At 40.2% G+C, this 68,966-nt stretch overlaps 2 protein-coding genes and 1 non-coding gene across 3 annotated transcripts; 2 read left to right on the top strand and 1 right to left on the bottom strand.

Moving 5' to 3' along the window:
* Window positions 1-20,461: 20,461 nt before the first annotated feature.
* On the bottom strand, window positions 20,462-20,533 carry TRNAE-CUC. The gene has a single exon. It is a non-coding gene; the product is annotated as a tRNA-Glu (tRNA).
* Window positions 20,534-34,963: 14,430 nt separating this feature from the next.
* SMCO1 (single-pass membrane protein with coiled-coil domains 1) lies at window positions 34,964-42,179 on the top strand. The gene is made up of 3 exons (XM_027537305.1): window positions 34,964-35,158; window positions 38,913-39,062; window positions 41,251-42,179. The coding sequence occupies exons 1-3, from the start codon at window positions 35,109-35,111 to the stop codon at window positions 41,693-41,695; spliced, it is 645 nt and encodes a 214-aa protein (XP_027393106.1). The 5' UTR covers window positions 34,964-35,108; the 3' UTR covers window positions 41,696-42,179.
* Window positions 42,180-43,498: 1,319 nt separating this feature from the next.
* On the top strand, window positions 43,499-67,607 carry RNF168 (ring finger protein 168). The gene is made up of 7 exons (XM_027537294.1): window positions 43,499-43,857; window positions 44,189-44,525; window positions 49,374-49,450; window positions 56,392-56,571; window positions 59,101-59,222; window positions 61,209-61,290; window positions 64,529-67,607. The coding sequence occupies exons 2-7, from the start codon at window positions 44,225-44,227 to the stop codon at window positions 65,486-65,488; spliced, it is 1,722 nt and encodes a 573-aa protein (XP_027393095.1). The 5' UTR covers window positions 43,499-43,857; window positions 44,189-44,224; the 3' UTR covers window positions 65,489-67,607.
* The last annotated feature ends 1,359 nt before the right edge of the window (window positions 67,608-68,966 follow it).

Raw genomic sequence — 68,966 nt, 5'->3', positions numbered from 1 at the left:
AATTCCAGGCTGTCATGAGGATATTTACCAAGTTGAAAGAAGAAACCATTCTTGCTTGTTCTGTGTAAAGCCCAGAATACTGACAATCACTTTTTGCCATTTCTAAGAAAAGTGTTCCAGGGTCAAATCAGTTTAGGATATTAGGCAGCCATCCAGGCTGTGATGCTGTTGGGACCAAGAATAAGCTGAAGTTATGAATAAGCAGAAACTCTGACTAAGCAGAAGATACGAGGTAGGCAGAAGAGGTTGAGAATAGAAGCCAAGACATTGTGTCAAGAGTGAGTTTTCATCATGCACTGGATTGCTGGTTTTTCTGCATGTTCTTTCAACTTCTGCTTTAACTGCCTACTCTTAGATTCAAAGATTTAAAGAGAGAATCTGATTAGTTACCATTATGCTGGTTTGTAGAGAATTCTTTGATAAGCTCAATTTTAGAATGCTTGTGCAGATGACAGAAACCAAATTCAAATTGACTTAAGGAAAGAAAAAAGGAATTTATTGGCTCATATAACAGAGAAGTCCAAGAATAATCAGGCTTTTACTGCTGAGGTAGCTAAGCTGATAGGATGTGAGTCTGTAGGTGCCTCACCTGTGAAAAGACTTGCCTAGGGATGGGGAGAGAGACTCCTCGCAGTAATGTTGAGCCTAGAACCAGCTATGCCTGAAACAAGTATACTCCTTAAGCCTTTTTTTTTTTTAACTCGTTAACTATTAATAAAAGAGTTGTGACCAATTATGTGGGCAGTCAATAAATATTGTTTAATTTCACTTGAAATTTAAAGCCAGGAGACTGCCATCTTGGCCCTAAAATATCCATTCACAGGACCTTGGTCTGAGTACTGACAGAAAGAAACAAGTTTCTAATCCCAGAACTGGGCAAAATTCTTGGCCATTTTGGGCCTTGAGTTCCTTACTTGAAAGTATAGAGGTTGAATTAGACATCCCCTAAGGTCCCTTCCGTGCTACTGTTTATGAAAGGAAAACAACATCATAGTAATACTGTGTTTGTCCAGTGATTCTAATATGTATTAAAATGTCAGGAATGATCAATAATCATGGGCCATCTCTGGAGGTTTTAGAGAAATCTTTTGGGAAATTACCCAAGTACAACATTATTTTAGCTATTGAACTTTAATAATGTTATGGGAACAAGGTAAGAAGTATTTAAGCCAGGATTGAAACATTAATTTTAAACTTTGTTTGGTTGCTGATAACAGGTACCCACTCAGACTGCCTCAGTGAAAGGGGAAATTTACTGTGGGGGTAGAAGTGCAAAATTCTCTCAACCCAGAATGAAAATGTAGCTTGACTCTACATTTCTAACCAGGGAAGCCGTCAAGCACCAAAACAGCTACACTTTCTGTCTCTCAGACCCTGTGGTCACTCATCTCTGCTTCTTTCACCTGACAAAAGATGGCCTTCTAGGGCTACATCAGCAACCTTTTTCGATTCCAGAACCTGAGTGAGTAGTGTCTAAGTTCCAAGGCCCTGAAGATAATCTGAGTGGTCTCACTTAGTCATGGGCCTAGCTCTGATACAGTCACCTCTGATCAGGAGGATGTTGTCATTTAGTATCAGTATTGCCAAAGGAGCCCCCACAGGTAAGGGAGCTAGTTCTCAGGGGAGAAGAGTATGGGTTGAACTTACAGTTCCCAAAGATCTACAACCAACTATTGATATTTTGGTAAATTTACAATGTGAAAATTATATGCAAAGTGACCTCTTCTTAGGTCAGTCATTTTGCTACAGTTTGACTTAACATTCTCAAGCAACAAGGTATACCTAAATTAGTTAATGAGAGCTTAAAGAAACACACTGGTAAAGTAAGCCAAAGAAAGTGCCATAGCCTTGGCTCATAGAGAATCGGGATACTTTTTTTTTTTCTTATACTGTGTAGCATGTAGGATCTTAGTTCTCCAACCACAGATTGAACCTGTGTTGCCTAGTGGAAGCATGGAGTCTTAACCACCACTGGACTGCCAGGAAAGTCCCAGGATACCATTTTTAAATATTGCTTACCTTAGCCAACTGGGCCCTCAGATAACTGAGTAAGAACTTAAGTGGCCTCACCTTCTAAGTGGCCTGCCAAAGTCCTCAATCTATAGAAGGCTGAAAATGTACCCCACAATACCAGGTTGTAATCCCTGGAACCTGTAAATGTTACTTTATTTGGCAAAAGGTTATTTGCAGATAAACATTACAACTAGTAAAGGATTATGTTAAAGGAACATAATCAAGATAATTATATACTTACCTTTTTGCTTTATTAGACTGTGAGATGCTTGGCGGCAAGGGTCTGCCTATTGAATTTCAGAACTTGTGGTTTGGCCTGTCCTGGACCCCCCAACTCACAAACAATAATCATTAAATATTAAATGAGTCAAGGGAGATCCAGAAGGTGAAAATGTTAAGAGATGTGGATAGAAAAAAATAAAAATAAAGGTCAGCTTGAAGGGAGCTGGCAGCAGGGTTGCCTGGCAACCAAACTGAACCCTTTGCTTATGCTTTAGGTTATTTTTAATACCAGCTATGAGGGCTATGCATAGCTCTCCCAACCAGTGCTGTTTGCAGATACCCAGACATGCTCATTTCACATTTGATGTTCTCTCCAAATTACAGTCAGTTTGTAGTCTGGGATAGACAGTCCTGAAGCTGATGCAGTGCCACCCAGTTGCTTCTCCCTGCCAAGAGCTGAAATACCTTCAGGATTAATCAATCACCCTCTGGCATAATTATGTATAATTCTGATGCCTTACCTATGAATAACTCTTCCATCATCTCAGTTTTCCTGTTTATAAGCAGAGAATTCATGAAAAACAGTATGATACTGCACATGTGTTCTATGAGTGTATTTGGTTTTCTGAACTATTTGAAAGTGAAATACTATGATACTTGACCTCAAAATACATCAGTATGCATCTCCTAAAAAGGTCACTTTTCAACATAATCATATTACTGATATTATATACAAGAAACTTAGCAATAATTCACATTCTTGTTCTTAGCCAGCCAGTTGTGACTAATATTCTTAACTAAAGTCTGATGATGACAGACGGTAGCAACCAGAACTGCAGAAGACAGGTCCCTTAGCCTTGAGCAGGTCTCACAGAGATGAGAGACGGAACAGTAAGGATCTTGTGGCTCAGTCTGGGGTCTGAACAGAGGTAGGTCTCCTTCATAGCCAACCTTCTTCCTGTGGCACATTCCCAGTGGGGAATATTGCCTCTTGCACTGGACTAAAGTTGATTTTAGAGACTAAGTTGTCAGACAAGAGGGAAATTGTGGGAGAATAAGGACATGAGTCAACTGAAGTGAACAAAATATGCTGTCACCACCACTACCCGGGCCATACTCCAGCCAAAGAAGCAGGATTTAACCTAGCCCAGAAGAGGATGTGAGAGAATTCAGAACCTCTCATATACCTGGAGAGCCCTGCCGTACCCTAGTGCTCTTAGTGGAGGAAAGGACTAAGCTGAGGTTTGATAGAGCTCCATCAGGTCTTCTTCTCTAAAGCCATAAAAATGCTTGAGGAGAGTGACCCAAAGTTCACTTGAACATGATTTCCCTATAATCATTCTAGGCAATGAATGAAGACGCATCAGCATGCAGTGATCAAGTAAAAACAATAAATGTTGATACAAGAGGTCACAAATAGGTAGTAACGTGAAAGTTGAATGCAGTATTTTTGTTATGAGCAAGATTGTTAATCATGTTACAAACCAATGTGTGGCTAGATGAATGCAATATTAATATTTTATTAAAAATCATTAAGATATAAAAGACTCAACTGGGGACTTACCTGATGGTCCAGTGGTTAAGATGCCATGCTTCCACTGCAGGGGGGCGTGGGTTTGATCCCTGGTCAGGGAACTAAGATGCTGCATGCTGTGGGGTGTGGCACAAAAAAGAAGGACTCAACTAAAAAACTGTTGAATCAGTAAAGTTCAAGGGTTTAAAATCGCTACACCAAAATGAGTTGCTTTTCTATACACCAACAGTAAAACATCTGAAAAAAAGAAATGTCTCCTATTCACAGTGGGATCAAAGCAATAAAACACATGGGAACAAGAAAGTGAAAGATCTGTAAAATGAAAACTACAAGACTTTGCTGAAAGAAGTCAAAGAAGACACAAGTGGAGGGACATCCTGTGTTCACGGACTGGAAGAGAGTAGTATTGTTCAAATGTACATGCTCCACAATGTCATCTATAGATTCAGTGTAATCCCTATCAAAATTCCAACAGCATTTTTCAAATAGAAAAAAACCTAAAAATGTAGGGCACCATAAAAGGCCCCAAATAGCTAAAGCAACCCTGAGAAAGAAAGCCATCACACGTCCTGCTTTGGGGCTATACAATAAAGCTATAGTAATTAAACCAGTATGGTACTGGCATAAAAATGGACACAGACCAAAGAAGAAAAGAGCCCAGAATTAAAATCCTGCATATATGATCAGCTATTATTTGATAAGTGGGGAAAGGATAGTTTCTTCAGCAAATGGGGTTGGAAAACTGGATAATCACATGCGGAAAAAATGAAATTGGATCCCTATCTTACATTACTCACAAAGAATTAACTTGAAAGTCTTAAACATGAGACCTGAAACCATATAACTTACCTCAACAGGAGGAAAGAAGCTCCTTGATACTGCCCTCCACGATGATTTTTTGGACCAAAAGCACAAACAACAAAAAACAAGTAGAACTCCATCCAATTTAAAAGCTTCCACACAACTAAAGAAACAACAAAATAAAAAGGTAACGAGAATGAGAGAAATTTTTTTTCTAATCGTGTTGGATACAGAGTTAATATCCAAAATTTATAAAGAACTTGCACAACTCAATAGCAAAAAAAAAAAAAAGTGTGCAGAGGAATGAAATAGACATTTTTTCCAAAGAAGATATCTAACCGACTAACAGGCACGAAAACATGCTCAGCATCACTCCTCAAGAGATACCTCACCTGTAAGAATGACTACTATCAAGGAGAGAAAACAAGTGTTGATGAGGGTTTGGGACAAAAGAGACCCCTCCTGCACTGTTGATGGGATTGTAAATTGGTATGCAGAGTCCTCAAAAAATTAAAAATGAAACATATAATCCAGTAATCCCACTTCTGGCTGTATGTCCCGAGGAATGAAAACTGGTTACTGAAAAGACATGTCTGACTCTGTGTGACCCCAGGGACTGTAGCCCACAGGCTCCTCTTCCATGGGATTCTCCAGGCAAGAATACTGAAGTGGGTTGCCATTTCCTTCTCCACAAAGAGACATATAAACTCCATATTTATTGCAGCATTATTCACAATAACTGAGATAGAGAAACAACCTAAGTGTGTATAAGGATAAGTTAAGATGTGGTACATGTATGCAATGGAATACTATTCAGCCTTGAGAAAAAGAAGTTCTGCCTTTTAGAACACTGTGGATGGATCTTGGGAACAATTTGCTAAGTGAGATATGTCAGAGTAAGACAAATACTGTATAATATCTATTATATGTGAAACCAAAAAAACCCGAAAGAATAAGAGTAAAGTGGTCATTACCAGAAGCCAGGGGTGGGAGAATGGGAGAGATGTTTAAGGGTACATATTTGCAACTAGTGTATAAATAAGTCCTGGAGACCTAGTGCACAGAACAGTGATTACAGACAACAGGTTGTATTATAAACAGTAAACTTGCAGAGACCAGACCTTGGTTGTTCACAGCAGTGAAAGAGTTGACAACTATGATGAGGTGGAAATGTTAGCTATTGCTGCTGCTGCTGCTGCTAAGTCGCTTCAGTCATGTCCGACTCTGTGCAACCCCATGGACTGCAGCCTGGCAATTATTACAATATAAATGTCAAATAAATGTGTTGCACACCTTAAACTTATACAATGTTGTATGTCAAATATAGCTCAATTTAAAAAAGAAAAAGTTGGGACTTCGCTGGTGGTCCAGTGACTAAGTAACTGCCTTCCAGTGCAGGGGCGCAGGTTCCATCCCTGGTGCCAAGGGGCAGCTAAGCTCGTGCTGCAGCTGGAGAGGCCCACACGCCATGAGGAGGAGCCCCCTGCCGAAGTCAAGATCCAGCGCAGCCCAAAATAATGAAGAAATTTTTTTAAATTAAAAGAGAAAAAAATTTTACTGGGACTTCACTGTAAGTCCAGTGGTTAAGACTCCATGCTCCCAATGCAGGGGCATGGATTTGATCCCTGGTCAGGAAAATTTAGATCTTGTTTGTCACATGACACAGCCAAAAGAAAAAAGGAAAAAATTATTAAGATGTAGTAGAATGTCATTATGTCAGATACAGGGGTTATATAACCATAGACTGATGAGGAGAGCCTTTTTTCTGTAGCTTGTGTGTCTACTCATGAAAGAATGAAAATTGAATAAATTGGTATTTGAACTGAACATATATTTCTGAAGGACTAAAGCAAACATCTGTGACACAGGATCCTGGCTTCATCTTGCCATTTGATGACACTTCTGTGGGATTCTGTCCCTCCCTCTGAAAACAGGAAGTAATAGATGACACCCATACCTACCCAGGATCATTCTTGTATCTTGTGGTCCTTTCTCAGCCAAGCTCTGAGGCTGGCCGAAGTGTTCACAAGCACCCCAACTATACATCTCAGATTCAGGAGCTAGACAGAGCTGCAAACAGTATAAGCATATGCAGACATATGCTGACATTATGAATTATAAAGACACAGGTGATGGCAATTTCCTCCCTTCTCGATTATTTCTTGATTATTGATACATACACTTGTTTGGAAAGAGGAATTAAAGCTATGAAAAAATTTTGTTTCTAATATGAAAATACAGGATGATATGCAAGGAGAATTTGGAAGGTCACAAGGTTGAAGTCCTATAATGTGAAGGGTTTGGGGAAGCAGCAGGCCATGTTCTCACTGGTCAGGTGGTACCCATGTAGCAGGAGGAAAACCAGAGAGGGAAACTGAGGTCTGACTGTATTCCCAGTGATCTGCAGTTCTCCAGTATACTTTCTGTTTACTTTAGCTGCTTTGGCTTATGTAATTGACATCAGTAAAACTAAACTTCTTTTTTTTTTTACTTTAATGTGCTTTTGTATGTTTTGTGACTAGAAAAAGTTTTATTCTAATCATGTAAGAGAAGAGACAGCTGGTCTTTCAAACGCTGGAAGTAATTGTTTTATGGCACTTGTAGAAACAAGAATATAGCCTTAGCAAAAATTTTAAATCCATAATTTTGAGGGGAGTTTTTTAAAAAAACATTCAGTTCAGTTCAGTCACTCAGTCGTGTCTGACTCTTTGCTACCCCATGAATTGCAGCACGCCAGGCTTCCCTGTCCATCACCAACTCCCGGAGTTTACTCAAACTCATGTCCATCGAATCAGTGATGCCATCCAGCCATCTTATCCTCTGTCGTCCCCTTCTCCTGCCCCCAATCCCTCCCAGCATCAGAGTCTTTTCCAATGAGTCAACTCTTCACATGAGGTGGCCAAAGTATTGGAGTTTCAGCTTTAGCATCAGTCCTTCCAATGAACACCGACTGATCTCCTTCAGAATGGACTGGTTGGATCTCCTTGCAGTCCAAGGGACTCTCAAGAGTCTTCTCCAACACCACAGTTCAAAAACATCAATTCTTCGGTGCTCAGCTTTCTTTATAGTCCAACTCTCACATCCATACATGACTACTGGAAAAAACCATAGCTTTGACTAGATGGACCTTTGTTGGAAAAGTAATGTCTTTGCTTTTTAATATGCTGTCGAGGTTGGTCAGAGCTTTTCTTCCAAGGAGTAAGCATCTTTTAATTTGATGGCTGTATTCACCATCTGCAGTGATTTTGGAGCCAAAAAAAATAAAGTCTGACACTGTTTCCACTGTTTCCCCATCTATTTTCCCATGAAGTGATGGGACCAGATGCCATGATCTTCGTTTTCTGAATGTTGAGCTTTAAGCCAACTTTTTCACTCTCCACTTTCACTTTCATCAAGAGGCTATTTAGTTCTTTGCTTTCTGCCATAAGGGTGGTGTCATCTGCATATATGAAGTTATTGATATTTCTCCTGGCGATCTTGATTCCAGCTTGTGTTTCATCCAGCCCAGCATTTCGCATGATGCTAATGCTATAAAAAGTAGGAAATACAGAAAAAGATCTTGCGGCTTTCAGTTAGACAAAGGTTTCTTAGGACACAAAAAGCATAAACCGTAAAAGAAAAAAATGAAGTCCAAGTTGGACCTCACCAAAATGGAAAACTGCTCTTCCCCGCTCCAGTCTGAAAATAAAAAGGCAAGCCATAAACTGGGAGAAAATATTTGTAGAACACATATCTGTTAAAGGACTTACATACATATTCATTAAGTTCTTACAACTTAATGAAAAGACAATCCAGTTTAAAAATGAACAAAGGATTTGAACAGACACTTCACCAAAGTGAATTTACAAATAGCTAATAAGTACATAAGAAGGTAAGATATGGGCTTCCCTCGTAGTTCAGTTGGTAAAGAATCCACCTGCAATGCAGGAGACCCCGGTTCGATTTCTGGGTCAGGAAGATCTGCTGGAAAAGAGAAAGGCTACCCACTCCAGTATTCTTGGGCTTCCCTTGTGGTTCAGCTGATAAAGAATCCGCCTTCAATGCCAGAGACCTGTTTGATCCCTGGGTTGGGAAGATCTCCTGGAAAAGAGAAAGGCCACCCACTCCAGTATTCCTGCCTAGAGAATTCCATGGACTGTATAGTCCATGGGGTCGCAAAGAGTTGGACACGACTGAGTGACTTTCACTTCACATGAGAAGGTAGCTGACATCAGTAGTCACTAGGTAAATACAATATTACAAGGTTATATCTATACATATCCATCAGAATAGTTAAAATAAAAAAGACTGACAATATTGGAAAAGATGCAGAGCAACTGGAACTCTCATATTGTTAAGAATTAAAAAATGGATCAGCCACTTTGGAAGAAAAGTTTGGCAGTTTTTATGAAGTCAAACATACTTACCTATGACCCACCAAGTCCACGCTTAGCTATTTGCCCAAGAGAAATAAAAACTTAGGTCCATACAAAGGTCCGTACTCAAAAGTTTATAGCTGCTGCTGCTGCTGCTAAGTCACTTCAGTTGTGTCTGACTCTGTGCGACCCCATAAACGGCAGCCCACCAGGCTCCCCCGTCCCTGGGATTCTCCAGGCAAGAACACTGGAGTGGGTTGCCATTTCCTTCTCCAATGCATGAAAGTGAAAAGTGAAAGTGAAGTCAAGTTTATAGCTACTTACTCATAATAGCCAAATTGAAAACAAACCAAATGTCCATCCACTGGTAACTATTTGAACACATTGTAGTATGTCCATATAGTGGAATATTACTGAGAAGAGGAACAAACTGTTGATACATGCAAGAAAATTTCAAAAACATGATGATACATAAAGGAAGTCAGACCAAAATACTGTATCATTCTACTTAAGTGACACTCTAGAAAAAGCAAAGCAGAAAGCAGATCAGAGGTCACCAGAGGTCAGAAGTGGGTATAGAATTGATTGCAAATAAGTACGAGGGAACTTTGGGGAGTAATAGGGGTGACATTCTGTGAGGTTTACCATGATTGTGGTGGTGGTCACATGACTATAAACATTTGTCAAAACTCAACAAACTGCGCTTCTCAAAAAATTATTTTATTAACAAAATATTTTTATTATTTATTCATTTATTTTGGGCTGCTCTGGGTCTTCACTGCCGTGTGCAGGCTCCCTCTGGTTGAGGAGAGCATGGGCTGCTCTCTAGTTGCAGTGAGCAGGCTTCTCACTGTGGTGGCTTCTCTTGTTGAGCAGCACCGGCTCTCGAGCCTGCAGCTGGCTGTGGCACACGGGCTTGGTGGCCCACAGCAATATGGAGTCTTCCAGACCAGGGGCTGAACCCGTGTCCCCAAATTAGCAGGCAGATTCTTCGCCATGAGACCACCAGAGGTGTTCCTGTACTTTAAAAATTTTTTGAATTTTATTGTACATAAATTATATCTCAAAACTGAATTTTTAAAGATTGCGTGCTATAAAAAGTACATTTTCAAGACAAGTTTCTTACTGTGTTCTTTCCAAACTTATTACTTACCAACCAGTGTCCTTATACATAGAACATTTGAAGCCTTCATGCCTCTGAGGTTTGTCTTTCTTTGAGTTATCACTAATTTTCGACTTAAAATTAGAATTTTTCCCCATAGATTTTACATACTTTTTACATGCTTTCTTTTTCTAGTTTGAAAGTTGTTTTAGAAATAATAGTACAAACAAGGGTTTAAACTGGGCACATTATCAACAGAAACACTTTGGTTGTTCAGCAGGCACAGGTCCCCCAGAATTAAAACTGTCACTCAATATGTGTCAATAAATGCCCTCCCCAATCTTCCATCGTCGTTGCTCCACTCATCAACAGCAGTAGCAGAAGTAACGGGAAAAACATGTCTTCTAAATCATGTTGTTAACAAGGGTTCAACGAATGGAGACCTGGTGGAGGCAAAAAAAGAAAGACAAGAAAAGCTTTTATTTGGGGTTTGTTAGGACTGCAGCCTGGGAAGCACAAATCTAAGAAAGCACTTGAAATATGTTCTTCTGGACTAAAAAATGGAGGAAGCTTATACAGGCAAAAACTGCAAGGTCAAGGTCACAGTTACATAAATTGTCAAGAATTAGGATTGGATCTGGCAAGAAGGGTGCTTGTTAAACAAGGATTACTTGGGGTTCAAGATGATTACATAGTTGCTAAGTAGAGCTGGGGGGCTTTGAAACTACAAGGTTGCATCTAGGAGCTGCTAGTGGATATTGTTTTCAAAATGGCTGATGGTGTCAGTTATATACAGTTCAGAAGGTTCAAGTTCTCAGTGATACAGGGACATGTCTAAAACCACATCCACAATGGCCACCCAGCTCCATTTTGGATGCCTGAACCATAGTTACTCCCATTTTAATTCTTCAATTCAGTTCAGTTCAATCGCTCAGTCGTGTCCGACTCTGCAACCCCATGAATCGCAGCACGCCAGGCCTCCCTGTCCATCACCAACTCCCAGAGTTCACCCAGACTCACTTCCATCAAGTCAGTGATGCCATCCAGCCATCTCATCCTCTGTTGTCCCCTTCTCCTCCTGCCCCCAATCCCTCCCAGCATCAGAGTCTTTTCCAATGAGTCAACTCTTTGCATCAGGTGGCCAAAGTACTGGAGTTTCAGCTTCAGCATCATTCCTTCCAAAGAAATCCCAGGGCTGATCTCCTTCAGAATGGACTGGTTGGATCTCCTTGCAGTCCAAGGGACTCTCAAGAGTCTTCTCCAACACCACAGTTCAAAAGCATCAATTCTTTGGCGCTCAGCCTTCTTCACAGTCCAACTCTCACATCCATACAAGACCACAGGAAAAACCATAGCCTTGACTAGACGAACCTTTGTTGGCAAAGTAATGTCTCTGCTTTTGAATATGCTATTTAGATTGGTCATAACTTTCCTTCCAAGGAGTAAGCGCCTTTTAATTTCATGGCTGCAGTCACCATCTGCAGTGATTTTGGAGCCCAGAAAAATAAAATCTGACACTGTTTCCACTGTTTCCCCATCTATTTCCCATGAAGTGGTGGGACCAGATGTCATGATCTTCGTTTTCTGAATGTTGAGCTTTAAGCCAACTTTTTCACTCTCCACTTTCACTTTCATCAAGAGGCTTTTTAGTTCCTCATCACTTTCTGCCATAAGGGTGGTGTCATCTGCATATCTGAGGTTATTGATATTTCTCCTGGCAATCTTGATTCCAGCTTGTGTTTCTTCCAGTCCAGCGTTTCTCATGATGTACTCTGCATAGAAGTTAAATAAACAGGGTGACAATATACAGCCTTGACGTACTCCTTTTCCTATTTGGAACCAGTCTGTTGTTCCATGTCCAGTTCTAACTGTTGCTTCCTGACCTGCATGCAAATTTCTCAAAAGGCAGATCAGGTGGTCTGGTATTCCCATCCCTTTCAGAATTTTCCACAGTTTATTGTGATCCACACAGTCAAAGGCTTTGGCATAATCAATAAAGCAGAAATAGATGTTTTTCTGGAACTCTCTTGCTTTTTCCATGATCTAGCGGATGTTGGCAATTTGATCTCTGGTTCCTCTGCCTTTTCTAAAACCAGCTTGAACATCAGGAAGTTCACGGTTCACGTATTGCTGAAGCCTGGCTTGGAGAATTTTGAGCATTACTTTACTAGCGTGTGAGATGAGTGCAATTGTGCTGTAGTTTGAGCATTCTTTGGCATTGCCTTTCTTTGGAATTGGAATGATAACTGACCTTTTCCAGTCCTGTGGCCACTGCTGAGTTTTCCAAATTTGCTGGCATATTGAGTGCAGCACTTTCACAGCATCATCTTTCAGGATTTGAAAGAGCTCAACTGGAATTCCATCACCTCCACTAGCTTTGTTCATAGTGATGCTTTCTAAGGCCCACTTGACTTCACATTCCAGGATGTCTGGCTCTAGGTCAGTGATCACACCATTGTGATTATCTGGGTCGTGAAGATCTTTTTTGTACAGTTCTTCTGTGTATTCTTGCCATCTCTTCTTAATATCTTCTGCTTCTGTTAGGTCCATACCATTTCTGTCCTTTATCGAGCCCATCTTTGCATGAAACGTTCCCTTGGTATCTCTAATTTTCTTGAAGAGATCTCTAGTCTTTCCCATTCTGTTGTTTTCCTGTATTTCTTTGCATTGATTGCTGAAGGCTTTCTTATCTTAAATGATCTTAAATATGTCATCAGTGTCTGCTTTGGAAAAAAACTCATAAAATCTAAAAATGTTCAAAATACATGGCAGGTGTTAATATTCAGGTTATTGTGTTTCTTTCCATCTAAAATTCATGAACTAAGACTGCATGCATTAAGTGATAGATGTAGTTCAATTACAGAAATGTTTTGTAATTGAGTCATTACTCTGCCCAAGGTAGTATCAATTTGCCAAATGAAAAAAAATCTCCTTTAAAGCAGTTAGTGCCAAATCCATGATATTAGAGGTGATTTAGTTTCAGCAAAATAACATCAGCCATCATAATAAATTATTACTGGCAATTTTATTAGTTGTGATTTGGTTTGTGTTCAATATGTAGGTTTGTTTTGATTTTGTAGTTACGTAAGAGTTGTAAGAATCTCATACCTAATATTGGATTTGGACAAACAATTTTGGTATAATAATTAAATAAATAATAGTCAATCATAAAAGTCTAATAAGTTTTTTCTTTTGAAAATGGACAGTACTCAAACTTGAATGCATTGGCTTGTACACAGAGCCCTGAAAATCCTCTTGAGTCATCTTTGGCATCTCTAGGTAAGACTAAATCAGTCAGGTTTCTGGGGAAGGTGGGGAAGTAGCAAAGTTAGAACCCATAGTGTGTTCTGAAGAGCATGTTCTGAAGGAGCACTTTTCAGTATAAATTCTAAGGTAGCCAAGTAGAATAACTAGTCACATTTTCAGTAAGAGGTTTTGGAGTCAAGAAGGAAGCCCAGGTTTCCGGTTTCAGTGACTGGGTGGATCCTAATGCCATAAATCTAGGAAAGGAGCACAGGAGGGTGAACAAGTTTGACTACTTAGACCTGATCTGCCCTGACTTGCCCTGACTAGCACTTCTGGTGTCGTTACCATCAGTTCTCCAAAATGACACATAGCCGCTATTATTTGTCAGTACTCTTTGGGTGCGCAAGACAGAATCCCACTGGAGAGGCAGGGGGTGGTTTGGGGCTTGTTACCAGAATAAGCCAGAGACAGGACTAAGCAGACACTTCTGTTTCTCTTTGTTTCCCTTAAACCTCTTACTCCTAGACTTGCTCCCCTTTGAATAACATATTCTAATTTTCTGATTGATGTAACTGATTTTCATGAGGCATTACTTTTTTGGTTCTAAGAATTTTCAATATTTTCCCTTCCTGCATTGCTCTGCAGAGATTTAGCTCCCCCTAGAGACACAATCCTGTGGCTGCAGTCCATGGGGTCGCAGGGAGTCGGACACTTTCTCCTTTCTGGGTCAACCTAATTGGAGCAAATCAAACTGTTTTCCCTATTTCTTTCATACATCATCATTTAAGATCATCAAGAATTCAAGTTCCAGAATCTGCCCTTGTCTCCTTTCACAATATCTGTTTATTTCTGGACAGCTTTCATAAAGGAGAACACTTTTGGCGGGTCAATCAGGGAAATTGCACAGGCTGACAGCAACAGCAAACTTTAATAAGATTGCAATGACAGTCTCAAGAATGTGCATGCCATTGGCTTCTGCATGGGATTATATGCAAAATCATAGAGCTCTGATTCACCTCATTTGTAAAGCTTGAAATAAATGGAAACAGCTATTATTTGAAGTTTCTCTTGAAGACACTTCCAGCTCTGGTTTCTGTTAGCCAGAGGCATAAGTTACAATCTTCTTGGTGTCTATGATGTTTATACTACCACCAAGGGTCAAACAATAGGTAAACAGACAGTAGATTTACTGCTCTTTTGTCTCTTCTTTGTTACCCACAGTACTTTTATAATCCTATGTTTGGAGGGGGGAAAAAAAAAGAGGGAGGGAGAGAGGAAGGGAGAACAGAAGGAAGGCAGGCTGGCTCTTTCTTGGTAGGATGACATTTCCTTCAAAGCTTGTGTCTTTTGAGACCAGGGTATCACCATAATTTTGTTTGCAAATCAGATTCGCCAATGAAGATTTTAAAAATATTTAGATGCCTGTGCCCTGTCTCTCAAATACCTGATTCAGTACCAATTTCTATTTCATTCAGTTCAGTTCAGTCACTCAGTTGTGTCCGACTCTTTGTGACCCCATGAATCACAGCACGCCAGGCCTCCCTGTCCATCACCAAATCCCGGAGCTCACATAGACTCACGTCCATCGAGTCAGTGATGCCATCCAGCCATCTCATCCTCTGTTGTCCCCTTCTCCTCCTGCCCCCAATCCCTCCCAGCATCAGAGTCTTTTCCAATGAGTCAACTCTTCACATGATGTGGCCAAAGTACTGGAGTTTCAGCTTCAGCATCATTCCTTCCAAAGAAATCCCAGGGCTGATCTCCTTCAGAATGGACTGGTTGGATCTCCTTGCAGTCCAAGGGACTCTCAAGAGTCTTCTCCAACACCACAGTTCAAAAGCATCAATTCTTCGGCACTCAGCTTTCTTCACAGTCCAACTCTCACATCCATACAGGACCACTGGAAAAACCATTGCCTTGACTAGACGGACCTTTGATGTCAAAGTAATCTCTGCTTTTCAATATGCTGTCTAGGCTGGTCATAACTTTCCTTCCAAGGAGTAAGCGTCTTTTAATTTCATGGCTGCAGTCACCATCTGCAGTGATTTTAGAGCCAAAAAAAATAAAGTCTGACACTGTTTCCACTGTTTCCCCATCTATTTTCCCATGAAGTGATGGGACCAGATGCCATGATCTTCGTTTTCTGAATGTTGAGCTTTAAGCCAACTTTTTCACTCTCCACTTTCACTTTCATCAAGAGGCTTTTGAGTTCCTCTTCACTTTCTGCCATAAGGGTGGTGTCATCTGCATATCTGAGGTTATTGATATTTCTCCCGGCAATCTTGATTCCAGCTTGTGCTTCCTCCAACCCAGTGTTTCTCATGATGTACTCTGCATAGAAGTTAAATAAGGATGACAATATACAGCCTTGACGTACTCCTTTTCCTATTTGGAACCAGTTTGTTGTTTCATGTCCAGTTTAACTGTTGCTTTCTGACCTGCATACAGGTTTCTCAAGAGGCAGGTCAGGTGGTCTGGTATTCCCATCTCTTTCAAAATTTTCCAGTTTATTGTGATCCACACAGTCAAAGGCTTTGGCATAGTCAATAAAGCAGAAATAGATGTTTTTCTGGAACTCTCTTGCTTTTTCCATGATCCAGCGGATGTTGGCAATTTTGATCTCTGGTTCCTCTGCCTTTTCTAAAACCAACTTGAACATCAGGAAGTTCACAGTTCACGTATTGCTGAACCCTGGCTTGGAAAATTTTAAGCTTCATTTTACTAGCGTGTGAGATGAGTGCAATTGTGTGGTAGTTTGAGCATTCTTTGGCATTGCCTATCTTTGGGATTGGAATGAAAACTGACCTTTTCCAGTCCTGTGGCCACTGCTGAGTTTTCCAAATTTGCTGGCATATTGAGTGCAGCACTTTCATGGCATCATCTTTCAGGATTTGAAAGAGCTCAACTGGAATTCCATCACCTCCACTAGCTTTGTTCATAGTGATGCTTTCTAAGGCCCACTTGACTTCACATTCCAGGATGTCTGGCTGTAGGTCAGTGATCACACCATCGTGATTATCTGGGTCATGAAGATTTTTTTTTGTACAGTTCTTCTGTGTATTCTTGCCACCTCTTCTTAATCTCTTCTGCTTCTGTTAGGTCCATAGCATTTCTGTCCTTTATCGAGCCCATCTTTGATGAAATGTTCCCTTGGCATCTCTAATTTTCTTGAAGAGATCTCTAGTCTTTCCCATTCTGTTGTTTTCCTCTATTTCTTTGCACTGATCGCTGAGGAAGGCTTTCTTATCTCTCCTTGCTATTCTTTGGAACTCTGCATTCAAATGGGTATATCTTTCCTTTTCTCCTTTGCTTTTCGCTTCCCTTCTTGTCACAGCTATTTGTAAGGCATCCTCAGATAGCCATTTTGTCTTTCTTGCATTTCTTTTTCTTGGGGATGGTCTTGATCCCTGTCTCCTGTACAATGTCATGTACCTCCATCCATAGTTCATCAGGCACTCTATCAGATCTAGTCCCTTAAATCTATTTCTCACTTCCACTGTATAATCATAAGGGATTTGATTTAGGTCATACCTGAATGGTCTAGTGGTTTTCTCCACTTTCTTCAATTTCAGTCTGAATTTGGCAATAAGGAGTTCATGATCCGAGCCACAGTCAGCTCCTGGTCTTGTTTTTGCTGACTGTATAGAGCTTCTCCATCTTTGGCTGCAAAGAATACAATCAATCAGATTTCGGTGTCGACCATCTGGTGATGTCCATGTGTAGAGTCTTCTCTTGTGTTGTTGGAAGACGGTGTTTGCTATGACCAGTGCATTCCCTTGGCAGAACTCTATTAGCCTTTGCCCTGCTTCATTCTGTACTCCAAGGCCAAATTTGCCTGTTATTCCAGGTGTTTCTTGACATCCTACTTTTGCATTCCAGTCCCCTATAATGAAAAGGACATCTTTTTTGGGTGTTAGTTCTAGAAGGTCTTGTAGGTCTTCATAGAACTGTTCAAATTCAGCTTCTTCAGCATTACTGGTCAGAGCATAGACCTGGATTGCCATGATACTGAATGGTTTGCCTTGGAAACGAACAGAGATTATTCTGTCATTTTTGAGATTGCATCCAAGTACTGCACAAGATTTTAAATTTCATTGTGATTTCTTCTTTGAGATATGGATTATTTAGAAACATAGTAAATATTAACACATTTTCCCCTGATGTTGGGAACAAGAGAAGAGAAGGATATGTCCATCCTTCATTTCTATTTGACATCCTCCAGAAGGTCCTAAATAGTATGAGGCAAAAAAAAAAAAAAAAAAAGGGGGAAAAAAGCTTAAGAATTAGAAAGTAAGAAGTAAAACTGTCATTCACAGACAATATGGTTGTGCATACAGAAAATCAAAAGAATCTACAGATGAATTACTAAAATTAAATTTAGGGTGCTGAATAAATGGATACATTTATAAAAATTGCCAATATTACTATGTAACAGCAGCAATAGGGAAAAATTTTTAAATGTCGTTTACAATAGCATCAAAAAATATCAAATACTTAGTATTAAGTCAATACATGCAAAAGGTCTACAGAGAAAAGTGCAAGATGTGATTGAGAAAAACTGAAGAAAATTTAAAAGTTTTTCTCATATTTATTAATTAGATGACTAAATATTATAAAGATATCAATGTAACCCTAATCAACATCCCAGCTAGTATTATTATAAGAATTATTAAGCTTGTTGTAAACTTTATGTGAAAATGCAAATGGTTCAGAACAGCCCAGATATTCTTGAAGAACAAACATAGAAGACTCACTATATGATATTAAGGCTTATTATATAAAGCTACAATAACTAAGACTGTGGTATGGGCACAAGAGTAGATAAACAGATAAATGGGACAGAATAGAGGACAGAAATAGATGCTTATAAATATGGAAACTTGATTAATGACAAAGGTGCACTGCAGAGTAGTGAGAACAGGACAGTCTTGGTAATAAATGGAATTGGGTCAACTGCATATCCATATGAAGAAGAAATGAATCTTGATCTCTTCTTCAGACTCATCAAAAAGCTATTTCTGGATGCGTTGCAAGTCTAAATGTGATAGATAATGTAATAAAGCTTCTAAAGAGAAAAAGAACATTTTCATAACCTTGGGAAAAGGAAAGATTTCATATGTAAGAGGAAATTAAAACATTGATAAATTGGACTACATTAAAATTAAGAACATCTGTTCATCAAAACATCATTAAGAGGGCAAAAAGGCAAGCCACAGAATGGAATAAGATATGTGCAGTGTGTATAACTGACAAAGGACTCTGAGTAAATAATTAACTGATCAATCAATAAGAGAAAAAAACAAATCCAGTAGTAAAATGGGCAAAAGATGTGAATGGGCCAGCAAATATCCAAAAGAGCAAGAATTATATGAAAAAGTGATCAGTTTCATGGAAACTGGAAAATACAAACTAAAACATACCCACTGGAATGGCTAGCATCTTACAAACTGACAACATGAGGTGCTGATGATGCATGGAACAACTGAGACTCTCATACACTGCACATGAGAATAAAAATTGGTACAACCATTTTGCAAAACTAATTGGCTATATGTGTAAACTTGACTATCAGCACAGCTTGTGACTCAAAAATTCCATCTCTAGATATATACCCAACAGGAATTCTATACTGAAAGACATGTACAAGAACGTTCATAGCAGCATTATTTATAATAGCCCACAAATAGGAACAACTCAAATGTCTAACAACAATAGAATATATATGGCAAAACCAATACAATACTGTAAAGTAAAAAAAATAATAATAATTAAAAAAATTTTTAAAGAATATATAAGTAGATGGTGATATATTCATACAATGGAATACCATACAAAAATAAAACTAACCACTTCACTCAACAACAAGGATAACGCTTCCAAACATAATGGTAAGCGGAAGGAACCAGTCAAAAAGTAGTACATACATCTAGCCATGACAGAGTAACTGGTACCAGACTAAACCTCCTGCAATAAGAAATTAGATGACTCTACAGTATATATGAAATAATATATATGTCTTCAGTCATTGGACCATAGGCAGCCCAGAAGAGTGATTTCTGAAAGAAAGGAAAAGTGAAGTGAGCACTACAATTTTCCTAGCTTTCTGCCTGGTGGCATTTACCAAATATCAGCATAAGAAGGGGGATTCCAAGTAAAGCATGACAGACTTGCTGAGCTGAGGAGAAAAGAATCAGAGCTTGTAGAGAGTGAGGCAACTAAAATTTCTGGAACTGGACTACAAGAGAAATGGGAGCATATATATGCAAAGAAGGAGATCCAGAAATCTGCGTAGGAGTTCCAGTGTGTCTTTTGCCAAATATGAAGCCAAAGAAAGAAACCTGTAGGGGAGAATCTTTCCTTGTCTCTTCCTACCTTCCTACCAATCTGTGGTGTTCCTTGGCTTTAGCTGTAGGACTACAATCTGCCTTTGTCCTCACAGAGGCAACCTGCCATTGTGTGTGTCTGTCTTTTCTTTTCTTATAAAGACACTTGCTATGGTCTGAAAGTGTTCCCCCCAAATTCATGTGTCGAAACCTAACTCCAGAGGCGATGTGGAGACCTTGGAATGTACTTAGGTCATGATGGTGGAGGCCCCATGAATGGGATTAGTAAGTTTTACAGTAGGAGCTTTATAAAAGAGGCTCCAGAGAGATCCCCAGCCCCTTCCACCACTTGAGGACATAGGAAGAAGAGGCCAGCCAGGAAATAAGAAGTGTGTCCTCGCAAGAAGGCAGCCATGCTGGTACCTTGATCTTAGAGCTCCTGGCCTCCAGAACTGTGAGAAAGTGTCTGTTGTGTATAAGCTATTCAGTCCGTGGTGTTTTGTTATAGCAGCCTGTAGGGGCTAAGGCAACACTAGTCTTAGTGCTGTGTTAATGACCCACCCTACTCCAATCTGGTCTTTTTTTACTTGCAAATGTCTTTTTATTTCATCTTCATGCTGAAGGGTAGTGTTACCAGTCGTGGGTTGGTAGTTTTTTTTACTCCTTGTTTTTGTTTCGTTTCATCAGTTTCAAGATGATAGTTCAATTTCTCCTGACTGGTATTTTTTCTGAGAAGTCAGCAGTAATGTTTATCTTTGTTTCTCTGTATTTAATATATCATTTATTCTTTGGTGCTTTCTGTTTGTTTATAATCCTGTGGATTTTATTTTATTTTGGCCATTGCATACAGCTTGTGAGATCTTTGTTCCCCGACCAGGGATTGAACCTGGGCCCTATCAATGAGAGCACAACGTCCTAACCACTGGACCACCAGGGAATTCCCTATTCTTTTGTGCTTTTAAAATGTTCTCTTCATCACTGTCTTTCAATTTGATTTTGTTGTGCTTTGGTATTTGCTTTGTCAGTATTACTGGCAAATTAAAATTATATTTAAAGTGTAAAACATGATGATTTGATATAGATATACACTGTGAAATATGGGCTCGATAAAGGACAGAAATGGTATGGACCTAACAGAAGCAGAAGATATTAAGAAGAGGTGGCAAGAATACACAGAAGAACTGTACAAAAAAGATCTTCAAGACCAAGATAATCATGATGGTGTGATCACTCACCTGGAGCCAGACATCCTGGAATGTGAAGTCAAGTGGGCCTTAGGAAGCATCACTACAAACAAAGCTAGTGGAGGTGATGGAATTCCAGTTGAGCTCTTTCAAATCCTGAAAGATGATGCCGTGAAAGTGCTGCACTCAATATGCCAGCAAATTTGGAAAACTCAGCAGTGGCCACAGGACTGGAAAAGGTCAGTTTTCATTCTAATCCCAAAGAAAGGCAATGCCAAAGAATGCTCAAACTACTGCACAAATGCACTCAAATCACATACTAGTAAAGTAATGCCCAAAATTCTCCAAGCCAGGCTTCAGCAATACGTGAACCGTGAACTTCCAGATGTTCAAGCTGGTTTTAGAAAAGGCAGAGGAACCAGAGATCAAAATTACCAACATCCGCTGGATCATCGAAAAAGCAAAAGAGTTCCAGAAAAACATCTATTTCTGCTTTATTGACTATGCCAAAGCCTTTGACTGTGTGGATCACAACAAACTGTGGAAAATTCTGAAAGAGATGGGAATACCAGACCACCTGATCTGCCTCTTGAGAAACCTAAATGCAGGTCAGGAAGCAACAGTTAGAACTGGACATGGAACAACAGACTGGTTCCAAATAGGAAAAGGAGTACGTCAAGGCTGTATATTGTCACCCTGTTTATTTAACTTCTATGCAGAGTACATCATGAGAAACACTGGGTTGGAGGAAGCACAAGCTGGAATCAAGATTGCCAGGAGAAATATCAATAACCTCAGATATGCAGATGACACCACCCTTATGGCAGAAAGTGAAGAGGAACTAAAAAGCCTCTTGATGAAAGTGAAAGTGGAGAGTGAAAAGTTGGCTTAAAACTCAACATTCAGAAAAGAAGATAATGGCATCTGGTCCCATCACTTCATGGGAAATAGATGGGGAAACAGTGGAAACAATGTCAGACTTTATTTTTTGGGGCTCCAAAATCACTGCAGATGGTGATTGCAGCCATGAAATTAAAAGACACTTACTCCTTGGAAGAAAAGTTATGACCAACCTAGATAGCATATTGAAAAGCAGAGACATTACTTTGCCAACAAAGGTCCGTCTAGTCAGGGCTATGGTTTTTCCAGTGGTCATGTATGGATGTGAGAGTAGGGCTATAAAGAACTCTGAGCATCAAAGAATTGATGCTTTTGAACTGTGGTGTTGGAGAAGACTCTTGAGAGTCTCTTGGACTGCAAGGAGATCCAACCAGTCCATTCTGAAGGAGATCAGCCCTGGGATTTCTTTGGAGGGAATGATGCTAAAGCTGAAACTCCAGTACTTTGGCCACCTCATGCGAAGAGTTGACTCACTGGAAAAGACTCTGATGCTGGGAGGGATTAGGGGCAGGAGGAGAAGGGGACGACAGAGGATGAGATGGCTGGATGGCATCACTGACTCGATGGACATGAGTCTGAGTGAACTCTGGGAGTTGGTGATGGACAGGGAGGCCTGGCATGCTGCGATTCATGGGGTCGCAAAGAGTCGGACACAACTGAGCGACTGAAATGAACTGAACTGAACTGAACACTCTGAAAGGAGTCCCTAGTCCAGTTAATTATCACAACTATCACCTCTTTCTTTCTCTTCCGCTCTGTCTCTCTATTTCTTTCCTTCTTCGTGAGAACATTTAAGTTTTACTGTCTTAGTAAATTTCATTTATACAATACAGTGTAATCAACTATAGTCACATTGGTATGCTTCTCCTTATGTATATTCTGCTTGGACTTCTTTCAACTTTTTCTAATTTAATGTGTTACCAAATTTGAAAATATTTCTGACATTAAATGGCTTTTGCTGCTTCCCTCTCTTGTTGTAACTCCAGTACACACATGTCAGAACTCTTTATATTGTCTCACAAATTACTGAGGCTCTAGTTAGTTATGTTTCAGCCTTACTTCTCTGTACTTCAGTTTAAAAGGTTTCTAGTGCCCTGTCTTCAGACCCATTGCTCCTTTCATCTCCAGTGCCTAATTTACCCGTAAAATTTTTTAATACAATTTTTTAAATGCTATTTTTTTTGGCTGTGTTGGGTCTTTGTTTCTGCAGGAGGGCTTTCTCTAGTTGCGATGTGAGGGCTTCTCATTGCAGCAGCTTCTGATTTAGCAGAGCACGGCTCTAGAGCATGCAGGCTTCAGTAGTTGTAGTACATGGGCTTAGTTGCTCCACAGCATGTGGAATTATCCCAGACCAAGGATCAGACCTGGGTCCCCTGTATTGGCAGGCAGACTCAATCAGTGGACCACCAGTGAAGTCCAACCTAGTAAATTTTAGATTCTAGATTTTGCATTTTTCAGCTCTAGGAATTCCATTTGGTTCATGCATTAGTCTACTGGGGCTGCCATAATAGAATACCACAGACTGGATGGCCTAAACAGCAGAAAATTGTTTGTCACGTTTCTGGAGGCTAGAAGCCCAATAACAAGGTGTTGATAGGTTTGGTTACCCCTGAAAGCTCTCATCTTCGCCTGCAGATGGCTGCCTTCTCACTGTGTCCTCACATGGCCTTTCTCTCATGTGTGTACCTCCCTGATGACTCTTCTTCTTCCTGTAATGACAGTAGTCACATTGGATTAGGGCTCCACCCTTATAATGTCATAAAATTGTAATGATCTCTTTAAAGTTCCTATTTCCAAATCACATTGGGTGTTAAGGCTTCAACACGTGAATTTACAGTGCGGGTAGGGGATACAATTCAGTCCATAACATTGCATAATGGAATATTATTTGGCAATAAAGAGGGAATGAAATACAAATACAGGCTATAATATGGGTGAACCTTGGAAACATGATGCTGAGTAAATGAAGCCAGTTGCAAAAGACTACATATTGTATGATCCCATTTATATGAAATGTCCAGAACAGGCAAATCTACAGAGAGTGAAAATAAACAGTTGCTAGTGCTGGGGGCAGTGGGGTGAAGGATTGGGAAGAAACAGTAGTGACTGTTGAGAGATATAGGGCTTCTTTTTGTGGTGATGTAAATATTCAAAATTGATGTAATGATAGTTGCACAACTCTGAATATGCTAAAAACTCTTGAATTGTACATTTAAAACGAGTCACTTGTATGATATATGAATTACATCTCAGTAAAGCTTTACAAATACATATTGTATGATTCCATTTGTTAAAAGTTCAAAAACAAACAAAACTAATGTTTAATGAGGGATTGTGGTTATCTTTTAGAGAGAGAGGAAAAGCAATAAATGAGAGGGGCCACAAAGGCCATGACAAATCTGGCATGCTAGCAATATTCTATTTTTTTTAATTTAGCTTAAGGTTACATGAGTGTGTTCACTTTGTGATAAATCATTAAAAGGAAAAACACCATTTCCTCTCTATATGCAATACTTCTGACACCAGATGTGTGGGGTTTTCCACACCAAACGATTCTCTAGTTCTTGGCAGACACTAGCTGGATGTCCTACAATTTAACTCAGTTCTAAAACTAACTGCCTGGAGTTGGCACAGATCAACTCAGCACAGGTTAAGGGCTGAGTCACACAAGATTGCCCCCACTTCAGATGCCGAAGTGTAACTTGTACTTCTGAATAACTGGCTATATATCAGGGGTTCCTGTGACGGCTTCAAGTTTGGTGATTTGCTAGAATGGCTCACAGAACCCTGGAAAACAGTTTACTTACTGTTGCCAATTTATTGGGGTTTCCCAGGTGGCGTTAGTGGTAAAGAACTTGGCTGCCTATGCAGGAGATGTAAGAGACATGGTTTCAATCCCTGGGCGGGAAAGATCTCCTGGAGGAGGGCACGACAACCCACTCCAGGATCCTTTCCTGGAGAATCCCATAGACAGAGGAGCCTGGTGGGCTACAGTCCGTAGGGTCGCAAAGAGTTGGACACGACTGAAGTGATTTAGCATGCATACATGCACCAATTTATTACAAAGAATAAATTAAAGAATGCAAATAAGCAAATGAAGCAACTGACAAACAACTAATCTCAAAAATATATAAGCAACTTCTACAGCTCAATTCCAGAAAAATAAATGACCCAATCAAAAAATGGACCAAAGAACTAAATAGACATTTCTCCAAAGAAGACATACAGATGGCTAACAAACACATGAAAAGATGCTCAACATCACTCATTATCAGAGAAATGCAAATCAAAACCACTATGAGGTACCATTACACGCCAGTCAGAATGGCTGCGATCCAAAAGTCTACAAGCAATAAATGCTGGAGAGGGTGTGGAAAAAAGGGAACCCTCTTACACTGTTGGTGGGAATGCAAACTAGTACAGCCACTATGGAGAACAGTGTGGAGATTCCTTAAAAAACTGGAAATAGAACTGCCTTATGATCCAGCAATCCCGCTGCTGGGCATACACACCGAGGAAACCAGAATTGAAAGAGACATTTGTACCCCAATGTTCATCACAGCACTGTTTATAATAGCCAGGACATGGAAGCAACCTAGATGTCCATCAGCAGATGAATGGATAAGAAAGCTGTGGTATGTATACACAATGAAGTATTACTCAGCCATTAAAAAGAATACATTTGAATCAGTTCTAACGAGGTGGATGAAACTGTAGCCTATTATACAGAGTGAAGTAAGCCAGAAAGAAAAACACCAATACAGTATACTAACGCATATATATGGAATTTAGAAAGATGGTAACAATAACCCTGTATACGAGACAGCAAAAGAGACACTGATGTATAGAACAGTCTTTTGGACTCTGTGGGAGAGCGAGAGTGTGGGATGATTTGGGAGAATGGCATTGAAATACGTATAATATCATATATGGAACGAGTTGCCAGTCCAGGTTCGATGCACGATACTGGATGCTTGGGGCTGGTGCACTGGGATGACCCAGAGGGACGGTATGGGGAGGGAGGAGGGAGGAGGGTTCAGGATGGGGAACACATGTATACCTGTGGCAGATTCATTTCGATATTTGGCAAAACCAATACAATATTGTAAAGTTTAAAAATAAAATTAAAAAAAAAAGAATACAAATAAACAGCCAGATGAAGAGATACATAGGGTGAAGTGTCCTGAGTATAGGACCTTTTGTCCCTGCAGAGTTTGGGGTGCACCACCCTACTGGCATATCGATGTGTTCTTGTTCACCAAACTGGAAGCTCCCCAAACCCTTTGATTAGGACTTTTATGGCAGCTTCATTTCATTGGCATTAGTGATTGCCTTAACATTTAACCACTTTTCCTTCCCCAGTGGTTGAGGTGTGCAGCTGAAAATTCCAACCCTCTAATCTGGTTGAGTCTCCTGGTAACCAGCCCCACATCCTTAGGGGCTTTCTAAAACTTGCCTCACTAACATAAACTCGGGTACTGTTGAAAGTGACTTGCTATGAATAACAATGGACACTCCTTTCACTTTTATCACTCTGGAGCCATTTCAGTAACTGGGAATAAAACCAAATATTATAATAAAAGATGCTTCTTTTACCGGTTTTAGGACCTAAGGACAAAAAACAATTATAATAAGAGATGTTCTGTTACTCTTACCATTTAGGAAGTTATAAGAGTTTTAGAAGCTCTGTGCCAAGAACCAGGACAAAGACCCAATAAGTATTTCTTATTATATCATAACATCACAGTCATCGAGCATATTGATCTTAAAAGTAAGTTATTTTACTAGCAAAAAATGGGTTTAGTTGGGAAGAGCAGAGAGCTGCAGTTCAAGACAAACAAGCCACAGCAAAAACCATAAGCAAGTTCAACAAAGGAGAAGAACAGTATTTTACAGAGAAAAAGGAGGAAATATAAGATTATTATCATGAATGAAAGCCCATTGGAGAAAAGTGGGAGTTCACGGTGATGACAGTTTCTCATTGGTTAAGTTGCTGGGGTAGCTGATTTCTTGTAGGATACTCAACATATACCTTGTCTGGTTGGGGCCTGTAACTGATGGTTCTTTCCTGTTGGTGATTCTTCTATTGGGGTCTATAATTGACAGTTTTCCTGTAATTAACTGACTTGAGTGGTACTGCATAAAAGCTCCCCCTTTCAGCCTCTCAATGCCATTTTAGTGACATTTCCCTTTATTAATTTTCACAAACTTTTGATACACAGTGTTCTGTGTGTGTTACACTTCAATGTTTTAAAAACACTTATTCGTTTAAAAAATACCAATATATTCAGGGTAGGTAAACTATTTGTATGTTTTTCGCAAGTTCCTTAATGGGAGTTTTGATAAGAACCCCACTGTCTATGAGTATGCCTATCACACTGACACATCTGGGGATCAGTAGCCAATCTAGCAAGTAGGGTCTGCTAAGATTCTTTGAGATTAATATTTGAACAAGAAATGTCGTACAAAAAAATAAAATAAAGAAATATCATACAGGTATAGAGGTGTTATTTTTAATTTGGCTTTCCCCAGAGCAGGACCTAAGATGAGAATTGCATTTGGCGTGTGAGATGATTCCGTTACCTAACTCCAGTTCAGCTGCTAATGGCTCAAGAATTGCATACAGAGAGAGAAATGCTGGATAAAAGGAAAGATAGGTGGATTGAGGAAGCTGGCAATCCTGGGAAAGAAGTAGACTCCTGTCCAAATAAACCAACTCCCTACTCCCCAGAAATTATTTAGGGAAAAGAGGCGGAAGATACATGCTAAGAGGGATTGTGGGATGTGTAATCAGCTCATGGACATTCTTCTGATTGGTTGGTGGTGAGATACTCAGGAGTCATCATCAACCTTCTGGTTCCAACCAGTCTGGGGTCTACGTGCTTGTGGACAGGATGCAGTTAACTTCTTCCATCTGGTGGGGGCTTCAGTGTCTGCAAAATACCTCAAAGAATATGGCCCAGAACATTATCTAAGTCCTTGAGGAGGAACTAAAGTTCCTTGACTTTGCATGATGACTAAACTATTATTATTTTGTCTTGTTTGACTGTTTTCCTTTGTTTCTGCATTTTCTCACTTCTCTGATTAAATTTATTCTTCAGAATTCATGGAAGGCCTAGGAGGCTAAAATTTTTCTACAAACAAGAGGCAGGCAGGGGACCTCCCTGGTGGTCCAGTGGTTAAGAACTTGCCTGCCAATGCAGGGGACCCGGGTTCTATCCCTGGTCAGGAAAGATCCCACATCCTGCAGAGCAGCTAAGCCCATGTGCCACAACTATTGAACCAAAGTGCTGCAACTATTGAAGCCCACATACCTAGAACCCATGCCTCACAATGAGAGAAGCCACCACAGTGAGAAGCCTGAGACTGCAACTAGAGAGTAGCCCCTGTTTGCCACAACTAGAGAAAGTGCACTTGTAGCAATGAAGACCCAGTGCAGCCATAAATAAATAAATAAAAAGGCAAGTGGAGGATGTGTATGGGGGCGTGGGTGGTGCTGTGTCCTGGGAAGGTCCTATAGGGTCCTGCTCAGTTACAATTCCAGGAAGCGCCCATAGTACAGAAGTAGGAAAGTGAGACAGAGAAGGGAAGGAAGCCAGCACAGAATACAGGTTCCCTCTGTGGGTAATTTAGGGTCAACCCCTCTAAAGTCCTTTGATAACGGCCTCTATTTTAAAATATAGAAATAGAGGCTGAGAGATATTAAGTAACCTGCACAAGCTCACAGATCTAATTTGAAGTGGTAGAAAAAGAATTTGTACCAATCTGATCAGAGCCCAAGGACAGTTTGGCCTAAAGGACACCAAGGTTTTAGAAACTGGGATTTAGAAATAAGAGGAAAGAAAAAGAAAAAACAAAGAAATAAGAGGAAAGAAAACCAAGCAGATTGCAAGCAAATGGAATGATTGCCTGGAATCAATGCTGTTGTCTGGATCTTGCTTTTATCCAATGACTGGGCCAGATGAAAGATTGAGTCTGGTCATGGACATGATAAAATGTATGGAATTCTCTTTCAAGAATATGAACTCAGACATTCTCAATGAATCCTTTTTATAATCTTTATAAATGTGCAAGTTAAAGAAATCTTCTTCTGATGTACAGCTGTAGGCAAATATCTGGACTGAATGCATTTTCCTGAAGTTTGCACAGTGAGCAATCTAAAAATGTGGGGGAAATCAAGTTGGCAGCCCCCTGACAAAGTGTTCAATATCATTTTAACAAGTCTTATTTCCATCCACATGAGTACTTTGCCTGGGAAGTCCCATGGATGGAGGAGCCTGGAAGGCTGCAGTCCATGGAGTAGCTGAGGGTTGGACACAACTGAGCGACTTCACTTTCACTTTCCACTTTCATTCATTGGGGAAGGAAATGGCAACCCACTCCAGTGTTCTTGCCTGGAGAATCCCAGGGACAGGGGAGCCTGGTGGGCTGCCGTCTATGCAGTCGCATAGAGCTGGACACGACTGAAGCGACTTAGCAGCAGCAGCAGTACTACTCTTACTAGAACTTGTAGAGCAAAGTGGCTATTCGTAAACTTTATGGTAACTTAATATCTGGCAAAAACTCCTGGGTCTTTTCCCTGAGTCAGAAAGAACATTACTCACTTAGCATCTGTACTTTGAGTTCAGTACTCAAAGATAGCACTCAAAGTATTCAGTTGTTAGTACTTGATTCAGCTCTAGGATAAACAACAAAAACCTGCTGCTGCTTTAGATGCTTATTTCTCAGATGCTTGTTTTCACCAACCAAAGTACTATTTACTTCTCATCACTGCTGTTTAGTTCTTGAGTACAGCGTTCTTTCAAAGATCTGTACCCTGCAACAGAAAGCAGGTAGGAATCTAGGTTGCAACTTTGCTATAAAAAAGGTTTGTGGGAAAAAAAATTTTTAAAGATACAATTGATAAAGAACTATTGTTCAAAATACACAAAGAACTTTTAAAACTCAACAATAAGGAAATAATCTGACTTTTAACAAGGCAAAACCCTTGAACAGACATTTTACCAAAGATGGCAAGTAAGCACAAGAAAAGATATTCAGCATCATTTGTCATTAGGGAATTGCAGATTAAAATAATGATATACCACTATACACTTATTAGAATCACCAAAATCCAAAACAATGATGACACCAAATGCTGGTAGGAATGTGGATCAACAAGAACCCTAATTACATTGCTGGTAGAAGTACAAGACAGTACAACCACTTTGGAAGACAATTTGGTTGTTTCTTACAAAACTAAACATACTCTTACAATGCAATCCAGCGATCAAGATCCTTGGTATTTACTCAAATAAACTGAAAACCTATGTCCACACAAAAACCTGCACATTATTTATAGCAGCTTTATTCATAGAAACCAAAACTTAGAAGTATCCAAGATTCCTTCATAGGTGAAAGGATAAAAGAACTGTGATACAGACAATGTAATATTGTTCAGAGCTAAAAATAAATGAGCTATCAAGCCATGAAAAGACATGAAGAAAATTTAAATGCCTATTACTAAGTAAAAATAAGTCAATCTGAAAAGACTACATACTGTATGATTCCAGCCATTTGATATTCTTAGAAAGGCAAAATTATGGAGACAGTGAAAAGATCAGTGGCTGCCAGAGGTTTGTGGGAAGAGAGAGAAGAATAAATAGGCAGAGCATACAGTGAAACTATTCTGTATGACATTCCAATGGTGAATACCTATACTGTATTTGTCAAAAACTATACACTAGACAAGGTTTCCCTGGTGGCTCAGACTGTAAAGAATCTGCCTGTAATGCAGAAGACCTGGGTTTGATCCCTGGGTCTGAAATATCCCCTGGAGAAGGGAATGGCTACCCACTCCAGTACTCTTATCTGGAGAATTCCTTGGACGAAGGAGTCTGGCGGGATACAGTCCATGGAGTCACAAAGAGTCGGACACGACTGAGTGACTTGGCATGCACACAGACTGGACAACACCTAGAATGAACCTAATGTAAACTAGAGACTTTGGGTGATAAGGAGGTGTCAGTGTAGGTTCATTGCTTATAACAGATATACACTATGGTGCAGGCTGTCTATCATGGCAGAGGGGTTGGGGGGCAGGTGTGGTTAAGTCTATGTGAGGGCAGGGATATATAAATTTTACCTGTGAACCTAAAACTGCTGTAAAAAAATAAAGTTCACTAGCTAAAAAAGTTTGAAAACCAATATGACAGGGGACAAGGAGGGTGCAGAACATGAGCCTGGCAGAAGGGATCAGGAAATTCAAAATATTGGGCAGACAATAGGCCAAATACCAAAGAGGCAATCCAGGACGTAGTGATCAGCAGGTCCTGTTTAGGTGTGCACAGACAAGAAGCGTCAGTGCAAGTGTGACAAGGAAACAAATACTGCATCTGGATAGGCAGGCAGCATCCTGGAGGAAGCGGCACTGTGGGGGGAATTGCCAGGCTCTGATCCCACAGCAGAACCGTTTGCCCTCTACCCTGTTCTAAACATTCTTCCAGGGCCTGAGGCTTGGTTCCCCAATGGCTTATTCTGAGTGATCTGAGGACAGAGATGCCAGGTTATGTCAGAGTTTCCACCCATTCCTCTCTTCCTTCCCTGTTTTATTTCCTTGTCAAGATATTAGCCACAGGTCTACCCATAAGAAAACTAATGTTAGCTCTAGAGAAATGAAGTGCTTTCGAAGAAACCCCAGCAAAGAAGAATCTGATGTATAAGGTCTCCTTCATGGAAATCCCTGACTTCCGGTGGTTAGGATGCCATACTTCCACTGCAAGGGGCCTTGGTTCAATCCTTGTTCCTGAGAACTAAGATCCTGAATGCTGTGTGATGGGCACCCCCCCACACACACAAAAAAAGTCTCCTTCATTCGCTGAATTCCTTAAGGACCAAGTCTGAATTATAAAAGGCTTAATCAATAAGGCAAAGTCATTCTTCCTCATAATAAGCATACTATGGAGAAGGCAATGGCACCCCCGTCCCATGGATGGAGGAGCCTGATAGGCTGCAGTCCATGGGGTCGTGAAGAGTCGGACATGGCTGAGCGACTTCACTTTCACTTTTCACTTTCATTCATTGGAGAAGGAAATGGCAACCCACTCCAGTGTTCTTGCCTGGAGAATCCCAGGGATGGGGGAGCCTGGTGGGCTGCCGTCTCTGGGGTCGCACAGAGTCAGACACGACTGAAGCGACTTAGCAGCAGCAGTAGCAGCAGCAATGAAACAGTTCTAGGTGAGATTAATTCAGTGACAGCGTCTTTCTTCTTTTTTATTTAACTTTACCCTTTTCCCAGTCTCTTTCTGCCCCCGACTCCAAGTCCCTGGCAACCACTTTTCTACTGTTTCTATGAGTTTAACCTTTTATTTATTAATAGATTCCACATATAAATGATACCATGCAGTACTTGTCCTTCTCTGTCTGACATTTCACTTAGCATAATGCCCTCAAGATCCATCCACATTGTTGCAAACATCTGGATTTCCTTCTTTCTTGGACACCTAGCTTGTTTCCATATCTTGGCTATTGTGAATAATGCTGCAGTGATCATGGGCATGCAGGTATCTCATAGACACCCTCTTTTAATTTCCTTTGGATATGTATATCCAGAAGTGGGATTGCTGGATCATATAGTAGTAGCTCTATTTTTAATTTTTGAGCAAGTCCCTGAGCTGATTCCCCTCATGGCTGTCATAGCTTGAATGCTGCAGTCCCAGGCATCACATGAAGGAAGACCCAACAATATTGAGGGGTTAAGAGATCATTTTCTTCCATGTATTTCTTTTTATCATCAGAAAAACTCTTCTCCCAGTCACAAGAGGACATGATTCCCCTTATCTAAAGAGCTAGAGTAGTCAAAATCATAGAGATTAAAAGTAGAATGGTGGTTTCAGGGGCTAAGAAGAGGGGAGAATGTGAAGCTGGGGTTTAATGGGTGCAGAGTTTCAGCTGAGGAAGATGAAAAAGTTCTGGAGGTGGATGGTGGTGATGTTTGGACAACAGTATAAGTGTTCTTAATGTCACAGAACTGTACACTTAAAATGGTCAAAAATGGTAAAACTTTAAATTGAGATATAATTGACATATAATATTGTATTCATTTCAGGTGTAAAACATGATGATTCAATATATTTATGTTTACATAATAATCACCACATCGAGTCTAGTTAATTCCATCACCATAAATAGTTATAATTTTTTTTCCAGTGATAAGAGCTTTTAGGATAAACTCTTAGCAGCTTTCAAAAATACAAAACAGTGTTATTAGCTCTAGTCTCCATGCTGTACATTACAGTCCTAGACTTACTTATTTTATTATAACTAGAAGTTTATAACTTTTGACTACTTTTCTCCTTTTCCCACTGCTCTCCACCAAAAAAATGGTAAATTTAATATTATGTGTATTTTATCACCAGTTAAAAAAAAAGTGTTTTTTCTCAGAAGCCCCACAGTAAACCTCCCCTCACATTTCATAGGCCAGAATTCTGCCACCTGCTGCTTCCTAAACCAATGATAATGGCAACATTAATGAAATGCCTGATTGGCTTGTTCTCATCAAGACTTACCTTACCCTCCTTGTGACTGGATCCCAGAGTCCCCTGAAGCACACAGCTGCTGAATACTCAAACAATATTTGGATTTAGATTCTGTTAATGAGGAAAAAATAGCAGAGGTGGGGAGATATTGGGGATGATGGCCACTGGGTAGGACACAAAGATCCTGGCAAGGCTTTCCCACTGAGGCAAAGAAGGACTTGATTCCTTCAGGACACCCAAGCTTTTCTGAAGACTCACATGAGACTTACTGACTCCAACCCCCAGCGGTCCTTGAGCAGTTATATTGTCTCTCAGATCTGTCCCTTTCCTGAGGACAGACATTGTAATTTCATCACCTCACAGCTGACTGTGACATCAGTCTCCTGAGGGACATCTCTGCCTCTGGTTTTATTCCTATTTGGATCCATCTTAAACATCCATACTAGAATAACTTTGCAGAACCAACACATATGTCCAAACTCCTTACCAGGCTATCTAGAACCATCCACTCTTTTGTAATCCTTGTTTTCAGTCTCCCTACTAGTATGCTTCTTAGGGTAAGGGTTTTGCCTTACTCTTCATTTTATTCCCAGTACCTAGAATAGTGCCAGTCATTCATTCATGGGTTTTATCCATTCATTTGGAATTTATGGCATTCAGCAAATATTGAATAAATGAATGTTATTCAATGAATGAATACATCCATGACCTGACTCTTAATCAGTTTAAATGCTGTTGTTTTTCTTTTTCTCACATAAATTTTTTGCTTGAGAGATACTCACTCATTGTTCCCTGACCACATCACATAACCTTGCCACCCACATGTGTGATTTTATTCAGTTTCTCTGGCTTGTAATTCTCTTCTCTCTCTTCTCTGATAATCAATGACCTACATTTCCTTTAAGGCCAAAACCAAATTTCACCTTCAATGTGAGTGATATTCAATTATCCAAGGCTTCAGTGATATACTCTCTCATCATATATGATTTTTATGGTATCTACTTAGTACACAATATTTTTATATATTTTTTCTTTTCAATATATTTATCTTTTAAATACCTCCTCAGTTAGTATTTAAACCCCTTGAATTCAGAAATCTGTTTTATGCCTGTTTTTATTTCTAATACTTAATCTAATACTATAAGCTTAATAAATATTTATTAGTTTCTAAGGATGGTTGGAGAAGGCAATGGCACCCCACTCCAGTACTCTTGCCTGGAAAATCCCATGGACGGAGGAACTTGGTAGGCTGCAGCTCATGGGGTTGCTAAGAGTTGGACACGACTGAGTGCTTTCATGCATTGGAGAAGGAAATGGCAACCCACTCCAGTGTTCTTGCCTGGAGAGTCCCAGTGATGGCGGAGCCTGATGGGCTGCCATCTATGGAGTTGCACAGAGTCGGACACGACTGAAGCAACTTAGCAAGGATGGTTAGATTTTTTTGCATTGATATAATTCATCATAAAAGGTCTGAAGCTTCTTTAAAACTAATTTAAATTCTAAGTGAATAATTAAGCTCTTAAAATTTGAGAGTAGTATTTCCATCAAATTTAAACCTAGTATATGTATACATTTGTGTACATATATATCCATTTACCATAATATACACTGAGTCACAGTTACATCTGGTTGTTTTACTATGTTGATGTACTATGGGTCATTTTTCAAAGGCAAATATTATAGTGCATCCCAGGACACCTGTGTTCACACGATCAGTTCTTTGAAACTATATCTGGATGTGCAAGCTATTAAAAGCTTCTTGTACTGAGTGACCTTTCAGGCAGAATTTAGATCGAATACTCACACTGCTGCTGCCTGTTGCTGAGTGGATAGCAGCAGAAAACCCTGGATTCAAACCTCTGTGGGGCTTTTGTTTTGCTTGTTTTGTTTCTTTTCATTTTGCCTTAAGAAGATGAACAATGAAACCACAACCCTGATATCCTTGAAGGAGGCAATGAAAAGGTTGCTAAGGGCTACAGGGAGGGAGCAAGCATGGGTCGGCTTTTCTGGGAAGATGGGTAGGAGAAGAATGAGGAATAAAAACGGGCAAATAACTACAGGCATGCTAATTAGAATTCTTTTTCTGTTCATGTGTTCAGGTTCAAAAATTGTGTCCATTAATAATAAAGAAAAATCTCCTCCTAGGTGCTATATTCCATTCGATTAATGCATGCGCTATATGCTGGGCTTACAAAAATAAATAAAATGTGGTTTCTGTCCTCAAGGAGCTCACAGCCTTTGGAATAACAGATTTATTCAAAAATGCTTACAGTTTAATGTGACTGACCTTATAATGGTGATGCTCCTAAAGGGCTATGAGAACATGAAAAGAGGAATGAATTTTGCCTTTGATACTAGGAAAAGGAACCCTTCATAGAGGGACGTTTAGACTGGATCTGAAAGTGTGAGTAGGAGTTTGCAAGAAATAAAAATATGGGAAGGAATTCTAGGGTGAGGAAACAGTCCATGTAAACCACAGATGCTTGGACTATCATACCGTATTCAGTCAGCAGCTAGATGTCTCATGTGACTGGTGACTAAGTTGTGCAAGAGGACTGGCAGAAGATAGGGGCAAAGGTTAAAGAGTCTACAATTCCTGCTGAGGAGATCCGACTTGACTCTAGCAATATCACTAGGCAAGTCAGGGCAGCATAGAATGTATATAATAGTCAAGTTATGAGAACAGAATTGTGTTTTAGAAGAATAGCTCTCGGGGATGGATTGGAGGTGAAAAGCAGAAATCTAGTTTGACTATTGTAATCCTAGGTTGAAGTGAAAGATGGTGATTAACTGACTTACTAGAGATAGAAAGGAGGGAATAGATTAGAGACATGTTGATGGAGAGAAAGGGGAAAAATAGTGAGTTATTCTGAGGTTTCTAGTTCAAGGAATTGGGTAGATAGTGATCCCATTAACTGAGCTGGACAACTGTCACAGAAATGCAGATTTGCAGACATGTTCCTTAGGATTTATTTGAAATGATCTAGGAATGACTTTGGAGAGGGCAATGGCACCCCACTCCAGTGCTCTTGCCTGGAGAATCCCATGGATGGAGGAGCCTGGTGGGCTGTAGTCCATGGGGTCGCTAGGAGTCGGACAGGACTGAACAACTTCCCTTTCACTTTTCACTTTCATGCATTGGAGAAGGAAATGGCAACCCACTCCAGCGTTCTTGCCTGGAGAATCCCAGGGATGGGGGAGCCTGGTGGGCTTCCGTCTATGGGGTCGCACAGAGTCGGACACGACTGAAGCGACTTAGCAGCAGCAGCAGGAATGCCTTTGAACGATCAAGGCTATGGTTTTTCCAGTAGTCATGTATGGATGTAAGAGTTGGACTGTGAAGAAAGCTGAGTGCCGAAGAATTGATGCTTTTGAACTGTGATGTTGGAGAAGACTCTTGAGAGTCCCTTGGACTGCAAGGAGATCCAACCAGTCCATTCTGAAGGAGATCAATCCTGGGTGTTCTTTGGAAGGAATGATGCTAAAGCTGAAACTCCAATACTTTGGCCACCTCATGCGAAGAGCTGACTCATTGGAAAAGACTCTGATGCTGGGAGGGATTGGGGGTAGGAGGAGAAGGGGACGACAGAGGATGAGATGGCTGGATGGCATCACCGACTCGATGGATGTGAGTTTGAGTGAACTCCAGGAGTTGGTGATGGACAGGGAGGCCTGGCGTGCTGCAATTCATGGGGTAGCAAAGAGTTGGACACGACTGAGCGACTGAACTGAACTGAACTGAGGAATAACTTTTGGTGAAAGGATTCCAAATAATTGCTTCAATTTATGTAAACCTGTATACTGATTGACAAGCTAGAGTTTATCTCTAGAGTTCAAGCTGGAGATGACTTATAAGAAGTACGTTCTTAAAGGTCTAAAAGTTAATACAAAGAGTTTACCAGATATAATAGTTTTGACTTGTAGACAGATTGCTGGCATATTAGGTCACGGAGGCCTATGTTCCTATGAAAATGCATATTTCATACAGAGCCTTGAAAAAAAGTGAAAATGTTAGTCTCTCAGTTGTATCTGACTTTGTGCAACCCCATGGACTCTACACTGCCAGGCTCCTCTGTCCCTGGAATTCTCCAGGGAAGAATATTGCAGTGTAGCCATTCCCATCTCCAGGGATCAAACCCAGGTCTCTCGCACTACAGGCATATTCTTTACCATCTGAGCCACCAGGGAAGCCCAAGAATATTGGAATGGATAGCCATTCCCTTCTCCAGGGGATCTTCCCAATGAAAATGTACATTTCATACAGAGCTTTATCTATATGCATACAGAATCCAGAGCAATGAGAAAATTCCATTGCTGAAATTTCTGAAGATGGAGTGCAAGGTGAGGGGTTTACTTAGTAAATTCAGCTTAAGACAGTTGAGTCTGATACCACCATCTAAGTGGAGATGTACAAAACGTCGTTGATAATTCAGCTCTAGAGCTTAGGATAGGGGTGGTGAAGTGAAGTGAAGTGAAGTCGCTCAGTCGTGTCTGACTCTTTGCGACCCCATGGACTGTAGCCTACTACTCTCCTCCGTCCATGGGATTTTCCAGGCAAGAGTACTGGAGTGGGTTGCCATTTCCTTCTCCAGAGGATCTTCCTGACCCAGGGATCAAACCCAGGTCTCCCGCACTGTAGGCAGACGCTTTACCCTCTGAGCCACAAGGGAAGGACAGGGGTGGTACCTGAAGCTAATTAACCTTGGAATAAAGTGAAGACCAAGAAGAGAAGATGGTCAAGGACAGAACCTTAGGCAACCACAACAGTATTCAGGTCACTGGGGACATAGAAACTCAGGGAACTGGCTGTGTATCACTTCATGAAGGACAATGTGGGTGACTTCACACAAATGAGTTGTGGGATTTCAGTTCTTTGTGGTTCAGTTAGACGTAATTTTGGTGCCACAGCGCCCTCTAATGATCAGGGTTGTTCAGAGCAACTCAGGTCCCCCTTTTGCTGTTACATGGCCTAGCATTTCACTAACACCACAAATGTCATAGAAGACATGTTTTATTACTTCTGTGTAAGACCTCTGCTAGGTATTGGGGGACAAGCATAAAGATGTTCAAGAAATAGTCTATGATCCTCTCTCTTCAAGAGTTTACAATTTAGATCACGAAAAGCTAACTCTAAAAATAAAGGAAGAGATGGGGAGTGACAAGTAATAGAGACAGTGTCTGTGACAGAGAAGCAGGCAAGGAGCAGATCTCCAGGTAGAAAGGCTGAGGGATTCAAGAAGGCGTGGAATGAGCTTATCCCTGATGGATAAGACTTTGATAGAATAAGGTGGAGAAAGCCACCTTAATAAACATGGGTCTCAGCACTTGCTAATAGCTATATGATGGTTAAGTCTTGATCTTTTTGAGACTCAATTTCTTTATCTGTAAAATAGTAAAAATGACTGCTTCACTACTTATAGTTGTTATGAGAATCAAAGTTTGTATAAAATACTTCTTAAAGTATGAGGTACAATATATTAATAAAATGAGGCAGATAGCTGAGATAATTGGACAATTCACATGTTCGGCAACATAAGGAATGCAAGAACTAGGATGATGACTAGAGAGAATGGCAAATGGGAACATCTATCCATAATTGTAAAATTTAAGTAGCTACTGCTAGTGACTGTAAATAATGTATTGTAGCTATATCTTTAGGCGAAATCTTAGTTTTGTGCTCTGACCCAAATTAACCTTTGATTCTGTTATACTATAGAGTAGACCACAAACTCCAAGCTTTAGAAGCACATTTTAAAGAACTGGACTTCATCAAGGATAATCTGACACAGAAATTTGAAGATCATAGCAAGACTTTGGCAAACCAGGGAGCCCAAGATGAGCTATGGAAAGCAGTTCTGTCACTCAAGTGAGTATCTAATCAGAAATCAGTGGAATTTTGTGGTTTCATGAGAGCTTGCAGTGGTCATTCTAAAACTGGGTTTCTTAATATGGTTCCAACAATGCGTTGTGAAGAAATCACATTTTCTCAGGCTCATTCATTCAAAAAAGATTGATTTGAGTGCTGGTTTACTTCCCATACTGTGGTACACATCTCAGAGTCCCTTACTTGGCAAAGTCTTAATAACACAGAGATGGATAATGTAAGTACTCTGCCATTGAAAAATTTGTACTATGAGTGGCCTGAGATTTAAGCTATCCAGTTTAGTGCAAATCCTATTTCTTTTCTTTAAAAAAAAATTATTTTAATAGTATATATTTGTTAATTCTAAATTCCTAATTTATACTATGGTAACCATCCAATTATTTTCTGTGTCTGTGAATCTATTTCATAAGTAAGTTCATTTGCACTATTTTCTTAGATTCCACATATAAGTGATATTGTGATGTTTGTCTGTCTTACTTCACTTAGTATTGTAACCTCTAGGTCCATCCTTGTTGCTGCAACGATATTATTTCACTCTTTTTTTACTGCTGAGTAACATTCCATTGTAGATATACACCACATCTTCTTTAGCCATTCATCTGCTGATGGGCACTTAGGTTGCTTCCATGTCTTGGCTTTGGTAATAGGGCAGGCCCTATTTCTAAAGTATTTTCTAAACTATGACAGCTGCTTCTGTTCTAAACCCAAAAGCTGGGTTGGCCTCTTGGTGTGTGTTGGGCCAAAAGACACAACCAAGCCAAAGATTTGGACAAGGAAGGATTTATTACTTGCAGCAAGTAAGGAGAACAGCAGGGATCTTTCCCTAAGCAATGTCTTCCCAAATATCAAAATCAGGAAGTTTTAAGCTAAAGATAGATGCATATTCATGAAGGAGCTTGAACAGAGGAGACCAGCACAGAACTGGGGCAAAAGCTGACAGAATTCAAGCTTTAGTGATTGAAGTCAAAAGGGTCAGAAAAGGTCAACATCATCATTCTATCCTCCACCTGGGCTCCAAAATCACTGTGGATGGTGACTGCAGCCATGAAATGAAGATACTTGTTCCTTGGAAGAAAAGCTATGACAAACCTAGACAGTGTGTTAAAAAGAGGAGACAATACTTTGCCGACAAAGATCTGTCTAGTCAAAGCTATGTGAGAGTTGGACCATAAAGAAGGATGAGCACCAAAGAACTGAGGCTTTCAAACTGTGGTGCTGGAGAAGACTCTTGAGAGTTCTTTGGATAGCAAGAAGATCAAACCAGTCAATCCTAAAGGAAATCAATCCTGAATATTCATTGGAAGGACTGATACTGAAGCTGAAGCTCCAATACTTTGGCCACCTGATGCAAAGAGCTGACTCATTGGAAAAGACCCTGATGCTGGTAAAGACTGAAGGCAGGAGGATAAGGGGTGCAGAGGATGAGATTATTGGATGACATCATCAACTCAATGGACATGAGTTTGAGCAAATTCCGGGAGATAGTGAAGGACAGGGATGCCTGGCATGCTACAGTCCATGGAGTTGCAAAGAGCTGGACATGACTGAGTGACTGAACAACCACCACTACCTGGGTGGGGCCTTAGTTCCTGCAGAACTTTTAAGATACATATCAGATTGTTATGTATATCCTTTTAGGAAGAATTGAGCTTCCCTGGTGGCTCAGATGGTTAAGAATCTGCCTGTAATGCAGGAGACACAGGTTCAATCCCTGGGTCAGGAAGATCCCCTGGAGAAGGAAATGGCAATCCATTCCAGTATTCTTGCCTGGAGAATCCCATGGACAGAGGAATCTGGTGGGCAACAGTCCACGGGGTCACGAAGAGTTGGACACAACTGAGCAACTAACACTTATCACTGAACTATTGTTTCTTGATATCCTTTCCTTTGTTCAAACATTCCATCACTTCCCTTAAGATCATGAATTACTGAGACCTGTTCCAGGGCAAGTACTGTGGCCAGGCTTAGATCACAAAACTGCTTAGATAAACAATGGCTTTTCTTATGTCAAGAGATCCAAGTCTTGTTCTCTTTCTCTGGAAACCTCTAACCCAATCTGTTTAAAGTTCTCCTAGTATGTTTATACTTCTTTGAATTATCCTAATAAAATTCACTTTATGGCTGTACATAGAGAGTTCTACTGCTTAAGAAGTGCCAACATTTTTTGTAGGTTCACCTCAATGGAACTGAATATTTTATACAGCTACGTCATTGAAGTACTTGTCCACTTGCACACTTGTGTGCTTGAGAAGCTGCCAGATCTGGTGAGAAGTCTTCCCACCTTAGCCTCCATCCTTAGACGAAAAGTCAAGAATAAGCGCATCAGAGTTGTATGGGAGTCTGTTCTGGAGGAACATGGGTTGCAAGAAGGAGATATCACAGCACTGTGTATCTTCTTTGTAGCACATGGTAACAAGGCAGAACACTACATTGCTAAAGTAAGGCAGATGTATATAAGAGATATCAATTTCATGATCTCTAATATGGTAAAGAACCAGGCGCTGCAGGATGGTTTGCTGAAGGCTGTGCAGGTCATTGAGAAGGGGAAAGCAGAGATGGCCCCCCAAGAGAAAAAGTCACCCCTAAAAGAGTTGATACCATCAGTCAAAAGCTAATCTGTTACACTGGACTCAGAGATTCCATGTCTAGTATAATTTATCTTGCAAATAGGAAGCAACACATATATACAATTTATCAGGCTTATTTTTATAGCAAAAGTGAGAAGAGTGTTAAATTATAATACACTGATACAATGGATACTTTCTGTGTAGCAATATAAGAGAATGAAGAAGCTTTCATTTAACTGTATAGTAACACAGAGTTATCACCAAGATGTGTTTTAAAATATTTCCAACATTATTGCTCAATGGGAAAAAAAGGGCAAAAACAAATACATAGGCTACTATATCTATAAACTTCTGGAGAAATACATTAAAAAGTGGTAACATTGTCTTCGGGAAGAAAACTAATTAGAGGCTAGGGATCAAAGGTAGGAAGAAGTCTTTTCACTGTTAATTCATTTTGTACTTTATGAATTTTGAAACATGTGAATGTATGACGTAGTAAAGCAAAAAAAAAAAAAAACTACTATATTTTGTATGTTGATGTGCATTTTCTTTCTGGTACAGTTCCACAGGTATTTTATACTATAAAGGGAATTCCCACACAGTGATCATATATTTTATAATCTTTTTTGAACAAATGCCATGCATATGTAGTGTCAATAATAGAAACATTTTAAAGTGTGGTTTCCTGCCCTACAGGCAAAAGTTACTTAATTTGGAAGGTACAAATTCAGGACGACCAGAATGAGTAACACCTTGGAGGGAAGTTACCTAGAGAAGGATGAGAAGTAATACAAGCTGTGTTACCTTGCTGGTTCCTCCTTGAAAATAAGTTGGTTGCCAGATACTTGCACTCAGTCTTATCCTTCTCCAGACACATTGTTTAGAGAAACCATGCCACAAAAGAGAGACTGGAACTATGTCTTGGAAGTGTTACTAAATCAAACTTGGGTCTGCAACAAAGCCAATCTACTGACATGCGGTTGTGTTAAGACAAAGTACAGCATTTATTGCAGGGCACCAAATAAAGAGAACAGGCAACTTGTGCTTGAACAGACAGCATTACCAAGTCCGAGCTGGTTCTACTCACTGACCAATAAGATAGCAAACTAATGTTTCAAAATAACCATCCTATCTGGGTCTGGATGCCAGGTTCTTTTATAGAATGAGTGGGGTGGAGGGGGTGGGGTGAGGAAAAGAAGTAAAAAGCCCCTTCATCTTGCAAATATCTCCTAGAATAGCAAGTCTGGGGAAGGGATGTGTCAATTTCTTCCTTCCTGTAGCCATCCACAGGTGAACAGCGTCCTGAACAAAGGCCCTGATTTAACAGTCAGGCAGAGGGGCAAGGTTCCCTGAGGCAAGCCATCTTGTATAAACAGTACAGAAGGGTACTACAGAAAGGTTGGCTGAGGCGTATAGAGGGAAGAATTTTCAAGTTACCGCTCGGGTCTCAGTTTGTTTTGAGGTTTTCCTTTTTCTGCCCAGAGACCAATCTTGCGACACTGCCCAGTGTCCGCAGTCCCCGGGAGCAGGAGTCACGCGAGAAAATTAGAGCCACAACGACCCGAGGTGGGCGGTGGCTCACCGGTGAAAAAACCCGCCAATGCAGGAGGCGCAGGAGACGGGGGTTACATCCCTGGCTTGGGAAGATCACCCGGAGAAGCGCATGACAACCCACTCCATTATTCTTGCCTCAAGAATCCCAAGAACAGAGGAATCTTTGGGGCCACAGATGATAGTGACGCAGAGTCCAAAAGGACTGGACCGACCTAGCACGCAAGCACACACGCCGCGCGAGGGGAGGGGCGGGCTCTCTCCCGGGCCAGAGGGGCGGGGCCAGCGGGGCGGGCAGTGCGCGCGCAGGCCCGGAAGTCCCATCGGCGGAATGTTAGCTGTCTGTATCCTTTGTCGGTTTTCGATGGTGGGAGGGGCCGTTTTGGCGGGCTGTCGTGACGCCACTAGCCCTTGCGGGATTCTGAGGCACCGCCGCTAAGATTAGGCTTTCTGGCTGACTTTAGAGAGGACGAGGGGTGGGCTCAGAATCCGAGTAAGGCGTGAGCGCGGACCCACAGCAGCGGTAAAACGGAAGTCCCGCTCCAACGGAGCCCGCGTCCGGAGGGGAGCTGCAGTCTTCCTCGAACGATGGGCCGAGGGCTATGCGCCTCGGCGGCCTGCGTCTTGGCTGCCAGGAGCTAAGGGAGCGTTCTCACCTGGTAAGCGGGAGGAGGGGAACTTGGCGCGTGGCTCAGGCTGCGCCAGAAATCTGGCGCCCACCTTCCGCCCTGCTGCAATGGTTGTTAATGCCTGGGAGCAGCCAAGGTTCATTTGTTTTCTTTCCGGATGTTTATCTTAAACATGGACAAATACACCGCCTTCCAGGGTTTTACTGTTTACCTGACCTGTAGAACACCATTTTTACTTCTAGACATTTGATGCTTTCAGTCTCTGAATTCTGGCAGGCTACTGGGCATAATATTTAAAACGCAAAACTGTTACTTTGCTTTTTTCCTACTCGGACAGGAAACAAGATTCTTTCTCTTTCAGGTGTTGATGTTGAATATGCCTTATTAGCATATTAAAATGGCTGTACCCAAAGAGTCCATCCCTTCCTTGTTAGAATGTCAGTGTCAGATCTGTGTGGAAATCCTCTTCGAGCCTGTGACACTGCCTTGTAACCACACGCTCTGTAAACCATGCTTCGAATCGACTGTCGAAAAGGCAAGTTTGTGCTGTCCCTTCTGTCGCCGCCGGGTCTCTTCGTGGGCGCGGTACCGTAGCCGAACAAATTCTCTTGTTAATATGGAACTGTGGGAGATAATTCAAAAACACTATCCAAAGGAATGCAAGCTAAGAGCCTCTGGGCAAGAATCAAAGGAAATAGGTGAGTAAAACCCAGCGCGTTTGTTGTCTAAAAACCAAGATCATTTTGAAAGCCAACCGCCACTAATCCATTTTTAAAAGGATAAAACAGAGAGCCAGTTAGTATTTGTCTAATTTGGTCTCAAAATGTTGATTAAGGTCAATGGCAAGATTTTGTTCATTGTTATAATGCCCAGCGTGTGTTCACTTGGTATTTGTTCGATTAAAAATGAAAAGAAAAACCCGAAACAAAAGAATTGCCCGATAGAGTCTTCAGTCATGTGAAAAGTTATATAAATAGTCGCAGAGGAGCCACAATTGCAGTATAGCAACAGCGGAAGTAAGGATTCTTGTGTTAATGTCCTTTTCACTTTCAATTATTTTCTCTAACTTGCTTGCCTGTACATTGCCATTCACTTAATTCTTAAGCTTGCAGGGAGCCTAAAATAGCTTTCTGTGGCCATCTAGTTCAGCCGTTTTTATTCAGAGGTCCTCCACAGTGTGGACTCTTCTTTATGCCCCAAACTGAACGCTTGACTCCAGCAGCTTGACCATTTATGTGCTCAATAAGTCATGCGATGTTTCTTGTTTAGGCTTTGAATGTGATGCTTAATGCTGTGATACACTGACCTTTTTTTGGAATTCTTTTTACTTATTGTCAGTTCAGTTCAGTTCAGTCACTCAGTCATGTCTGACTCTTTGTGACTCCAGGGACTGCAGCACACCAGGCTTCCCTGTCCCATCACCAACTCCCGAAGCTTGCTCAAACTCATGTCATGCCATCCAACCATCTCATCCTCTGTCGTACCCTCTCCTGCCTTCAGTTTTTCCCAGCATCAGGGTCTTTTCTTACGAGTCAGTTCTTCTCATTAGGTGGCCAAAGTATTGGAGTTTCAGCTTCAGCATCAGTCCTTCCAGTGAATATCCAGGACTGATTTCCTTTAGGATGGACAGGTTGGATCTCCTTGCAGTCCAAGGGACTCTCAAGAGTCTTCTCCAACACCACAGTTCAAAAGCATCAATTCTTCAGTGCTCAGCTTTCTTTATAGTCCAACTTTCACATCCATACCTGACTACTGGAAAAACCATAGCTTTGACTCTACAGACCTTGATCGGCAAAGTAATGTCTCTGCTTTTTAATATGCTATCCAGGTTGGTCATAGCTTTTCTTAGTTTGCCATTTTAACCATTTTTAAGTGGACGCTGTAGTGTTAAATACATTCACAGTGTTTTGCAATCATCACCACTATTTTCCAAAACTTTTTCATCACTCCAGACAGACTCTTTAACCATTAAGCTATGACTCCCACTCTTCCCCTCCCCGTTTCCAGAGTTCTCTGTGAATTTGCTTGGTTTTTTAATTTCTATGAAGCCCCAGTAAAACACACACACCACCTATTTAGCAGAATTAAACATCATAGACATCCTTCCACAGAATTAGCTCATAAAATGTTCCCATAAACCCCAAAAGATACCAGGACAAATCACCAAAATCAGATCTCCGTGGTATAAGCAGAAGGAAGCATCTGGGCTGTGTGATGGATCTGAGAACAAAAGAACTTCAGAATAAGCAACAGGTATTCATTGGGAAGGGCTTCTCAGGTGCCTGGGCAGTAAAGAATCCACCTGCCAATGAAGGAGATGTGGGTTCAGTCCCTGAATCAGAAAGATCCCCTGGAGAAGGAAATGGCACCCCACTCCAGTGTTCTTGCCTGGGAAATCCCATAGACAGAGGAGCCTGGTGGGCTACAGTCCATCAGATCAGATCAGTCGCTCAGTCGTGTCCGACTCTTTGCGACCCCATGAATCACAGCACGCCAGGCCTCCCTGTCCATCACCAACTCCCGGAGTTCACCCAGACTCAACGTCCATCGAGTCAGTGATGCCATCCAGCCATCTCATCCTCTGTTGTCCCCTTCTCCTCTTGCCCCCAATCCCTCCCAGCATCAGAGTCTTTTCCAATGAGTCAACTCTTCGCATGACATGGCCAAAGTACTGGAGTTTCAGCTTTAGCATCATTCCTTCCAAAGAACACCCAGGGCTGATCCCCTTCAGAATGGACTGGTTGGATCTCCTTGCAGTCCAAGGGACTCTCAAGAGTCTTCTCCAACACCACAGTTCAAAAGCATCAATTCTTCGGCGCTCAGCCTTCTTCACAGTCCAACTCTCACATCCGTACATGACCACAGGAAACACCATAGCCTTGACTAGACGAACCTTTGTTGGCAAAGTAATGTCTCTGCTTTTGAATATGCTATCTAGGTTGGTCATAACTTTCCTTCCAAGGAGTAAGCGTCTTTTAATTTCATGGCTGCAGTCACCATCTGTAGTGATTTTGGAGCCCAGAAAAATAAAGTCTGACACTGTTTCCACTGTTTCCCCATCTATTTCCCATGAGGTGATGGGACCGGATGCCATGATCTTCGTTTTCTGAATGTTGAGCTTTAAGCCAACTTTTTCAGTCTCCACTTTCACTTTCATCAAGAGGCTTTTTAGTTCCTCTTCACTTTCTGCCATAAGGGTGGTGTCATCTGCATATCTGAGGTTATTGTTATTACTCCCGGCAGTCTTGATTCCAGCTTGTGCTTCTTCCAGTCCAGTGTTTCTCATGATGTACTCTGCATAGAAGTTAAATAAACAGGGTGACAATATACAGCCTTGATGAACTCCTTTTCCTATTTGGAACCAGTCTGTTGTTCCATGTCCAGTTCTAACTGTTGCTTCCTGACCTGCATTTAGGTTTCTCAAGAGGCAGATCAGGTGGTCTGGTATTCCCATCTCTTTCAGAATTTTCCACAGTTTATTGTGATCCACAGTCAACTGGAATTCCATCGCCTCCACTAGCTTTGTTCGTAGTGATGCTTTCTAAGGCCCACTTGACTTCACATTCCAGGATGTCTGGCTCTAGGTCAATGATCACACCATCATGATTTTCTGGGTCGTGAAGATCTTTTTTATACAGTTCTTCTGTGTATTCCTGCCATCTCTTCTTAATATCTTCTGTTAGGTCCATACCATTTCTGTCCTTTATCGAGCTCATCTTTGCATGAAATGTTCCTTTGGTATCTCTGATAGGGTCCTCCCCAAAATTAGACACAACTTAGCAACTCAACAACAGCAACAAAGATAATATAAGTGTATTCATAAAATATGTGATCTCTTATGTCTGGCTTCTTTCACTTAGCATAATGTTTCCAAGGTTCATACAAGGTTCTGTTATGCATTAGTACTTCATTCCTTTTTAGGGCTGAATAATTTATATATATATATATTTCATTCATTCATTGATGAACATTTGGGTAGTTTTCACCCTTGGCTGTTTGAATGGGTGCTGATATGAATACTCATGTACAAGTATTTGTTTGAATATGTTTTCATTTTTTTGTGTATATAGGAGTGGAGTTGCTGGATCATATGGTAATTCTATGTGTAGCCTTTTGAGGATCTGTCAAACTTTTTCACAGATCTGCATCATTTTACATTCCCTTAACAACGTGTAATCTCTGCATATCCTAACCAACACTAGTTCTTTTCTGCTTTTTAAAAATTTTTTTTCATTTTTTATAGCCATCCTAGTAGGTGTTAACTGGTATCTTAGTGTGTTTTTTAAATTGTGGTAAAGTATACATTACAAAACTTACCATTTTAACCATTTTTAGATGTGCAGTTCAAGGCATTGAGTACATTCGCATAGGTGTGCAAGCATCACTATCATCCCTTTCCAGAACTTTTTCATCTTCAAAAACTGAAACTCTATGCCCGTTAAATAATAATTCCTCAGTTCCTCTCTATCCAGCCCTTGGCTACCACCACTGTTACTTCCTGTCTCTATGATTTAACTACTTTATGTACCTTATATAAGTAGAATCATAGTAGCTATTTGTAGCTTTTTTTGTCCCTTCCCTTCTTCCCTCCCTTTCTCTTTTTCTCCGCTCTCTCTTTTTCCCAGTATGGGCAATTTGGCGACTTCATTAAAAAAAAGTAATCCAAGTATAATTACCTTACAATATTACATTAGGTTCACTATTTCACAGCAGTGATTCAGTAATTTTACATAGTACAAAATGATCACCACCATCTTTCACTTAACATAAAGTCAGACTTTATGTTGTAGCATGTGAATGAATTTCATTTCTTTTTTTGGCTAATACGTGTTTACTGTGTTTGTTTATCCTTTCATCTGTCAGTGGGTCATTGGGTTACTTCCATCTTTGGCTTCCACCTTTTGGCTATTGTGAATTAACATTGGTGTACAAGTGTCTGTGTCCCTGCTTTCAACTCTTTTGAGTATGTACCCGAAAAGAAATTGCTGGATCATGTGGTAATTCTATGTTTTAATTTTTTGAGGAACTGCTATACTCTTCCATAACAGCTGTACAATCTTAAATACTCCCACCAGCAAGGGCAAGAGTTCCTTTTTGTATCTTTGTTAGCATTTGCTACTTTCTGGTTTTGTTTTCTTGGTTTGATGGAGTAGGGGGGAGATGCTGTTTCATTGTGCTTTTGATTTATATTTCCCTAATGACTAGTGACGGTGAGCATCTTTTCATGTGCTTGCTGGCTATTTGTATATATCTTTTTTGGAGAACTATCTGTTTGCTGTTATTGTGGGATTGCTTTTTAAAAATTCCTTTACTGTTATTTTAATGGCTTCTAGAGAAAGAGCTAAGTATACATATTTGTGTGCCATTTTGAACCAGAAAACCTCTGGCCTTTTTAAAAATGGAATTCCATATTCCTGTAGCTGTTAATAATCGTACACTTATTTTAATTTTGCATTTTATATTAATATGGGTTTAATGTAAGCTCAAAGGTAGCTATAGAATTCTGTATTGCCTATAATGTAATTTTCTCTCTTGATCTGAAACAGTTGATGACTATCAGCCAGTCCGCTTATTAAGTAAGCCTGGGGAATTAAGGAGAGAATATGAAGAGGAGATAAGCAAGGTAGGTTGTAAATGTTCTTTTTTGGAAAAATTTTCTGCTGTGTTTTTGCATACAGTTTTATGTGCCTATATAAATAAATAATATACTGAAATGTTAATGATTTTAATATAGCTTATAAAGGCTTCAGTTGTTTTTTATTTTTTTATTTATTTATTTTTTTTTTTCAAGCCCATTGAGTCGGTGTTGCCATCCAACCATCTCATGCTCTGTCAGCCCCTTCTCCTCCTGCTCTCAATCTTTCCCAGGATCAGGGTCTTTTCCAATGAGTTGGCTCTTCATATGAGGTGGCCAAAGTGTTGGAGCTTCAGCATCGGTCTTTCCAAAGAATATTCAGGGTCGACTTCCTCCAGGATTGACTGGCTTGATCTCCTTGAAGTCCAAGGGACTCTCAAGAGTCTTTTTTTTTTTTTTTTTTGTAATTTTAATTTTATTTTATTTTTAAACTTTACATAATTGTATTAGTTTTGCCAAGTATCAAAATCAGTTGTTTTTTAATGTGGACCATTACAGTATTGTTTCTGTTTTGTATTTTGCTTTTTGGCTGCAAAGTCATGTGGGATCTTAGCTTCCTGACCAGGGGCTCAAACCCTCACCCTCTGCTTTGGAAGGCACAGTCTTAATCTCTGGATCTCTAGGGACATCCCAAAGCTCCAGTTTTTACATGTGTTCAAAATAATTAAAATTAGCTTTAGTTTATTTATACGTGTTTGGTGCTCTTCTTATGTGATAGTGATCTGTAAGCATTTAAGTATGAAGGAGATTTTTTAAATTTCCCTGAAGCTTTAAGCATAAAGGATAGGAAACGGTGGTATATGGTGTCTTAAGTCCATTCAGGCTCAAAACCACCATAGACTGGGTGAATGAAGCAACAAACATTGATTTCTCACAGTTCTGGATGTGGCGTTTGGCAAGGGTCTGTTTCCTGGCTTCTCAACAGCTGTCTTCTCACTGTGTTCTTACATGGCAAAGAGAGGGAGGGAGAGATGGATCACCTCTCTTGTATCTCTTCTTCTAAGGCTCAGTTCAGTTCAGTCGCTCAGTCATGTCTGACTCTTCGCAACCCCATGAATCGCAGCACGCCAGGCCTCCCTGTCCATCACCAACTCCCGGAATTCACTCAGACTCACATCCATCGAGTCAGTGATGCCATCCAGCCATCTCATCCTCTGTCGTCCCTTTCTCCTCCTGCCCCCAATCCCTCCCAGCATCAGTCTTTTCCAGTGAGTCAACTCTTTGCATGAGGTGGCCAAAGTACTGGAGTTTCAGCTTCAGCATCATTCCCTCCAAAGAAATCCCAGGGCTGATCTCCTTCAGAATGGACTGGTTGGATCTCCTTGCAGTCCAAGGGACTCTCAAGAGTCTTCTCCAACACCACAGTTCAAAAGCATCAATTCTTCGGCGCTAAGCCATCTTCACAGTCCAACTCTCACATCCATACATGACCACAGGAAAAACCATAGCCTTGACTAGACGAACCTTTGTTGACAAAGTAATGTCTCTGCTTTTGAATATGCTATCTAGGTTGGTCATAACTTTTCTTCCAAGGAGTAAGCGTCTTTTAATTTCATGGCTGCAGTCACCATCTGCAGTGATTTTGGAGCCCCCCCCAAAAAAGTCAGCCACTGTTTCCACTGTTTGCCCGTCTATTTCCCATGAAGTGATGGGACCAGATGCCATGATCTTCGTTTTCTGAATGTTGAGCTTTAAGCCAACTTGTTCACTCTCCTCTTTCACCTTCATCAAGAGGCTCTGTAGTTCCTCTTCACTTTTTGCCATAAGGGTGGTGTCATCTGCATATCTGAGGTTATTGATATTTCTCCCGGCAATCTTGATTCCAGCTTGTGTTTCTTCCAGTCCAGCGTTTCTCATGATGTACTCTGCATATAAGTTAAATAAACAGGGTGACAATATACAGCCTTGATGTACTCCTTTTCCTATTTGGAACCAGTCTGTTGTTCCAGTTTTAACTTGAACATCTGTTGCTTCCTGACCTGCGTACAGATTTCTCAAGAGGCAGGTCAGGTGATCTGGTATTCCCATCTCTTTCAGAATTTTCCACAGTTTATTGTGATCCACACAGTCAAAGGCTTTGGCATAGTCAATAAAGCAGAAATAAATGTTTTTCTGGAACTCTCTTGCTTTTTCCATGATCCAGCGGATGTTGGCAACTTGATCTCTGGTTCCTCTGCCTTTTCTAAAACCAGATTGAACATCAGGAAGTTCATGGTTCACGTACTGCTGAAGCCTGGCTTGGAGAATTTTGAGCATTACTTTACTAGCATGTGAGATGAGTGCAATTGTGCGGTAGTTTGAGCATTCTTTGGCATTGCCTTTCTTTGGGATTGGAATGAAAACTGACCTTTTCCAGTCCTGTGGCCACTGCTGAGTTTTCCAAATTTGCTGGCATATTGAGTGCAGCACTTTCACAGCATCATCTTTCAGGATTTGAAAGAGCTCCACTGGAATTCCATCACCTCCACTAGCTTTGTTCGTAGTGATGCTTTCTAAGGCCCACTTGACTTCACATTCCAGGATGTCTGGCTGTAGGTCAGTGATCACACCATCGTGATTATCTGAGTCGTGAAGATCTTTTTTGTACAGTTCTTCTGTGTATTCTTGCCATCTCTTCTTAATATCTTCTGCTTCTGTTAGGTCCATACCATTTCTGTCCTTTATCGAGCCCATCTTTGCATGAAATGTCCCCTTGGTATCTCTAATTTTCTTGAAGAGACCTCTAGTCTTTCCCATTCTGTTGTTTTCCTCTATTTCTTTTCATTGATCGCTGAAGAAGGCTTTCTTATCTCTTCTTGCTATTCTTTGGAACTCTGCATTCAGATGTTTATATCTTTCCTTTTCTCCTTTGCTTTTCGCTTCTCTTCTTTCACAGCTATTTGTAAGGCATCCCCAGACAGCCATTTTGCTTTTTTTGCATTTCTTTTCCATGGGGATGGTCTTGATCCCTGTCTCCTGTACAGTGGCACAAACCTCATTCCATAGTTCATCAGGCACTCTATCAGATCTAGGCCCTTAAATCTATTTCTCACTTCCACTGTCTAATCATAAGGGATTTGATTTAGGTCATACCTGAATGGTCTAGTGGTTTCCCCGACTTTCTTCAATTTAAGTCTGAATTTGGCAATAAGGAGTTCATGATCTGAGCCACAGTCAGCTCCTGGTCTTGTTTTTGCTGACTGTATAGAGCTTCTCCATCTTTGGCTGCAAAGAATATAATCAGTCTGATTTCGGTGTTGACCATCTGGTGATGTCCATATGTAGAGTCTTCTCTTGTGTTGTTGGAAGAGGGTGTTTGCTATGACCAGTGCATTTTCTTGGCAGAACTCTATTAGTCTTTGCCCTGCTTCATTCTGTATTCTAAGGCCAAATTTGCCTGTTACTCCAGGTGTTTCTTGACTTCCTACTTTTGCATTCCAGTCCCCTATAATGAAAAGGGCATCTTTTTTGGGTGTTAGTTCTAAAAGGTCTTGTAGGTCTTCATAGAACCGTTCAACTTCAGCTTCTTCAGCGTTACTGGTTGGGGCATAGACTTGGATTACTGTGATATTGAATGGTTTGCCTTGGAAACGAACAGAATTCATTCTGTCGTTTTGGGATTGCATCCAAGTACTGCATTACGGACTCTTCTGTTGACCATGATGGCTACTCCATTTCTTTTGAGGGATTCCTGCCCGCAGTAGTAGATATGATGGTCATCTGAGTTAAATTCACCCATTCCAGTCCATTTTAGTTTGCTGATTCCTAGAATGTCGACATTCATTCTTGCCATCTCTTGTTTGACCACTTCCAATTTGCCTTGATTCATGGACCTGACATTCCAGGTTCCTATGCAATATTGCTCTTTACAGCATCGGACCTTGCTTCTATCACCAGTCACATCCACAGCTGGCTATTGATTTTGCTTTGGCTCCATCCCTTCATTCTTTCTGGAGTTATTTCTCCACTGATCTCCAGTAGCATATTGGGCCCCTACTGACCTGCGGAGTTCCTCTTTCAGTATCCTATCATTTTGCCTTTTCATACTGTTCATGGGGTTCTCAAGGCAAGAATACTGAAGTGGTTTGCCATTTCCTTCTCCAGTGGACCACACATTCTGTCAGATCTCTCCACCATGACCCGCCTGTCTTGGGTTGCCCCACGGGCATGGCTTAGTTTCATTGAGTTAGACAAGGCTGTGGTCCTAGTGTGATTAGATTGACTAGTTTTCTGTGAGTATGGTTTCAGCATGTCTGCCCTCTGATGCCCTCTTGCAACACCTACCATCTTACTTGGGTTTCTCTTACCTTGGGCGTGGGGTGTCTCTTCACGGCTGCTCCAGCAAAGCGCAGCCGCTGCTCCTTACCTTGGATGAGGGGTATCTCCTCACCGCCGCCCTTCTTGACCTTCAACGTGGAATAGCTCCTCTAGGCCCTCCTGCGCCGGCGCATCCACCTCTCCTTGGACCTGGGGTTGATCCTCCTGGCCGCCACCCCTTGTCTCCGGAGTGGGGGCGTGGGGTAGCTCCTCCCGGCTGCTGCCCCTGACCTCGTTCGCAGGGTATCTCCTCTCAGCCGCCGCCCCTGACCTCAGACATGGGGTGGCTCCTCCTGGCCGCCGCCCCTGACCTCAGACTTGGGTAGCTCTTCTCAGCTGTTCCTGTGCCATTGCAGCCTGGCACTCTCTGTCGCTGCCCCTGACCTCGGACTTAGGGTAACTCCTCTTGGCCGCCGCCCTTCGGGCATGGGCTACTAGTCCCTTTCATGAGGAGTCCACCCTCATGATCCTATTACCTCCTGAAGGCCCCACCTGTAAATGTCACATTGAGGAGTTAGGGCTTCAGTATATGAATTTTAGAGGCAGAAACAGTGCCTTTAGATGAGGAAACCATAAAGGGCTAATTGTGAAGTTGTTTTTCAGTCTTTCAGTCATGTCCAACTCTGACATCATGTATTGCAGCACACCAGGCTTCCCTGTCCTTCACCAGCTTCTGGAGCTTGCTCAAACTCATGTCCATTGAGTCAGTGATGCCACCCAACCATCGTCCTCTGTCATCCCCTTCTCCAGCCTTCAATCTTTCACAGCAACAGGTCTTTTCCAGTGAGTCGGCTCTGTGCATCAGGTAGCCAAAATACTGGAGTTTCAGCTTCAGCATTACCCCTTCCAGTGAATATTCAGGGTTGATTTCCTTTAGGATCGACTGGTTTGATCTCCTTGTTGTCCAAGAGACTCTCAAGAGTCTCACCAGCACCACAGTTCAAAAGATCAGTTCTTTGGTGCTCAGTCTACTTTCTTTGTCAAGTACCTAATTAGGAAAAGCGGGGTCTTTGGATTTCACTAGTACTAGGAGAGCCTACGGAGAAGGCAGTGGCACCCCACTCCACTACTCTTGCCTGGAAAATCCCATGGACGGAGGAGACTGGTGGGCTGCAGTCCATGGGGTCTCTAAGAGTCGGACTTCACTTTCACTTTTCACTTTCCTGCATTGGAGAAGGAAATGGCAACCCGCTTCAGTGTTCTTGCCTGGAGAATCCCAGGGACGGGGGAGCCTGGTGGGCTGCCATCTGTGGGGTCGCACAGAGTCGGACATGACTGAAGTGACTTAGCAGTAGCAGCAGGAAAACCTTAGTACTCCTCCTACCCTGATTAGTCTAGAGCAATGTTGTCCAATGGGTTCATACACAGTTGAAAGTTTCCTATTAGCCACATTTTAATTTTTTAAAAAACATGAAATTTTTATATATATTGTATCTAAAATATTTTATTATGTAGTCAGTATAGAAAGTATTGATTATTCTTATTTAGTCTTCAACTGTGTATTTTGTACTTATACTACATCTCAATTTGGACTAGTCACATTTCAATAGCCACATGTAGCTAGTGGCTACTGTATTAGACCATGTGAGCTCTACAAGAGCTAATAAATAATCATAGTAGTTAATTGTCAGCATATTGTCTAAATAATGTCTTTAAGTAAGGGTTTAAGAAATAATTTAATGTTCACAACAATGTAGTGAGAACAGGTTTTATCAGGATGATTTTGGGTATAGGTGAAAAAAACTATAATTTATTGGAATTCCAGAGATTAGTAGGGACTTCTGGGTTGGTTTCATCCACAGCTCTGGTTCCATTTCTTTGCTGACTTCTGTCACCTGGCTTTATCCTCAGGTTAATAGCAAGACAGCTGCACATTTCTGAACCTCAGCTGCATATACAATGATATGCAGAGGAAGAAACAGCAGTCTCTTCCAGTGGCTTTCCTTTAAGAGCAAGAAAACTTAACAAATCTTTCCTCCTATTTCCTTCACTTGAATTGAATCAAGGACTTATTTTCGAGTCAGGTCCTTTGGATTTCTAAAGTAGTTCTTAACATTATTTCTTTCAGGAAGTATAGTTTAAATGCCCACAAGCATGGTCTTAGGTCCAGAAAGCTGAGTTTGAGCCTCTACTCTGCCATTTACTGAGCTAAGAAAGTTAGATCACTTGCTAATCTATTACAGTTTTTCTTTGTCTTTCCTTATAAAACTCATAAAAAACAGTTTAATTCAGTTTTTATCATTCCATTCCCTTGCTTGTGTTTGGTTCAGAAACCTAAGCCAAAGTTAGTCAGAACGTGACCTTCTATTACCTAAGGAAAAGTATCCCCTAGGAAGACTTCCAAAACTGTATTATAGTGTAATAGAAACTGTGATAAGGACTGAAACAAGGAGGGATGGGGCTTTGATCAAAGTTTCATTGGACCTACTGGGGAGGCTTCCTAAAGGAGACTTCCTGAACTACTTTACAGGAAATGGCCTCTCCAGATTTGACCTTCATTTGAGGGATTTTAATTCCCTCAAATCCTGCCAATTTGTTGTTGTTTCTTTTTTTTTTCACTATTCTTATTAAGAAATATTGCACGTGTACTCAAAAGTTCAGAGAAGGATTGTTCTTTATTAATCATCTTTAAGGTAGAGGCAGAGCGGCGAGCCTGTGAGGAAGAAGAAAACAAAGCCAGTGAAGAATACATTCAGAAATTACTGGCAGAGGAGGAAGAGGAGGAAAAGAGACAGGCAGAAAAAAGGCACAGAGAAATGGAAGAACAACTGAAAAGTGATGAAGAACTGGCAAGAAGACTGAGCCTTGATATTGTAAGTTTCAAGAAAGAACTTTGAAGTATTCCCATTACTATTGCTTTGTTTGATTTTGAACAGTCTAAAGAGGAAGCATTCACCATAACTGAAACTATTTCTGACATATTTGCTCTACCTAAAACAAAACTTTTTTGGCATGTTGTTATATATTTGCTCTAATCCAAGTATGTGGTTTTCTTGGTTTGTTTGGGGATTTTTTTGTTTGTTAAGAATTTTTTTTTTTAATGTAGATCATTTTTGAAGTCTATTGAATTTGTTACAATATTGCTTCTGTTATTTTCATGTTTTGTTTTTTAGCCATAAGGCATGTGGAATCTTAGCTCCCCGACCAGGAATCAAACCCATACCCCCTCATTGGAAAGCAAAGTCTTAACCACTGGACTGTTGGGGAAGTCCCCCAAGTATTCTATAAAAAATTTTTATTTTTCATAAGTAAATTCAGTTACGTAGGAAGCTGTTCAGTGGAAAATGAAAACTCCATTTCCCCCTCCCACTTTTCCACTCCTATTCTTATTCCATTACATCAGGCTCTTTCCCCAAAGGTTAGCACTATTAATGGTTTCTTACTTATAACTTTTTTTTTTCACCTAAAATGAATCACACTGGGTTGTTTTTTTTTTTCCTGACCTTTTTTTTTTCCTTTTGAATGTAGGTTTATTTAGTATTTTATGTTCACAAATTTCTTCTCCTTTATCATTTTACATGTAAATGGGAAATGGCATCAGTCAACATTGCAGAGGTAACAAATGATCCCCATATCTCAGGCTTTCAACCACCCACATTTATGACTTGTTCACGATTCATGTCAGCTGATTTGGTGGTGTTCCATGTGAAGAGGGAGTCCTCTTTAGGCCATGCCATTCTTATGGAAGAGGAAAGAGAATAAAAGCCAACCATGCAGTGGTTCCTAACGCTTCTGTTTAAGCATCATGACAGTTTACATGCCATTTAATAAAGCAAATCACTTGACTTGGTCCAACATCAAGGGTCAGGAAGAGATTTAGCTTCATAAACTGTTTCCTGACCTTTTTCACTTGATATTTCATAAGAGATTTTTCATATTGCTACATATAGTCTATAATTCTTTTGTAATAGTGGTAAAATATTCCACTGTATGGATGCCAATCACTTTTTGAAAGTGAAGCACATTAAATTCTTTTTTGTCCATGCTGCGCGGCTTGTAGAATCTTAGTCACCCAATCAGGCATTGAACCCCTGCCCCCTGCATGGAAGCACGAGTCTTAAACACTGGACCTCAAGGGAAGTCCCTAAATTCTTATATAACATATTAAACCTGGATTTTGTTATCTTGCCATGGTTAAAAATTACTGCCTAGGGGACAGTGAATTAAGGGAAGGATGATAGAACACATACTTTAAGACCAAAGGATACAGTGAGACCCAGTAATTTGAAAGGACCTGGCAGAATCACTTGAAGTTCTTTTAAAATACAAAATCTCTGGGGGTGAGATTTAGGGAATACCACTCCCCTCTGGGGACGTGTGTGTGCAGGTTTGAGAGCCTCTAAAAACAATTCTTCTGTTTTCAAACAACAGATATCTTAAAATATATTTACCAAAGTGAAGTATATCCAGAATTGATTTTTCCCTCCATTTTTTGAGAGACTTGCCATTCATAATATAACTGAGTTTTAGAATGTACACCCTTTTAAAAATTATATTTCCTTTTAAAATTTAAGTGGAATAGTTTCAGAACTTTACACAACTGAGAAATTAAGTAAAAGACATAGACTGTGGAACTTCCCTGGCAGTTCAGTGATTATAACTCAGCACTTTCACTGCCATAGCCCTGGATTCAGTCCTTGATGCGGGAACTAAGATCCTGCTAGCTGAGCAGCAAGGCCAAAAAAAGACCGATAGAATAACAAATGGGATAGGAAAGAAAATATATCAAAGAGGAAACCCTGGGGTCAACTTTGTCTTTCGAGAATTATTGTTCTAATTCTTGTTTTCACATGGGATTATAAGAGCAGATCTATTGATATTTTGGAATAAAAGTTTGGTGGTTCAAGGCCAAATGTCAACCACCACCAAGTATGTTAATTTTTCCAGTGACATAGTAGGAAACTTATGGGTCTGTCATGAGATAGGAAGTAAATATTCATGCTATTTATTGATATGCCCTTAAATTCCCCAATTAAATTATTTTACATAAAATAACTTTTATTCCAGGTATAGCCCCAGCTTTTTCAATTTTCCCCTATAGGTTAAAGTAGTTATAAATATATGAAATTATTCATTAGAAAAATTAAAAAATGATCAGTTAATGAGATTAGTATCATCATGCTGTTTGTGTTTATCTAAAGTAGGGTAATAATGCAATTTAGACCAACTTAGATAAACTTAATCTTGTTTATACTAATTTTTGCATGGTCAGTATTATTTCACAGGATAGATAGAATTTAAGTATAATGAGCATAATACCTGAAAAATTCTATTGTGGATTCTGAGTTAATTAATAGCTTATTTTATTTTAAAATTGTTTTATGCTTTTTCTGTTGTCGAAGAACAATTTCTGTGAGGGAAGTGTTTTGGCTTCGCCTTTGAATTCCAGAAAATCTGATCCAGTCACAACCAAATCACAAAAGAAAAGTAAAAACAAACAAACAAACACTGGAGATATTCAGAAGTAAGTGAATATGAAATACTGCTGTATCAAAATTTGGCCCATCAACTCTGCATGAAACTCTCTAGATTGTCTGAGATTAATATAAAGTGAAAATAAGAGAGATGCTCACATAGCTTAGATTCCTGGCTAGCATGAAGAGATGTGAAGCCTTTTTTTATCTTGACTGCTCAGTATTTCCATGTTGGTACCATTTTCTCAAAATCAATCAGTTGGATTCCTTCTTCTCTTGGTTTGGATTCAAATGAAAAAAAAAACTAGTCCAGTATAAGGCCATCCTCATTGAAAGAGTTTACAATTTGGCATCTAGATCTTACCCCACGCTGTTTTTCCCAGTTTATATATTACATTTCTTCCCTACTATACAAAAAACATGAGTCAGGTAGTCAACAGTGGAGTGAATTTAGTTGCCCCACTGTGCCCCTCTTAGCAGCAAGACGAGTTGATAAGGTTTCCCATAGTAATTCATAGTCGAAGAAGTTTATCAACTACAATCTAGACTTCAAAAACATGTAAGGGCTTTTGGTTCAACTAGATAAATATGTGCAGGTGATTTACCCCCTTCCAAAATTCATAGAAATTTAGGATTTGAGATGGTGGAAATTTGGGACAGGGAGATGAAGATTTATAGCGAGAGGGCAGTGTTAAAAGAGGTGGTTGCTATTAAGAGAAAAAGCAGACATGTAGCATCAATATTGTTAATGCTGATATTATGTAAAGTAGAAATCAAGAGAAAAGCAGGGATATTTCAAATCGATATAATATTATTCAGCATAAAGGATATAGGGGGCTTCCCAGGTGATGCTGTTGGTAAAAGAACCTGCCAGCCAATGCAGGAGACATAAAAAGGGACAGGCTTGATCCTTGGGTCAGGAAGATCCTCTGGAGAAAGAAACGGCAACCCACTCCAGTATTCTTGCCTGGAGAATCCTTTGGACACAGGAGCCTGACAGGCTATAGTCCATAGGGTCGCAAAGAGTTGGACATGAGTTTGAGAAGCAACTTAGCATACACACACATAAAGGATATAATTGTCATAAATCTTCTTGAATCTAAATATATACTTTGAAATATATAAACATAAAAATTTATCAGAAATACAAGAATAAACTGATGCTTAGATCGAGATGTGCTCTTATGCTGCTGCTGCTGCTAAGTCGCTTCAGTCATGTCCAACTCTGTGCGACCCCATAGATGGCAGCCCACCAGGCCCCACCGTCCCTGGGATTCTCCAGGCAAGAACACTGGAGTGGGTTGCCATTTCCTCCTCCAGTGCATGAAAGTGAAAGTGAAGTCGCTCAGTCGTGTCCGACTCTTATCGACTCCATGGACTGCAGCCTACCAGGCTCCTCCGTCCATGGGATTTTCCAGGCAAGAGTACTGGAGTGGGTTGCCATTGCCTTTTCCAGCTCTTATGCTAACATATTGATAAATCTCATGTCTCTGAGCAGATAGTTGATATAAATTTGTATGTAATAAAATCTCTATACCAAAATGGTAAAGAATCTGATCATGGACCATTTTTCAGAGATAAAAAATGTAGAATTTCTGACATTAAAAATAAACTAACATATTCTTTCTCCTAATTTAAAATGTCATTTCCATTACTTTTGGAAAGACTATACAGTCTTAGGTTGTTTTGATGCCAAGACCTACCTATTTAGATTATTTTGAGAATTCAGGAATAATTTAGATTTGACTTTTGCTTCCTTTTCTCCTATTTTTCACTAAAATATCAATACTCGGACTTGTAAGTGTTGTTCCAGAGCTAGACCAAAATACCTGAGACAGGGAGATAAAATAACACTTTTTCTGATAAATCAGCCAAGTAGAAAGTGAGACAACTTTGAGCATAAATAGCTAATCTGGCTTTATTTCATTGGATACATGCCACTTGTGTTTCAAAGCATTCAAATTTTGGCAAACTTTTTTTTTTAATATATATATTTTATTAAAGTGTAATTAACTTCAAACTCTTTTTTTCTAAAGGTATTTGTCACCTAAATCTCAACTTGGGTCAGCATCACAGTCTGAAGTTGTACAGGAAGACAGAAAAAGCTCCATGTCTAAGGTTTGTGGATGCTAAAGATATTCTTGACTTGGCAAGTTTATTAATACTATAGATCGTTAATACTTGTAGTTTCCTAACTTTTTAAAAAAAAAAGTCACTGTAGTAAATGGAATACACCTTCTTAATCATCTTAGTCTCACCTAAGCTAGGAGTCAGCAGATTTTTTTCTCTAAAAAGCCAGATAGTAAATATTTTAGGCTTTGTGGCCCAGGTGGTCTCAGTCACAACTATTTAATGATTTGTTTTCACGTGGAAACATCCAGAATAAAATGTAAACAAATGAGCTTGTTTTTGTTCCAGTAAAACTGTTTATAAGAGCAAACACCAGGTTGAATTTTGTCCATGGGCAAAATTTGTATATCCCTGACCTAGGTGACTATAGCCATGAAATTAAAAGACACTTACTCCTTGGAAGGAAAGTTATGACCAACCTAGATAGCATATTCAAAAGCAGAGACATTACTTTGCCAGCAAAGGTTCGTCTAGTTAAGGGTATCGTTTTTCCTGTGGTCACGTATGGATGTGAGAGTTGGACTGTGAAGAAGGCTGAGTGCCGAAGAATTGATGCTTTTGAACTGTGGTGTTGGAGAAGACTCTTGAGAGTCCCTTGGACTGCAAGGAGATCCAACCAGTCCATTCTGAAGGAGATCAGCCCTGGGATTTCTTTGGAAGGACTGATGCTAAAGCTGAAACTCCAGTACTTTGGCCACCTCATGCGAAGAGTTGACTCATGCTGGGAGGGATTGGGGGCAGGAGGAAAAGGGGACGACAGAGGATGAGATGGCTGGATGGCATCACTGACTCGATGGATGTGAGTCTGAGTGAACTCCGGGAGCTTGTGATGGACAGGGAGGCCTGGCGTGCTGCGATTCATGGGGTTTCGAAGAGTCGGACACGACTGAGTGACTGAACTGAACTGAACTGACCTAGATCATCAGACTCACAAAACTAAATAGGCTACCCCTGGTACCAGCTTCACTTAAAAGATAACAGAATGGGAAATAAAGCGTGCTAGTAGGGCAGCATCAGGCATATCTGTTCAGCAAGAATCCTCACTGCAGAGCTCCTAAGTGATGGCCTGGAAGTGAGACCATGCAGAGGAGTGTAGTCACCATGAAGATTTAGAAGTCCCATGCCCCATAAGAGTCAATTATTTACTGTAACGACTCATGGGTGTAGCTTCCAGAGGTCCAGGTAAGGAACAGAGCCAGTCAAAGAGTTGTAAGTCGTTTACCAAAGCCCTGAACTTTGGCTTCCTGTAGGGGATTAAAGATCCCTCCTAGGTCTCCTAGTACAGATGCAGTTCAACAATAAGGGTCATTTTTATCATAAGCTATGAGGCCTAGTAACACAAGTGACATTCCACCTCTATCATATTTCCGGGAAAATAGCACTAGAAAAAATGAGCTGACACCAAGATCAACATCCTATATAGAAGTTTTGTTAACCAAAGTTTTGTAAATAGGTTCATAAATTTTTTTCAATTCAGGTAGGTGGTTTTATAGTACCTAACACTTAATGGATATTTATGTGCCCCAAAATGTATGTATTTTGTTTAATCTTCATCACAACCACCAATTCTGTAAGGTATCCTTGTGTCCAATTATAGTTGAGAAAACCGAGGCATGCAGAGGCAAGAGAATTGCTCAGTCCTGTGAAAGTGAGTCACTCAGCCATGTCCAGCTCTTTGTGACCCCATACACTGTACAAATCCATGGAATTCTCCAAGCCAGAATACTAGAGTAGGTAGCCATTCCCTTCTCCAGAGGATCTTCCCAACCCAGGGATCTAACCCAGGCCTCCCACATTTCAGGCAGATTCTTTACCAGCTTAGCCACAAAGAGTCTCTTAAGTAGAGATAATAGAGGGAAATTCAAGTCCAGATAGTCTGGCTTACGCTGGGACTAATGATTGATGGAAGGAGGCATTGAAGGCTGGTATTTTTTTTCCCCCTATCTTGATATTAATACTCACAGCAAAACGTGGTAGGCAGCTTAGAATTTGTCCAACCCAGACTACATTGGTTCACAAGAAATGTTATGAGGAACAATAAATGCAAAGCAAAGTAGGTAAAAGAACAGTTACGATCTTGAACAAGAAATAATTTTTGTCTTGAAGCAAATTCTCATTGAAGCCTTTCTTAAGGCTTTCCCATGGTCAAAACTAATCCTACATCTTAATTTACCCAAGACCTGTAAGTGAGAAGAATTATACTGGCTAAAGCAAGGGTTCTTAACCTAAGGTCTGTGGATAGAATCCATAGAGTAAATATGAACCTGGATAGAAGAAAAGGTTTATCTTCCGCCTGACCTCTCATTTTAGTGTTTCCTATAGTCATGAATTGGAAAAGGCAATGGCAACCAGCTCCAGTACTTTTGCCTGGAAGATCCCATGGAGGGAGGAGCCTGGTAGGCTGTGGTCCATGGGATTGCTGAGTCGGACACGACTGAGTGACTTCACTTTCACTTTCATTCATTGGAGAAGGAAAGGGCAACCCACTCCAGTATTCTTGCCTGGAGAATCCCAGGGACAGGGGAGCCTGGTGGGCTGCTGTCTGTGGGGTCACACAGAGTCGGACATGACTGAAGTGACTTAGCAGCAAAGTCATGAATATAAGCAGCAAACCATAATACTGTCAACAGTACCTGTGTCTTTGTTACCAATAACATATTACATTTGTTGTAGATCTCTTGAAACATTTATACTCATCCCTCCTTCAGTGTTACAAATTATTAGACTTGTCACTAGATCTTATTATTTAATGTATTCATGATATGCATTATTATATCATAAGATTTTAATAATTATGTTGCAATATAAATTGATCCCTATGTATTTACTTTTATGTTTTAAAATATTATTCTCAGAAGAGGCCTGTCAGCTTCACAAAAATGCCAAAAGGAGGAGGGTTTGTGACACAAAAAGGGATTAAAAGTCCCTGGTTTGGAGGAAGTTTAAAAGATGAGAGGTCAAGTCATGGTGCCAGCTCCTGGCCATATATAAAACTGACTTGTGGGTTTTGAGCTGCAGGTTTTCATGGGAGTGAAAATGAAGAAATACCTTAAGTTGGCACACAGAATAAAAATACTATTAAGAACTAATATATCTTAGTAGTAGTAATAATCAGGTAATTATAGTATATACTGACAACTCAGTTTTGGTGTTAGTGTAATAAGACTTATATGTTATGACTTGATGGTTTCCCTTGGTTCATTCAATCTTTTTCTGTTTTCTACAGAAAATTGATGACAACAGTGATGTGAAGAGCCCTACATGGCAAGACACAGAGGTTGAAGAAGATATGCCAACGCTTTCTCCTCAAATATATCTTGAAGTTCAGGAACAAGGTGCAAAGTCTTCAGTGGAGTCACCTATGCCTCAGTTATATACCAGTGATGGAGAATGGTACCTTGAAGGAAAAGTTGAAACAGGACCAAGCAATCATGAAAAAGGGTTATGTGTCATCAATCTTGAGGAACCTAAAGCCAGAGTTCCCTACTCTGGAGATGCTGCCACTGAGCCTTGTGGTGAAACAGAGAGTGAATGTACTGTATCAGATATGACACAGTTCCTTAGAAACAACACGGTTGGAACAGAAAATGAAGAGTCTCACCTACAAATCAGTAAAGGTACCTCCAAAAGAAGAAACCTAGAACCTTTGTCTGAAGCAATCAGAGAGCCATGCTTTTCTGCAAAAAGAAGGAAAATGTTCCCCAAAGCCTCCTCAGACCAAGAGGAAACAGAAATCAGCTTGACCCAAAAACTGATAGATTTGGAACATCTACTTTTTGAGAGACATAAGCAAGAAAAGCAGGACAGGTTATTAGCATTACAACTTCAGGAAGAGGTGGATCAAGAGCAAATGAGGCCAGACCGGCAAAAAGGATCCCCAGATGGATATCAGTTACGGACTGTGTCCTCACCTCCAGACAAAGTACTAAATGGACAGAGAAAGAATTCCAGAGACAGAAATTCCAAAAGACAAACTGAGCTAGAGCAGCCAAAACCTCGGACAGACTCAAAAAATGAAAACCATCAGCAACCTTCTTTTAAGATCCAGTTGAAATGTTCGGTTAATAGAAGAAAGATAGCAAATTCTACTAATGATAATTGTAATGTATCTAAAACTGCTCATTCCCTACAGCCTAGTAAGTCACAGAAAAGTATTTTTCAGATGTTTCAGAGAGTCACAAAGTAATGCTTGAGTAAGAAGAGTATTTTATAATCCAGTAAGACTGGGTTGTGAAGCTTTCCATCATAGGTTCTTTATAAATTTTTCATTAGCTCTGCTCTGTAGACACACTCATTATCTCTAAAGGACCATGTGATTACAAAGGAGAAATATATGAATGTGTTTCTGCCGGACTCAGTTGTAAGCAAGAGTCCCACTCCTTTCCTTTTTCAATAACTGTGATGTACTAAGTATAGGTTGACAGCCTTTACAGATGTAAAATTGCATTTGCCAACTCCCAGGAAATATTCAGTTCCGTGCATTTCCCCCAAAATGCATATTTTATGGCCTTTGAGCCCCTTTTTGTCCTGACTAGTAATCAAAGCAACATTAGTATCAAGTAGCTAAGGTATCCAGGCAGGGTTTAAAAGCTGTTTTCTTGCAGCTTTCCCATATTTGCAGAGCACTTGACATACATCTTTCATAACACTAATTTCCATCTCTGCTTTAATTAAGTATTAACAATATTTTCTTTGACTTAAGATGGGTTGGGGTCAGTGTGAAATCAGAAAAATCAGGGTTTTCTGGAAAATTAGGACTTAGTTGACAAAACTAGACTGTTGATGCAAAGGAGCTTGTCTTGGGATGAGGCTAGGTGGGTAGATGAACAGTGTGGGATGATCAGACGGCTGGCTCTAGAATGGAGTAGCGGGTGTAGTCTGGCAGAGTGTTCTTCCTCGTCATTTCTTTGCTGAATGACAAAGAAACATTTAGATTTTATAGTTTTACACACCTTACTATCGAATCTACTATTCCAGAGGAAAAAATGGAAAGTTATGTCACAGTATCCTGTATTGTAGAACCTGACTAACCATGTGTTTATTTCCTTATGTTATTGTACTGACTTATTTGTGTTTATGGACAAAAATAGAAAGTATGATACTTGGGTTTTGCCCTATCTTACCCCCAAAAGTTAAATAGGAAGGCAGCAATTTCATTTTATGAAATTTAACTTAGAGATCTTTTGTCTCAGTAGTATGAACAACTTTGAGCAAATAATAGGTTTAACAGCATTTCTGATGGATGTCTAGTTAACCATGCTATTAAGGTAATAACATAATAAAATGTCCTAGAGTTAATAATTGTAGCTTAAATTTATCAGTGCTTTTGGACATTGATTTTTTTTTTCTCCAAATTTTGTAACCAAAATTCTGTAATCTGCATACTGATGGCATATCCTTCAATATTGATTAATTATGGGTAGAATCCTGATGCTAACTTAAAATTTAGTTTGCCCTTTCTCAAAAATGATTGTCTCCTGAGTAATGATTGTGCTGAAATGAAGTGTACTTAGAAACTAACCAAATTTGTCTAAAGTAGACTAACATCTTTTCATCAAACCAATATTTTTTTAAGACCAATTTTGCTTTACATTTTAGGGATTTCTCAAATAAAATTATGCAGTTAAATCTTCCTGGAATAGTCCATGACCAAAAAGGGAGAAAAATAGTATAATGTATTTAGGATTTACATATATAACCACCTATTTGTCTGTGAAAAGTCTTGCTGACTAAAATTGGTTTTAACACAAATTTTAACTTCTTAGTCTTTCTGATAATCCTACCATGTATGCATCTTTGTAAAAAACTAGTAAATATTTTGTGTCATTATAATGTATTGATACTTTTCCTTCCATTTTTATGGAACGGATATGAGTGTTTAATATCTCAAGGAGTGCTAGAACTGTGCAGAGGCTGAAAATCTGAAAATTAAAATAATTATTAAAAATTAAAATGGACTATATGTTTTATCACAGTTAAAAATTAAAACATGAAAATAAGTTCTGTGTAAAAACTACCATAAAGGAAAACTGGAAGACATGGAAGACTAGGGAAAAAGTAGATACAGTTCACCACAAAAAACTAATTTCTTTTTATAAAGTGTCTGCTAGTACATTAAGAAAAAGACTAACAACTCAAAAGAAAAATTAGAAAAGTTTATGTTCCCAAGAAACAGTTCTCAGGAAAGGAAATACAAATGGCTCTTGAATGTGTGAAAAGATGCATAATATCACTTATACCAATGCTCATATGTTTTTCCATCCTTCATTAGTAAAGATAAAGGTGCTTTTTTGGTTTTGTTTTTATCTGTGTATGGGTTTTGGTTTTGTTTTTGTTTTTTTTCCAGTCTTGGCAAAACTGTAGGGAAATAGGCACTCTTATGTGTTGCTTGATATGAATAGAAAACTTTGAAGCCCTGAAGAGGTAACCTTGGCAATTTACCTCTAGTAATTTCTTACTATTTCACACATATGTAGAATGGCATGCACAAAAGATTTTTGTATGGTATTGTTTGTAATAACAAGTTAGAAACAACCATAAGCGTATCAAGAGACAATAAATGATGGTAAAATGGAATACTATACAGCAGTTAAACAAAAAACCCCACTTTACTGATATGAAAAGCACTATAAGATATAGAGTAAACAAAAAATACAAGTGTAGAATAGTGTGCAACTATTTATCCAAAGAAGAGAATTGAGAAACCTGTATGCAGGTCAGGAAGCAACAGTTAGAACTGGACATGGAACAACAGATTGGTTCCAAATAGGAAAAGGAGTATGTCAAGGCTGTATATTGTCACCCTGCTTATTTAACTTCTATACAGAGTACATCATGAGAAATGCTGGCTGGAGGAAGCACAAGCTGGCAATCAAGATTGCCAGGAGAAATATCAATAACCTCAGATACGCAGATGACACCACCCTTATGGCAGAAAGTGAAGAGAAACTAAAGATCCTCTTGATGAAAGTGAAAGAGGAGAGTGAACAAGTTGGCTTAAAGCTCAACATTCAGAAAACGAAGATCATGGCATCCGGTCCCATCACTTCATGGCAGATAGATGGGGAAACAGTGGCTGACTTTTTTTGGGGGGACTCCCAAATCACTGCAGATGGTGACTGCAGCCATGAAATTAAAAGACGCTTACTCCTTAGAAGGAAAGTCATGACAGCAAAAAAGCAGAGACATTACTTTGCCAACAAAGGTTCCATCTAGTCAAGGTTATGGTTTTTCCAGTGGTCATGTACGGATGTGAGAGTTGGACTGAAGAAAGCTGAGCGCCGAAGAATTGATGCTTTTGAACTGTGGTGTTGGAGAAGACTCTTGAGAGTCCCTTGTACTGCAAGGAGATCCAACCAGTCTATCCTAAAGGAGATCAGTCCTGGGTGTTCATTGAAAGGACTGATGTTGAAGCTGAAATTCCAATACTTTGGCTACCTCATGTGAAGAGCTGACTCATTGGAAAAGACCCTGATGCTGGGAAAGATTGAGGGCAGAAGGAAAAGGGGACGACAGGATGAGATGGTTGGATGGCATCATCTACTTGATGGACATGGGTTTGGGTGGACTCCGGGAGTTGGTGATGGACAGGGAGGCCTAGAGTGCTGTGGTTCATGGGGTCGCAAAGAGTCAGACACGACTGAGGGATTGAACTGACTGAAGAG

The sequence above is a fragment of the Bos indicus x Bos taurus genome, chromosome 1 (assembly GCF_003369695.1).
Source record: "Bos indicus x Bos taurus breed Angus x Brahman F1 hybrid chromosome 1, Bos_hybrid_MaternalHap_v2.0, whole genome shotgun sequence".
Taxonomy (NCBI): domain Eukaryota; kingdom Metazoa; phylum Chordata; class Mammalia; order Artiodactyla; family Bovidae; genus Bos; species Bos indicus x Bos taurus.
This window is presented reverse-complemented; position numbering and strand designations above follow the sequence as displayed.

What these genes read in the sequence shown, in the direction of transcription:
- SMCO1 (XM_027537305.1), top strand. Translation starts at nt 35,109, where the DNA reads ATGAACAATGAAACCACAACCCTGATATCCTTGAAGGAGGCAATGAAA. An exon ending in TTGAAGGAGGCAATGAAAAG is followed by an intron (nt 35,159 to 38,912) that starts GTTGCTAAGGGC and finishes GTTATACTATAG; the next exon opens with AGTAGACCACAAACTCCAAG. An exon ending in AAAGCAGTTCTGTCACTCAA is followed by an intron (nt 39,063 to 41,250) that starts GTGAGTATCTAA and finishes CATTTTTTGTAG; the next exon opens with GTTCACCTCAATGGAACTGA.
- RNF168 (XM_027537294.1), top strand. Translation starts at nt 44,225, where the DNA reads ATGGCTGTACCCAAAGAGTCCATCCCTTCCTTGTTAGAATGTCAGTGT. An exon ending in AACACTGGAGATATTCAGAA is followed by an intron (nt 59,223 to 61,208) that starts GTAAGTGAATAT and finishes TTTTTTCTAAAG; the next exon opens with GTATTTGTCACCTAAATCTC. An exon ending in GAAAAAGCTCCATGTCTAAG is followed by an intron (nt 61,291 to 64,528) that starts GTTTGTGGATGC and finishes TGTTTTCTACAG; the next exon opens with AAAATTGATGACAACAGTGA.